At 43.7% G+C, this 72,089-nt stretch overlaps 2 protein-coding genes across 3 annotated transcripts; both read left to right on the top strand.

Annotated features, from left to right (window-relative positions):
• The first annotated feature begins 9,077 nt into the window (after window positions 1-9,077).
• Window positions 9,078-48,324, top strand: znf532 (zinc finger protein 532). Of its 2 annotated transcripts, XM_038989573.1 has the most exons (15): window positions 9,082-9,414; window positions 9,882-10,202; window positions 26,950-28,123; window positions 28,347-28,754; window positions 34,806-35,054; window positions 35,248-35,477; window positions 35,619-35,782; window positions 35,986-36,314; window positions 37,210-37,391; window positions 39,814-39,990; window positions 41,333-41,495; window positions 41,747-42,010; window positions 45,206-45,318; window positions 45,562-45,703; window positions 46,262-48,324. In XM_038989573.1, exons 3-15 carry the CDS (start codon window positions 26,975-26,977, stop codon window positions 46,769-46,771), a joined length of 4,080 nt encoding a protein of 1,359 aa, XP_038845501.1. In that variant the 5' UTR covers window positions 9,082-9,414; window positions 9,882-10,202; window positions 26,950-26,974; the 3' UTR covers window positions 46,772-48,324. The 2 variants fall into 2 exon arrangements, with proteins under 2 accessions (XP_038845502.1, XP_038845501.1); XM_038989574.1 differs by lacking the exons at window positions 45,206-45,318; window positions 45,562-45,703; window positions 46,262-48,324 and adding an exon at window positions 44,997-45,039 and having other exon boundaries at window positions 9,078-9,414.
• Window positions 48,325-60,911: 12,587 nt separating this feature from the next.
• On the top strand, window positions 60,912-66,612 carry oacyl (O-acyltransferase like). The gene is made up of 3 exons (XM_038988778.1): window positions 60,912-61,077; window positions 66,063-66,205; window positions 66,445-66,612. Exons 1-3 carry the CDS (start codon window positions 60,930-60,932, stop codon window positions 66,547-66,549), a joined length of 396 nt encoding a protein of 131 aa, XP_038844706.1. The 5' UTR covers window positions 60,912-60,929; the 3' UTR covers window positions 66,550-66,612.
• Window positions 66,613-72,089: the final 5,477 nt, after the last annotated feature.

Genomic DNA, 72,089 nt, shown 5'->3' on the forward strand with positions numbered 1-72,089 from the left:
GGCTGAAAGAAGGTTTCATTAGAGACTGGTAGGAACACAGCTGAAAGAAGGTTTTATATTGGAGACTGGTAGGAACACAGCTGAAAGAAGGTTTCATTGGAGACTGGTAGGAACACAGCTGAAAGAAGGTTTCATTGGAGACTGGTAAGGAACACAGCTGAAAGAAGGTTTCATTGGAGACTGGTAGGAACACAGCTGAAAGAAGGTTTTATATTGGAGACTGGTAGGAACACAGCTGAAAGAAGGTTTCATTGGAGACTGGTAGGAACACAGCTGAAAGAAGGTTTCATTGGAGACTGGTAGGAACACAGCTAACAACAGGTGCCAGGAATAGTACTGTAGGGTCAAGGCTAACAAACAAAGTGGTTTGACTTGTGTTCATTAATTTGGACACAATGATGAATGAATGACCCACACAACCATTGGTTGGTTACCATGCAGAAATGATATTAGGGAATCTGCATCAGTGAATAGGAAAGATCAACAACATGTACAAAAACATGTCCATGTTATTTCATTCAATTAAATGAGTCTAATACTGTAAGTACACATCCTTGTGAAACATTCATACTCGAATGATGACATTCATATCCTGTATTGACATACAGATCATTGCAGAGGTAAAGTAATAGAGGATTAGTGTTGACAGATCCGATGTCCACCCGCCGGTCTTTTGAAGGTACATACAGATAACATTTGGTCTGATAAGGTTGAGTGGTGCCTGGGGGCATTGTCATATCTCAGGAAAGCCCCGCAGGAAGTTGGTGAGTTGGCCTGGTACTCAGCTCTTCCTCATTGGATGACATCAAGAGAATAACCTATAAGTGGAAACATTATGAGTCAGTTTGGGCAATAGGAAAAAGTCAGGCTCCAATGGAACTATTTTAGGGCACTATAAAGGCTCTAAATGTTATGAATCCGTATGACAAATTCAGGCTCCAATGGAACTATACTGAACAAAAATATAAAAGCAACATGCAACCATTTTAACGATTTTACTGAGTTACAGTTCATATAAAGAAATCTGTCATTTGAATTAAATAAATTTGGCCCTAATCTTTGGATTTCACATGACTGGGCAGGGGCACATCCATGGGTTGGGCTGGGAGGGCATAGGCCCACCCACTGAGGAGCCAGGCAATCAGAATGAGTTTTTCCCCACAAAAGGGCTTCATTACTGACAGAAATACTCCTCAGTTTTGTCAGCTGTGCAGCAGTTTTTTCAGCTGGCCAGGTGGCTGGTCTCAGACGATCCCGCAGGTGAAGAAGCCAGATGTGGAGGCCCTGGGCTGGCGTGGTTACACATGGTCGGTGGTTGTGTGGCCAATTAGACATACTGCCAAATTCTCTAAAACGACGTTGGTAGAGAAATTAACATTAAATTGTCTGGCAACAGCTCTGGTGGACATTTCTGCAGTCAGCATGCCAATCGCACGCTCCTTCAAAACTCCACTCTACTCTAAAACATCTCTGGCATTGTGTTGTGTGACAAAACTGCACATTTTGGAGTGGCCTTTTATTGTCCCCAGCACAAGTTGCACCTGTGTAATGATCATGCTGTTTAATCAACTTCTTGATATGCCACACCTGTCAGGTGGATGTATTATCTTGGCAAAGGAAAAATGCTCACTAACATGGATGTAAACAAATGCACAACATTTGAGAGAAATAAGCTTTTTGTGCATATAGAACGTTCCTGGGATCGTTTATAACAGTGCATGAAACATGGGACCAACACTTTACATGTTGCGTTTATATTTTAGTTTGTATTTTAGATCACTATGAAGGCTCTGTCATTAGAAGATCATGAGTTAGTCAGATCTGAGCATATCACATCAAATCATCAAAACAAAATGTTATTTGTCACATGCGCTGAATACAACAGGTGTAGGTTGACCTTACCGTGAAATGCTGAATACAACAGGTGTAGGTTGACCTTACCGTGAAATGCTGAATACAACAGGTGTAGGTTGACCTTACCGTGAAATGCTGAATACAACAGGTGTAGGTTGACCTTACCGTGAAATGCTGAATACAACAGGTGTCGACCTTACCGTGAAATGCTGAATACAACAGGTGTAGGTTGACCTTACCGTGAAATGCTGAATACAACAGGTGTAGGTTGACCTTACCGTGAAATGCTGAATACAACAGGTGTAGGTTGACCTTACAGTGAAATGCTGAATACAACAGTTGTAGGTTGACCTTACCGTGAAATGCTGAATACAACAGGTGTAGGTTGACCTTACCGTGAAATGCTGAATACAACAGGTGTAGGTTGACCTTACCGTGAAATGCTGAATACAACAGGTGTAGGTTGACCTTACCGTGAAATGCTGAATACAACAGGTGTAGGTTGACCTTACCGTGAAATGCTGAATACAACAGGTGTAGGTTGACCTTACTGTGAAATGCTGAATACAACAGGTGTAGGTTGACCTTACCGTGAAATGCTGAATACAACAGGTGTAGGTTGACCTTACCGTGAAATGCTGAATACAACAGGTGTAGACCTTACCGTGAAATGCTGAATACAACAGGTGTAGGTTGACCTTACCGTGAAATGCTGAATACAACAGGTGTAGACCTTACCGTGAAATGCTGAATACAACAGGTGTAGGTTGACCTTACCGTGAAATGCTGAATACAACAGGTGTAGGTTGACCTTACCGTGAAATGCTGAATACAACAGGTGTAGGTTGACCTTACCGTGAAATGCTGAATACAACAGGTGTAGGTTGACCTTACCGTGAAATGCTGAATACAACAGGTGTAGGTTGACCTTACCGTGAAATGCTGAATACAACAGGTGTAGGTTGACCTTACCGTGAAATGCTGAATACAACAGGTGTAGGTTGACCTTACCGTGAAATGCTGAATACAACAGGTGTAGGTTGACCTTACTGTGAAATGCTTACTCACAAGCCCTTAACCAACAATGCAGTTTGAAGAAAAATAACAGTTAAGAAAATATTTACTAAATAATGTTTTTAAAAAAAATAAAATAAAAAATAAAAGAGCAACAATAAAATAACAATAACGAGGCTGTATATTCAGGTGGTACCGGTACCGAGTCAATGTGCGGGGTACAGGTTAGTCGAGGTAATTGAGGTAATATGTACATGTAAGTAGGGGTAAAGTGACTATGCGTAGATAATAAACAGCAAGTAGCAGCAGCGTAAAAAAAGGGGGGGAGGGGTCAATGTAAATAGTCCAGGTAGCCATTTGATTAGCTGTTCAGCAGTTTTATGGCTTGGAGGTAGAAGCTGTTAGGAAGCCTTTTGGACCAACACAGCTTGCCTTGCGGTAGCAGAGAGAATAGTCTATGACTAGGTTGGCTGGAGTCTTTGGCAATTTTTCACATTTTGTCAGTTCTTTTTTAGTCTATGTAGCAACTGTTTCCGGAGATGTCCAATGTAACGTTTTGTCTTCAATTCTCTGTTCACAATGTCCTAGAATATGATAATAGAAAAGTAGAAATATGAGTCATATTGAATATGTATTAGAACATATGTCTCACAATACGGTCAGATTTTTGTGGCCAGATATTGGCATGAACACTTCTGCAGCTGTCAGCCATTCAATAGTCTGAATAATGATAAGATAATGATCACATAGAAACTAAGACAGACAGGGACCGGCTCATCTACTCATGCCATAGGCATCACAGTCAACTCAGGTCACACGTAATTATTAGCTGTCATTTGAACGATCACTTGTTACGTCATCGGTATTTTATGCCGCGTCCAAAACAACTGGGAACTCGGATATCTCCGACTTCCGACATCAAGGCGTTCAAAACAACTGGTAACTTGGGGAAAAAACGAGCTCCGACTGAAAAGAAATCGATTTGACAGTCATCCAACTCGGGAACCCGGGCCTCTTTCTAGAGCTCCGACTTCCCGACCTGAAGATCACTCACGTCATGATTTGACCTCGTATTTTTCCGAGTCCCAGTTGTTGTGAATGCGGCATCAATGACAACCATCGATCACGACACATGTCACGACGAGTTGATTGATTTCCCACTAGCTGACCAACATATGAGATAAGTGACGTTCTAGACAGTGTTGCCAACTAATTTTCAGGGGAAGTTGCTAGAGGCAGGTCGTTTTGTTGCTAAAAGTTGCTAAATGACTAATAACGTTGTGATGTCCTTGCGTGATGGCGTCATTACGTAATAACGTAAAACTTGGAATAGACAATAACGTTACTTAAATTGACCGGCCATCTCGGCGAAAAATATGATTTTACATTTGTTAGTTTAGATTTGTTTGTTTATTATCATATATTTTTATTTGTAAAAGTAATATAAACAACACATTTTATATGATCACATATTTTTATTTTTAAACACAACACATTGAATTATTGAACAATTACACATTATTGAACAATTACATTTTATTTTTAACTAGTAAACCTCCACATTCTTAACAATTATAGTTTTAAGCAGTGTATTGGTAGTTAGTTAACATGCTACCTAACTGATCAACAATTATTGGTACAAGCTAATAACAAGGTATATATGCTGTCTTATTGAACAAGCAACTTATCTCAAATAATGTCTGCGCTAGGCATCTCTCTCCAGGTTGTTGTGCTGCTTGGCTGGCTAGCTGCTCAATGGTTTCCTCCAGATATTGCCACTGTTCTCGCACACACTGCAGTACACACTGCCACCACCAGCTGTGTGTCTCTGCCAGTTCCAGAAAGTCCACTCCTTGCATACGTATTGTAAATATGATGAATCATAGATTGGCAAGGAAATCCTCTTCATCTTCACTGTCCAACTGCATTGTCACGGAGCTGGAACCAGCAGTAGAGGATGGAGCGGCCTTAAAGCTGTATGCTGCTGTGGTGCCAAACTGCTGCAGAACTTCACTTGGTAGTTTATGCTGGTAACAGGTATCACCAGCCAGCTTCAGTCCATATCGCACCAGGAGTATGGAGTTGAGAGTGTGCAGTGACACACTCATTTGACTGAACAGCCGTTCAACCTCCGCATTTGAGTGTGGCAAGGAGAGGACAGCGAGTCAGCTTTGCACAGTTCTTCAAATGGATTTGACCCGGAAGAGTCCGTGTAGTTATTGACTTCACTCCAAAACTCTACTGTATTTTCAGTTGAGTCCCACCTAAACAGATGGATGATTCTCTATTGGGAAACAATTTGATCAATTGTTTGGGGCTGGTATCTCAGTAGCTCAGCTACTTTAATAATTTCAGTGGTGCCTTTATTGTGCTTTAGTGTTTCCTTAACACTGAACAAGGCCATGTGTCGCAAGGCTTCTAGGTTGTCTGGGAGCCTTGTTTGCAGCTCCGTGCTTAAAGCAACAATGTAGCTGATGCACCGTCTCCGAATGACTTTTTTGTCCTCTGGCGCAAGACTGAGTTGGTACACCTTGCTCTCTAAAAGGTACCCAAGGTATGGTGATGGAATGAGATGTCCATCAATGGCATCCTTCAGGACATCCATTTTTGCCATAGGGTTGTCTACTCTGCTGCAAATTGATGTTAAGAGGTGTACCAGATTGTCCAAAAGCTTGACAGGATCTGTTTGCTCCCCCTCAAATGACTTCACTGCAACTTGTACATCAGACAGGATTGATTTCAAGAATGAAGAATGTCAGGTAGACATAGTTGGTCTTGTCCATGTACATGGCGTGGAGCACATCCGCCATGTAGCAATGCTCACTGGCCTTGGTCAACTCAAAGTGGAGTTTCAGTTCTTCCCACTGGCTCAATATACGAGTTACCGCAGGCTCAATCAATAGCCAACGTGTGGCACACACTTTGGTGATCTGCAGGAGTTTCTGGCCACAATTAATGGTGGCATACACTGCTTTGTACGCCTCGCGCCGTTTTGGGGAAATCGAAAACCAGTTGTAGGTTTCCCTGATTAAGTACTCAACACTCCTAGGGATGGTTTCTTTGGATGCTGCACTGACAGCCAATTGTAAAGGATGGCACACACAGCGGATGAGTAGCACATTGGGCAATGCACATTCTTCCTTTAAAATCTTGTGCACCCCAGTCATCACGGACGCATTATCAGTGCCAATACCCTGAAGATGTTCTTTTTTAAGGTTACACTTCTCAAGAAACTCAACTACCGCCTTTACTATTGATCTGGCATCGCCCCCCTCCAATTCAACCAGCCCGAGAAATGTGGACACAACGGTTCTTTTTTAGCACTGAAATACTGAATCACCACATCCAGGTATTTCGAGACACTGACAGAGGACTCATCCAAAAGGAGACTGAACTTCTCATCCCCCACATCTGATGTTACCCTTTTGAGAAAATAAGGAGCCAGTACTCCCCTAATCATTGCTGTGCACTTGGTGCATTTGGAAGTTTGTTGCTGCCACAGAATCTGAAAAGGCAGCTTTGCAAGTCATACCTAAATGGTTGCATGCTAGCAGCGAACAATGCTCCGCAATGGCCATTGCCATAGTAGCTTCTGCGCTTTTGCAGTTATCCACTTTCTTAACCAACTGTGGTAATGTAGACTGCGTTGCATGGTTGTACGGTTTTGATTTATTTAATTGCTTTGCTGTAGCACAATGTTTTTTGATGTCATACATTTTTGCAAACATATCTGATTTGCAGTACGCACAGTATGCCCGTCAATCATCCCCAATTACTGGCTTCAGACACCCTTTAAATTCAGGTACAGACTCCCACTCTTTTCTGTACTTCTGGCTGTGCAATTTTGATAGACATGTTGATTGATGTTGTAAATTCTGTTCTAGATCAAACATTCGTGACCAACTATATTCATTGGGTTTGTCTCGTCGAACGCATACTACTGCTGCTGCAGTCAGCCAACAATGATTTGCAATTTGCTGAAATTGCTGCTGGCCTGCTGCTGCCTGTGGACGAGCTGAGCGCCTGCTGCTGACGTCACTCACAATGCACTGTTGCAGCCAGGCACGTGTGTTGTGACTGAGTGTGTGACAGAGAAAATCGGTTGTGTGTCATTTAGAGGGGAAATGCATTTTAGCGTTTGAGTAACTTTTCAAAAGTTGCTAAAAGTTCCAAATACATTTTTTTAAGTAGCTAAATTTGTTTCTAGGTGCTGTTTGAAAAAAAAGTTGCTAGGGTACTCTGAAAAGTTGCTAAATCTAGCAACAAAATTGCTAAATTGGCATCACTGGTTCTAGAAGGCTGTACGGACACTTTGTATCTGTCTAGCGTGAACACTAGATGGCAGTGTTGAGTGAACTTAGGGATATTCATTTCAACACACTTTAGCGGTTGAATGTAGCATTTGTGTTATTGTAAGAGTCAAATATACTGTATTTTCACATTACATAGCGGCGCCCTCTAATCTCTTGGAGCAGGCTAGACGGGAGTCGTATTACAGGATCCCATGTACATTGTGAGAAGAACTACAATTACTTGACATTTGCAAACATGACTAAAAAAGCCCCACATTTCATTCGTCCTCTTTTTGATACATGTCCACAGTGGCGTTTTAATGGGAAATACGGGTAATTTAAGGGGCAGCAAGTGTTAATTAAAACCTCTGTTGACTGTCACATCGCTGACTGGTAGGATGAGTCAAATATGAGGTGTCCTTCCATTCAAATACCTGAAATGAAATCACACTTGTTGAAATGATGACAAAATGATAGCTACCTTGCACATGAAATAATTATATTGATACGTGTGTAAAACCTTCAATGAAGCAAGACAAGTGTTATATTCAAACACAGATATTGCTTGAATAACTTTACAAAGTAGAAAACATGTTTTACATCCCATGTAGCCTATGTACCAGTAGTCCAAAAAAAGGGAATACATTTTGTTATGTGAATATAAATAAACTGCATTTCCTCAAAATGAAGACCAATATGAACAACAATAACCAAAAAGACCTGAGGAAAATATGATGAAAAGGTCACATGATGTCATAGGAAAGCCATATCGTTTTGACAAAATGATATAGTGTGGTGGCCCATCAAGGAAAGACCTCCGGTTAAAGGTGTCACATAGGAACAGAGATCATTAAAGACACAACAATTTTTAGATTCCTTATTCCTATAATAAAAAACACCACATGTTTTTTTTCCATTTGTAGCGCTTCTACAAAGAAGTGCATTGCTTACTGTTTGGGGTTTTAGGCTGGGTTTCTGTATACCATTTTGTGCTATCTGCTGATATAAAAATGGCTTTATAAATACATGTGATTGATTAATTGATCTATCAAGATCTATCAGGTGCAGCACAAAGGATGTAAAAAAAAAAATCTAGACCTATTGAATTAAATGATGCATTATTATGCTGCTGCATAACTCTGAAAACAAGCTAATGCTAAAAAATAATTGCCAAGCTGAAAATATGAACAATTGTAACGGTGATGATGGAGTGCTGAGTTGATATACATTCTGAACGTTCTGAAACATGACATGAATGACTGACAGCCATCATCAACTGTCACTCAAGTCTACAGCTCTATCCAAAAATAAATTTAGCCAAAGACTCAAACAAAATACTATCGAGTATTTAACGTTACGTTCCTACTGTAGTTACACAAAGCCAGCATTCCTAATAATTCATGACCGTTTTAATCACGGAGCCTGCGGGTAAGTATAGTATGACATTGAACTAACTAGTTACACTGATGTGATGACGAGATGATTTCTTTGCATGGATTTAGTTGATGATAAGTGCAGCTCTAAGAAGAAACTAAACTAAATATATCCGATAAAAAAAAAACGAGACTCGTGACGAATGCTCCGTGAAATGTATCGGTGATGACACCTCCAACAAGACGATGAATATTTCTCCGAAGAAAGCGTTATTTATTTTTACACATTTGAACGACCGCGAAATGCATTCTGGGTGTGAGAAAACTGTGTTCTGATTTCAACGTCATCACATCTTGTCAAAACAAAGTATCCATAAAATAAACGTCTGATACGTACGACCTTACATACGTAACGCTCCAATATTGATTTGTCTATATTATAATAGGTAAGATATGGCTGATCTGCTGACTTGAGATATCGTTATGATCAAGCGTCAAGGCAATATTTCTCATCACGTGACAATGGCAATCTTGGGGGTGGGCAGCACTGAGCAGCAACCTCTGCTCTGCTCAGCTCAGAAAAGAATAGACTTCACCGGAGAGCAGTGAGCAGGGGGGGTATTTTATAGGCCTTTCTTCATTATGAACATACATGTTCAACATCTGGAAACAACAGTCTGGAACAGAGCAGTTATATCCCCCTCTTAGATAAAATGCAGTCTGATGCCTTTGCAGTTTGATGTGTTGCTGATGGAAAGGTGCTGAACCTATTACAGAAGGGCTGCCCATGACTTCATTGTCTGAGAGTGAGCTGCTGTCATATAAAAACATTCTGCAGAGAGACAGCTATGTGCTAATCTGTCACCATACCCACTACCCAGGTAGGTAATAATCTATTGTTCACGTGTTGGTTGATGAATTGTCTGAATCTGGGGTTTGGGTTGATGACTTTATAGGTACAGGCCCGGGCCTTGTGAGGATCTGTTATATAACATAAACAATAATGTGCTTTCTTTTGAAAGTAGTTAGCCTATAGTCTGCTATTTATCTTTGTAATTACTTAGAAAGAACATGGTTTTAAATCATTGCAATATGCAGTACCATGTACAAAGTGGGCCTTTGTTAGATTATTTGAGTAAGTAGCCTATCATTATCAATTGATGACAATATCTCTACAATATGCAGACTGCACAGACCAGACTAGGCCCTATTTTCTTCAAGTCAATATTTAGCCTATATTTGTCATTGGTCAAGAGAGACTTAGGAGATTTCTTGGTATCCTTTTTTTGTGCCCTCTTCTCATATTTCTATATTTTCCTTTCCCCCTCTCCTCTCCTTCCTGCACCAGCTGCTGCTCCCTGCCGTAGCCGAGAGAGCCTGGAGAGTCCCCTCACCCCCTTACCCTGCACATACATGCATAGACAAAAGGCCTGATTCGCCTGTCGAACACTGCCCCCTTTTTCCATGCAGCGCTCGGCTTCGTCTGGAGGGAGCAGCCTGGACTGGCTGACCTACTGCAACCACAGAGCAGAGGCACAGCACTGTTTATAGGGGGCTGCCTGGCAGGATGGGGGCTGCTAGTCTGGATTGACTTTGTGTGTATGAAGCAGGCCTCAACAGGAAGATTTCTCCTCTCTTAGTGGAAAATCAGAGTCAGGGGATCACGAGGGTATGGCACAATCTCCTTTTCTTCCCCTAGTATTTATGTGTGTGTGTGTATATATATATATATATATATATATATTTTAATATATCTATATCTATATCAGATACATATACATATATATATGTATATATCATGTGTTTCTGCATGTATTGTGCCTGTGACAGGGATAGGGTGTGTGCCATCATGATGGCCCTTTGTTTTCCTTGTCATTTATCACAGACGGACGGATGGGATGCTCAGTTGCCTGAGGCTGCAGGGATTATCATGACAAAGATCAGCCTCTCTAGGACAGAGATTAGGGAACCATGGGCATGGAATAGAGAGGATAGAGGGGGAGAGACCCTCACCAGCTCAGCAGAGGGCTGTACTAAAACACTGGGGCTCATGCAAACAAGCAGGCCACGTATAGACCAAGGTTTTACCACTACTACTACTCCGTCATGGCTGCTTCATCCTCCTCCCTCTCCATTTTCACCCAGCGTTGTGGCACGTCCTCATCCCAGACCAGGAATCGTAACTGTCATGACTCACATAATAAGCCATCTGGATTCAGGCTGTATTATTGTCTGCTTTTGAGCTGTGTCCTTTTTCCTGCCTTCTCGTTTTGTATCTGTAACAGAGTTAGATTTCTAACTGCGTGTGTATTTTGTCCCGTTGCACAACCCAGAGGAGGATGTTATGGTTTGTACTCTCGAGGCCTAGCTGTTTTTTTGTTTGCTGGGGTAATGACCTGGATTCCAGATTTGTTTTGGACAAGGATCTCTTCAAACCTTTTGTGTTTTGAGCCCAGAGAACTATTACCTTTTTAATCGTCTGTTATCTTTTAACCACATCCAGATGCTGTATTTCAGGTCAAAATGGTGCAGTATCAGTGCTCTGTGATCAGCCTGAGAAGTGGGCGCTAGCTGTGTCTCTGTCTGCCTGTCTGTGTGTGTGTAGCTGTACTGCAGCAGAGCAGGCTTTATGTGTGGTGACCGGAACCGGCTGAAACAGGTTTGAGCCAGCAGACAGAGGGCTGAGGAACAATGCCGGCTCTGTGCTACAGGGGGAGAGATAGCTTCCCTGGCTGCTTAATAATGGCAGCCAAACTAGGAGGCTGTAGCCTAGCAGAGGAGGCTGCAGAAAGGCACTATCGATCCCCAACAGTATGGTGGTGGTACAGTACACTGGGTTTAGTGTTCGGGCTGTGGGGTTTAGGCTGTGGGACAAGCAGGGCTGGCCACCTCGCTGAAGGCAGAGGCAGAGAGAGCAGTGCTCAGGTAGGGGTGATGGGATGAGACTGCAACTCTGGAGGCCTGTCTCACAGCACAGGGTCATTGTCAGTCAGCTGGTGATGTTGCAGGACAGGAGGAAATGGATGACTGATCGGGATCACACCACCTCCATCTCTCTGCCTCTTGTTGGGCCCTGCCTGCTTTGGGAAATTGATTTTTTTTTCTGCAGGAAAAGGGGGGTGGTTGTTGTGCCTGACTGACTGTGTGGTAGCAGGAAGGAAGGAAGGTGGTTTTGTGACTACAGTAGTGGCTGGCTGGGGACAGGCTGGCTACAGATCACAGGGTGAGGACTGTTTCATGTTTCTTTCTACTGCTGTGTTTCCTAATGTGAGTTACTCTGTAGGTAGATGTACTGTATGTGCACTTGAAAGGGTTGGTGGTGAGAACAGCATATACATGAAACTGGGGTTAATATAACTTGGCGGCAATATGTATACAGTACAGTATTCTTCATCTCTCTGCATTAAATATTATTTTTTCTATGTCAGACAGCTTTGCTTTTATTGGCCGTATTCTGCACTAGGCCCTGCGATTCTCTTTCCTCTGCTGCAGCTTTTCCTCACCTCGGCAACAACCATTTTCCTTTCCTCTGCTGCAGCTTTTCCTCAGCTCGGCAGCAGCCATTTTTCCTTTTTTTCTGATGCAGCTTTTCCTCACCTCAGCTCGGCAGCAGCCATTCCCTTTCCCTCTTGCCCCTTTTCTCCAATCTCCAAATCTGTTTCTGTCTCTCTCGTTCTCTCTCGTTCTCTACTTTTCTTGTTCTGTTCACTACTGCCTGGTTATCTCATTGTCTGCAGCGGAGGAGAGGAGGCCATTTCACTGGTGGTTTAACAGGGAGGGAGACTGGGGAGTGCAGATGTTAATAGGTGAAATGGATGTGACCGGGGCTGCAGTGCAGTGTGCAGACTGATCTGTCATCCATTTTAATGAGGAGGCAGCAAGCATTCAGGCAGCCCTCCTTGGCTACATGCTACGTGCAGACTGAAGAGGCAGCGCAAAGACACAGCATATGATATCTGTAGCCCTTTGTCTTCATCCATCACATCTCCTATGAGGATTCCTCTTGTGAAAATTCATTTCAGTACAACAACACAAAAAGTACTACTTGTTTCAGAAGCATTGTACATACATACAGTACATCCACCTCCGAACTGTCCTTGGCTATTGGGTTGTTTGAAATAAACGTATTTATAATACTTCAGATACAGGCTAATGTACATGAAGCAATTTGGCTAGTTATTTGCTATTTAGAGGACTGTCTCCATCCCATTCATAAAGTAGGTCAAAATGATAAGCTAGCTCATCTAGCGCTGAGTAGGCATGCTACTGTATACTTCTCTCATGTTTCCTTCATAAACAAACCAGCATAATCACTGGAGATATGCCATTCATTATCTGTAAACACCTAGTGACCTTGGTCTGAAGTCATCTGACATATGAGAAAAGAAGAGAAAAATCCCAATGATTCATTTGAATGAAGATCACCAAAAGTGTAGTCTGGTTTTTCCAACTGATGAATCAGTTGGATTTGGATGCTGGTTTTATGAGGGTCCACTGCATTTTGTTACATTCAAATGGGCATTAGCTACTGCGATTTAACCTAATTCCATGGATGAAGTGATTGGAGTAGGAAATTATTGGCCAGATTTGAATGGCCTAGGTCTTGAGTGGGCCTAGTTGACTACCTACCTCTGCTTTCCTTTGTTCCTCTCTAGGAGGGCTTGATTAAAGGCAGTGGTTTTCATACCTCTCCTCAGGGACCCCCACACATTTCACAATTTTGATCTAGCCTTGAACTAGCTCACCTGATTCACCTATTCAAGGGCTTGATAATTAGTTGACGAGTTAAATAAGGTGGAATAGTTCAAATGCATGGAACGGCTAGGGATCCCAGAGGAGAGGTTTTGAAAAACCCTGGATTGGGCAACTGAGAGCTGGGAGGGGAATTGGAGCAGAAAGAGTTCCTACTTACACATTAGTGGGATATTTTCTACAACAAAAAAGTAGTGAATTTGTATCAATGACTGTATACATGAATGGACAAAGCCATCGATCACATGACACAATGCATTCCTATGGGAAGACTCAATAGCGCATTGAAACCAAATGAAATCGGTTTAAGATGGTGTCTCATTGGCTGCGTTTAGACAGGCAGTCCAATTCTGATTTTATGAGGATCCCCAATTACTCTTCCTGGGGTCCAAACATGAAACAAAACAAAATGCATAAAATACATAGTATACATAACACTACGTAATGCAATACATAACACTACATAATGCAATGCGTAATATAATACAAAATATATAAAAATGTTTGTCCTTCACAGTGAAGGTGCTATTTTATCGGGGATTTTTTTAATCTGTTTTTATTGCTAACTTGAGTTACCTGGGGTGACAGAGAGTTCCATGTACAGTACCTTCAAAAAGTATTCACACCTGTTGACCTTTCCACATTTTGCTGTGTTACAGCCTGAATTTAACATTTTAATAAATATAGATTTTTTTTTGTCACTGGCCTCAAAATGTCAAAGTGCAATTATGTTTTTCAAAAATGTTACAGATTAATGCAAAATTTTAAAGCTGAAATGTCTCGAGTCAATAATTATGTTATGGCAAGCCTAAATTAGTTCAGGTGTAAAAATGTTCTTAAAAAAGTCACATAATAAGTTGCATTGACAATAATAGCATTTTAACATGATTTTTGAATGACTATCTCATTTCTGTACCTAGGGTTGCACATTTTGGGGAATATTCAGAGGTGGAAACTTTCCGTGGGAATTAACGGTAATATATGGGAATTAACGGGAATATATGGGAATTAACGGCAATTAACAGGAATATATGGGAATTAACGGGAATATATGGGAATTAACGGAAATATATGCAAATTAATATTAATACCATTTAAATGTAGATGTTTTTTTGCATTGGATATATTTACCATATCATATGGAGACAGAAACATAAACCTTTTTACCTTATCATAAGTAGACATAATTCCAAATGATTAAATCCTTCCAATAGAAATTTTAAAAAACAATTTAGTTACAAATGTAACTTTAATTAACCTCTAATTCCTCCCAATCCCGGATCCGGGAGCACCCCCATCAGTAAAAAAGCTGACTAGCATAGCCTAGCATAGCGTCACAAGTAAATACTAGCATCTAAATATCATTAAATCACAAGTCCAAGACACCAGATGAAAGATACACATCTTGTGAATCCAGCCATCATTTCTGATTTTTAAAATGTTTTACAGGGAAGACACAATATGTAAATCTATTAGCTAACCACGTTAGCAAAAGACACCACTTTTTTTACTCCACCATTTTTTTCCTGCATAGGTAGCTATCACAAATTCGACCAAATAAAGATATAAATAGCCACTAACCAAGAAACAACTTCATCAGATGACAGTCTGATAACATATTTATTGTATAGCATATGTTTTGTTAGAAAAATGTGCATATTTCAGGTATAAATCATAGTTTACCATTGCAGCCACCATCACAACTCTCACCAAAGCGACTAGAATAACTACAGAGAGCAACGTGAATTACCTAAATACTCATCATAAAACATTTCTGAAAAATACACAGCGTACAGCAAATGAAAGACAAACATCTTGTGAATCCAGCCAATATTTCAGATTTTTTAAGTGTTTTACAGCGAAAACACAATATAGCATTATATTAGCTTACCACAATAGCCAGAAACACAAGGCATTTACCAGCAGCAAAGGTTAGCGACCGTAACAAGCAAGCAAAAGATATATAATTTTTGACTAACCTTCATAAACTTCTTCAGATGACAGTCCTGTAACATCATATTACACAATGCATATAGGGTTTGTTCGAAAATGTGCATATGTAGCGGCACAAATCGTGGTTATACAATGTGAGTAGTGGCCAAACTTCAAGCAATCTGTCCGGCGCCATCTTGGAGAGGCACCTAATCTAATCGATAACTAATCATAAACTTGACTAAAAAATACAGGTTGGACAGCAAATGAAAGATACATTAGTTCTTAATGCAACCGCTGTGTTAGATTTTTAAAATTAACGTTACTACGCATACAGCGTGCGCTAAAGCGAGACCGCACCGAAATTCATGGCGGAATTATTGTTTAACATTTGTCAACATAAATACGAATTAACAGCATAAAGACTTCTTACTATTTGCTGAGCTTCCATCAGAATCTTGGGCAAGGTGTCCTTTCTCCAGAACAATCGTCTTTTGGTTGAAAGATGTCCTCTTCTCCTGTAGAAATAGCAGCTAACGCTAGCCATGTGCCGGAGAGGTGTCCAACTAGCGATAGCGCGTGACAAAGAAATTCCAGAAAATCGCAATAAACTGATATAAACTGCTATAAGTCGGTTTAAATTAACTACCTTATGAAGTTTTTAAGACAAAAATCAAATTAAATCAGAGCCGGAGATATAGAACTGCTAAAACGAAAGCTTTTCAGGACGCCATGGTGATGTCCCTCCTGCGTCAGGCGCCCCGTTGAAAAGGTCGGACCTTCCGTTCCAAGAGCTTTTATAGTGCCCCAGATGGTGCAATCCACTCCATTCAAATTCTCACCGCTTACTGACATCTAGAGGAAAGCGTATGCAGTGCATGTAGCCCCATAGCTTACATGGGAATTTATAAACTGACCCTAGAACAGAGACCTCAATTTCAGAAATCTAACTCCTTGACAGGAAGTGTGCTGCAGAATGAGTTCTGTTTCACTCAGAGAAATAATTCAAACGGTTTTAGAAACTAGAGAGTGTTTTCTATCCAATAGTAATAATAATATGCATATTGTACGAGCAAGAATTGAGTACGAGGCAGTTTAATTTGGGAACGAATTTTTACAAAGTCGAAATGGCGCCCCCCTCTTGACAAGAAGTTTTAAGTGAGTTGACTCTTCACATGGGATGATTTCACTGAACAACAAAAGGAAGGGAATATTGAATGATCCCCAATGATCCATCGCATCTCCCAAAAACGTTTTCAACATACTTCTGTAAAATGATAGTCTAGAAACTAAAGCTTTGGTTGTCTTCCTCTCAGGCTTCCATGTCTTTTCCCTGGACCTCCTCTATGTCCACCTCTTGAACATCAGACTCTGAGGCCTCATCTTCACTGTCACTTTCCAACCTTGTTGAGGATGGCTCGTTGTCAGGCTCAAAAAGCCTCAAATTTCCCCGGATGGCCACCAATTTTTCAGCCCATGTATTGGTCAGCCTGTTGCGTGCTTTGGTGTGTGTGTTCCCAAACAAGGACCAGTTGCACTCTGAGGCGGCTGATGTTGGTGGGATTTGGAGGATGATGGAGGCAACAGGCGAAAGAGCCTCAGGTCCACAAAGTCCCTTCCACCAGGTGGCTGATGAGATATGTTGGCACAACTGCCATATTGCATCTCCATCCCAAAGCCCTTGCTTGGAAGTGTACTTCACCAGACTGCCAAGAACCTTGCCCTCATCCAGGCCAAGGTGGCGAGACACGGTAGTGATGACACCATAGGCCTTGTTGATCTCTGCACCATACACGATGCTCTTGCCAGCATATTTGGGGTCCAACATGTACGCTGTGGCGTGTATGGGCTTCAGGCAGAAGTCTTCACGCTTTTTGATGTATTTCAGAACATTCAGAAATCTCTTTCAATACACATTGCCGGTGAGCATCAGAGGTGAACCAGTTGCAGACACAGCTCGAGCAAGACATTCATCAGCATTTCTCTGACTACGTTCCTCCATTGAGAAAAAAAAACTTGAGCTTGCTATTGATAAGGTGTCTGATTCATCATTTTCACCTCGAAAAGAAGTAGAGGGACTTTTGTCAGAGGTTGCTTATTGTGAGCACTGAGGGAACTTTATGCACATGATTTGGCACAGTATTTGCAAATGTACACAACTTTTCCTTCTACATTAGCTGCAGTGAAATGTCTCCACACACAAAGATTAGAAAAAAATGGGTAAAAAACCCAAATACAATTCCATGTACAGATAAATAATTAAGCAGTTAGATTAAACAACTCCTTTGTAAGATACATGTTTTAAAATGAAACATGTATGGAAACAGGTGAATTAACAATCCTCAGTTAGCAGGCTCAAGCAAGCTAAAACCCACATGGTAGCAAAAACTAACTAGCAGAAATTGTTAACAAGCTAGAAATTATTTAAACACACTTTGCTGTAGGCTACTGTTTACTAGTTAACAAAACATTGTGTATGTCATATCAAATATATTCACCCCACCCAGTATTGTAATAAAAACGTACCAGAAAGCATGTAGTCCTTGGCTCAGACAGTGTAGTAGTGTGGGCTCAATAGCATCTCCTTAGTGTGCAAGATCTTGAGAATCAGCTGTACATGTGATGGAAGAATGCACTGTGCATGCAGAGGGTTACAATTCCATTGAATTGGGGATAGTTTAACCAAAATATGCCACAAGACCTAGAATATGTGTATCCCACCAAAAAGGTTCACTGTTATAAGCGGTTATTACCGGACTGTTTCTGCCTTTTTTCAACTCTATTTGTACCCCATATATACAATTATCTGTAAGGTCCCTCAGTCGAGCAGTGCATTTTAAACACAGATTCAACCACAAAGACCAGGGAGGTTTTCCAATGCCTCGCAAAGAAGGGAACCTATTGGTAGATGAGTAAAAAAAAAACAGACATTGAATTTCCCTTTTAGCATGGTGAAGTTATTAATTACACTTTGAATGGTGTATCAATGCACCCAGTCACTACAAAGATAGAGGCGGCCTTCCTAACTCAGTTGCCCGGAGAGAAAGGAAACCACTCAGGGATTTCACAATGAGGCCAATGGTGACTAATGGTTGTGATAGGAGAAAACTGAGGATAGATCAACAATATTGTAGTTACTCCACAATACTAACCTAATTGACCGAGGGAAAAGAAGGAAGCCTGTACAGAATAAAAAATATTCCAAAACATGCATCCTGTTTGCAACAAGGCACTAAAGTAATACTGAAAAGCAATTCACTTTTTGTCCTAAATACAGTGTTATGTTTGGTGGAAATACAATATAACACATTACTGAGTACCAGTCTTCCTATTTTCAAGCATAGTGGTGGCTGTATCATGTTAGGTGTATGTGTGTAATCATTAAAGACTGGGGAGTTTTTTTAGGATGAAAAAGAAACGGAATGGAGCTAAGCACATGCAAAATCCTAGAGGAAAACCATCTTTTCATTATCTATTTTTATTTTTATTTTTTTACAAATTTTAGAATTCTTCTTCCACGTTGACATCCATCTTTTGTGTAAATCGTTAACAAAAAAAATGACAATTTAATCCATTTCAATCCCACTGTGTAACACAACAAAATGTGGAAAAAGTCAAGGGGTGTGAATACTTTCTGAAGCCCCTGTACTCATCTCTCTATTTAATACTGTCTCCCAGCCTCTGTTCTGTACCTGGGGACTGTGAAGAGACCTCTGGCTGCATGTCTTGTGGGATACCGATGAGTGTCCGAACTGTGAGGCTACTGCTTGTACAGACAGTTTGGTACCATTAACACCTCACACAAAGTCCAGTTAATATTATTAATTTTTTTTCACCTTTATTTAACCAGGTAGGCTAGTTGAGAACAAGTTCTCATTTACAACTGCGACCTGGCCAAGATAAAGCAAAGCAGTGCGACACAAGCAACAACACAGAGTTACACATGGAATAAACAAACAAGCAGTCAATAATACAATAGAGAAAGTCTATATACCGTGTGTGCAAATGAGGTAGGATAAGGGAGGTAAGGTAATAAATAGGCCATAGTGGCAAAATAATTACAATATAGCAATTAAACACTGGAGTGATAGATGTGCAGAAGATGAGTGTGCAAGTAGAGATACTGGGGTGCAAAGGAGCAAAATAAATAACAGTATGGGGGATGAAGTAGTTGGATGGGCTATTTACAGATGGGCTATGTGAGCTACTCTAACAGCTGGTGCTTAAAGTTAGTGAGGGAGATATGAGTCTCCAGCTTCAGTGATTTTTGCAGTTCATTCCAGTCATTGGCAGCAGAGAACTGGAAGGAAAGGCGGCCAAAGGAGGAATTGGCTTTCGGGGTGACCAGTGAGATATACCGGCTGGAGTGCGTGCTACGGTTGGGTGCTGCTATGGTTACCAGTGAGCTGAAATAAGGCGGGGCTTTACCTAGCAAAGACTTATAGATGACCTGGAGCCAGTGGTTTTGGCGACGAATATGAAGCGAGGTCCTGCCAATGAGAGCATACAGGTCGCAGTGGTGGGTAGTATATGCGGCTTTGGTGACAAAACGAAGTCAAGGATCGGTAGGATAGTCAGTTTTACAAGGTTATGTTTGGCAGCATGAGTGAAGGATGCTTTGTTGCGAAATAGGAAGCCGATTCTAGATTTAATTTTGGATTGGAGATGCTTAATGTGAGTCTGGAAGGAGAGTTTACAGTCTAGCCAGACACCTAGGTATTTGTAGTTGTCCACATATTCTAAGTCAGAACCGTCCAGAGTAGTGATGCTGGACGGGCGGGCAGGTGTGGGCAGCGATCGGTTGAAGAGCATGCATTTAGTTTTACTTGCATTTAAGAGCAGTTGGAGGCCACGGAAGGAGAGTTGTATGGCATTGAAGCTCGTCTGGAGGTTAGTTAACACAGTGTCCAAAGAAGGGCCAGAGGTATACAAAATGGTGACGTCTGCGTTGAGGTGGATCAGAGAATCACCAGCAGCAAGAGCGACATCATTGATGTATACAGAGAAAAGAGTCGGCCCGAGAATTGAACCCTGTGGCACCCCCATAGAGCCTGCCAGAGGTCCGGACAGCAGGCCCCCGATTTGACATACTGAACTCTGTCTGAGAAGTAGTTGGTGAACCAGGCGAGGCAGTTATTTGAGAAACCAAGGCTGTTGAGTCTGCCGATAAGAATGTGGTGATTGACAGAGTCGAAAGCCTTGGCCAGGTCGATGAATACAGCTGCACAGTATTGTCTCTTATCGATGGCGGTTATGATATCGTTTAGGACCTTGAGCGTGGCTAAGGTGCACCCATGACCAGCTCGGAAACCAGATTGCATAGCGGAGAAGGTATGGTGGGATTCAAAATGGTCGTGATCTGTTTGTTAACTTGGCTTTCGAAGACCTTAGAAGGGTAGGATAGATATAGGTCTGTAGCAGTTTGGGTCAAGAGTGTCCCCCCCTTTGAAGAGGGGGATGACCGCGGCAGCTTTCCAATCTTTGGGAATCTCAGACGATACGAAAGAGAGGTTGAACAGGCTAGTAATAGGGGTTGCAATAATTTTGGCGGATAATTTTAGAAAGAGAGGGTCCAGATTGTCTAGCCCTGCTGATTTGTATGGGTCCAGATTTTGCCGCTCTTTCAGAACATCAGCTATCTGGATTTGGGTGAAGGAGAAATGGGGGAGGCTTGGGCAAGATGCTGTGGGGGGTGCAGGGCTGTTGACCGGGGTAGGGGTAACCAGGTGGAAAGCATGGCCAGCCGTAGAAAAATGCTTTTTGAAATTCTCAATTATCATGGATTTATCGGTGGTGACAGTGTTTCCTAGCCTCAGCGCAGTGGGCAGCTGGGAGGAGGTGCTCTTATTTTCCATGGACTTTACAGTGTCCCAGAACTTGTTGGAGTTTGTGCTACAGGTTGCAAATTTCTGTTTGAAAAAGCTAGCCTTTGCTTTCCTAACTGCCTGTGTATATTGGTTCCTAACTTCCCTGAAAAGTTGCATATCGCGGGGGCTATTCGATGCTAATGCAGTACGCCACAGGATGTTTTTGTGCTGGTCAAGGGCAGTCAGGTCTGGAGTGAACCAAGGGCTATATCTCTTCCTGGTTCTAATTTTTTTGAATGGGGCATGCTTATTTAAGATGGTGAGGAAAGCACTTTTAAAGAATAACCAGGCATCATCTACTGACGGGATGAGGTCATTATCCTTCCAGGATACCCGGGCCAGGGCGATTAGAAAGGCATGCTCGCTGAAGTGTTTTAGGGAGCGTTTGACAGTGATGAAGGGTGGTCGTTTGACCGCAGACCCATTACAGATGCAGGCAATGAGGCAATGATCGCTGAGATCCTGGTTGAAGACAGCAGAGGTGTATTTGGAGGGCAGGTTGGTTAGGATGATATCTATGAGGGTGCCCGTGTTTACAGATTTGGGGTTGTACCTGGTAGGTTCATTGATCATTTGTGTGAGATTGAGGGCATCACGCTTAGATTATAGGATGGCCGGGGTGTTAAGCATGTCCCAGTTTAGGTCACCTAACAGCACGAGCAAAGAAGATAGATGGGGGGCAATCAATTCACATATACACCATATGTGAATTGATTGCCCCCCATCTAGGGCATAGCTGGGGGCAGAAGGTGGTCTATAGCAAGCGGCAACGGTGAGAGACTTGTTTCTGGAAAGGTGGATTTTTAAAAGTAGAAGCTCAAATTGTTTGGGCACAGACCTGGATAGTAAGACAGAACTCTGCAGGCTATCTCTGCAGTATATATATCTACTCAACTTTGAGCCAGGAGAGATTGACATGCGTACCCCTGACATTCACCCTCCGTGTACATCTAAGTGAAATATGTACCGCTCTCTTCTGGACCAACTGCAATTTACCTATGTCCTCCTTTGCCGCACCTGACCACACAGCTGGGCAGTAGTCTAGGTGCGACAAAACTAGGGCCTGTAGAACCTGCCTGGTTGATTTAGATGTCAAGAAAGCAGAGCAACGCCTTATCATGGACAGACCTCCTCCCATTTTAGCAACCATTGAGTCTCTATGTTTTGACCATGATGCTATCTAGGGTTACACCCAGCAGTATAGTCTCCTCAACTTGCTCAATAGCCACATTATTCAGTATAGATCCAGATGAGGTTTAGGGTTGAGCGAGTGATTTGTCACAAAAACAATGCTTGTATTTTTTATTTTTATTTAGCACCAGCCTATTGCTAGTTATCCATTCTAAAACTGACTGGAGCTCTATGTTGAGTGTCAGTTATTTATTTTACTGTCATAGTTGATGTCTATACTGTTGAGTCGTCAGCGTGCATAGACACACAAGCTTTATTCAAGGTCAGTGGGCCCAAGCCAGCTGTCCTGCAGTACACCACACTCAACCAAATTAGTTTGTGGTTGTAGCAGAGGCTCTCATTAAGGAAAACCCTCTGTGTTCTATTATATAGGTAACTCTGTGTTCTATTATATAGGTAACTCTGTGTTCTATTATATAGGTAACTCTGTGTCCTATTATATAGGTAACTCTGTGTTCTATTATATAGGTAACTCTGTGTTCTATTATATAGGTAACTCTGTGTTATGTTATATAGGTAACTCTGTGTTATGTTATATAGGTAACTCTGTGTTCTATTATATAGGTAACTCTGTTCTATTATATAGGTAACGCTGTGTTCTATTATATAGGTAACTCTGTATTCTATTATATAGGTAACTCTGTATTCTATTATATAGGTAACTCTGTATTCTATTATATAGGTAACTCTGTATTCTATTATATAGGTAACTCTGTATTATATTATATAGGTAACTCTGTATTCTATTATATAGGTAACTCTGTGTTCTATTATATAGGTAACGCTGTGTTCTATTATATAGGTAACTCTGTGTTCTATTATATAGGTAACTCTGTGTTCTATTATATAGGTAACTCTGTGTTCTATTATATAGGTAACTCTCAATACATGAAAAGGCAGAGGATGTAAATCCTTAACACCTAAGTTTTTTCACCAATAGGTCATGATCAATGATATCTAAAAAAAAAAAAACAGCTCCCACAATCTTCTTATTATCCATTTATTTTAGCCAATCATCAGTCATTTGTGTCAGTGCTGAGCACGTTGAGTGCCCTTCCCTATAATCATGCTGGAAGTCTGTTAATGAGTTTTCTTTAAAATAACATTCTATTTTTGTCAAACACACCGGTAACGGGCTGATTGGTTGGCTGTCTGAACCATTAAAGGGTGCTTTGCTATTCTTCTGCAGCGGTCAGCAGAATGACCTTTGCCTCTCTCCAGGCCTGAGGACACACATCCTCTTCTAGGCTTAAATTGAAGATGTGGCATACAGAAATCGCAAAAGAGAAGGGAAAGGGTATACCTAGTCAGTTGCGCAACTGAATGCCTTCAACCGAAATGTGTCTTCCTTATAACCACAGATTATCCATTATATTGACAAGAAACTCAAGTGGCCACTCTAACAATGAAAATAAATGTCTTAAAAATTGGAAGGCAGTCGGGAGGAAGTGAGATCAGGTGGGACCATTCTATCTAACGCGAGGGAATATACGTGTGTGACCACCAAGCACAACGGTTTCCACTAGTCACCACAGCCACAAAGTCAAATTTGGCTATATCGTAAAAATTCATGAACCCCAAAATTTGAATTTGGTCTTAATTAAAGGTTAGGGTTAGGCATATGGTTAGGTTTAAAATCAAAATTGAAGAAGATAAATTGTAGAAATAGGAAGGGTTTATGACTTTGTGTTTGTGGTAACTAGTGACAACCATGCACAACTCCAATATGAAGGGTTTTTTCTCAAAGTTGCCAGGATATCACATATCCTACTTATCAGTACACTCGGAACAACATAATCATAAAAAAAACGTATATTCAATTAAATAAGCCACAGGTAGCAAATTAGTCATTACATTTTTCGTTAACCAAATTCTACACTCTCTCATTGACCTCCATACAAAAACGTGCTTGGTGAGCAAATAAAATAAAATAAATGCCACCTGCTGGTGAAGAGCAGATTTTGGGCCCAGTTATCTCTCTCGCTTCGCCTCTTCCTCTTTTTTTATAATTTCTGTGTGCGATTTTAAAATAATCGGTATTAAAAGCAATTATTGGGACCATGATTGTCTTAAAAAATATCTATAATGTACCCGCTAAAAATGCCTGCAGTACTGCGATGGGCCTTGAACCTCTGTGGCTTCAATGAGAGGGAGCAGTCATTCTCCCCAGATTTGTATGTCAAGAATGTGCCGTGTCTGAATGATAGGTATGCTGAATGATTGTCGTGACTCTGTTTAAAATGTATACAATAGCACTCCATGTGGCCTTGAAAGGCATTACTGATTTAGAGTGTGCGTTATTAGCCACCATACTTGGGATGCCAACCAAATTAACTAGGGAATTTGTTGCATGTCTGAATGCTGGTTGTGACTAGATGGAGTATATTTTCTAATTTATCAAGGCAAGTCAGTTAAGACCAAATTCTTATTTACAATGACTGCCTACAACGGCCAAACCGAGACGACGCTGGGCCAATTGTGCACCGCCCTATGGGACACCCAATCACAGCCGGTTGTGATATAGCCTGGATTCGAACCAGGGTGTCTGCAGTGATGCCTCAAGCACTGAGATGCAGTGCCTTAGACCGCTGCGCCATTCGGGAGCCCGAAGGGAATTTTCGAAGCAGGTTAGGAGAACATTTCAGCTAACCCTAACCTCTTTCCTAACCTTAACCTATTTCTCCTAACCCGCTACATTTAGTTCTCCTAACCCGCTACATTTAGTTATACTAACCTGCTACATTTAGTTCTCCTAACCCGCTACATTTAGTTATCCTAACCTGCTACATTAGTTACACTAACCTGCTACATTAGTTATACTAACCTGCTACATTAGTTATACTAACCTGCTACATTAGTTATACTAACCTGCTACATTAGTTCTAACCTGCTACATTTAGTTATACTAACCTGCTACATTTAGTTATACTAACCTGCTACATTTAGTTATACTAACCTGATACATTAGTTCTAACCTGCTACGTTAGTTCTAACCTGCTACATTTAGTTATCCTAACCTGATACATTTAGTTATACTAACCTGCTACATTTAGTTATACTAACCTGCTACATTTAGTTATACTAACCTGATACATTAGTTCTAACCTGCTACGTTAGTTCTAACCTGCTACATTTAGTTATCCTAACCTGATACATTTAGTTATACTAACCTGCTACATTTAGTTATACTAACCTGCTACATTTAGTTATACTAACCTGCTACTTTAGTTATACTAACCTGCTACATTTAGTTATACTAACCTGCTACATTAGTTCTAACCTGCTACTTTAGTTATACTAACCTTCTACGTTAGTTCTAACCTGCTACGTTAGTTCTAACCTGCTACATTTAGTTATCCTAACCTGATACATTTAGTTATACTAACCTGCTACATTTAGTTGTACTAACCTGCTACGTTAGTTCTAACCTGCTACATTTAGTTATCCTAACCTGATACATTTAGTTATACTAACCTGCTACATTTAGTTATAATAACCTGCTACGTTAGTTCTAACCTGCTACATTTAGTTATCCTAACCTGCTACATTTAGTTATCCTAACCTGCTACATTTAGTTATCCTAACCTGCTAGCGTAGCACCCCTTATTATTGGCGTATTCAACAGCGTTTAAGAAATATATTACCTTCATCAGTGTTATCTCGTGATCGAGCTATCAATATTTAGTGATTATTGGTGTCGTAAAAATGTTAGCTAACGGGTTAGTAATTAGCATGTTTGACATTTCAGTGGAAATACTACTACTACTGCATCAGCTTTTTGATAAGCGGTTTAGCAAAGAATTACCTCCTGTATTATAGGCATACAGTCTCCAGTTATTGGACACCTTACTATTTTGTTCAATTACAAGATATATCCGTTTAATTTTGTTCAAAAAAGAGACACCAACCTCGTGTCCGAAGTGTTTACTAGATAGTTGGCTAGCCTTTCAGTAAAAAAAAAATGACTTGCCTGTCAACTTTTCATTGCGTAGCCTGGTGCCAACTCCTGTAGACTCTTAAAAATGGTTCTTCACCAGCATCTTCTTCAGTGTTGTAACCAAATAATGTCTCGTTTATTTTACAGATTAATCTTATGTTTTGAGAAAGTAGATAATAGTTTAATACTAACATATAAATAAGTATGAATAATGTAGGTAAAAAGTTGGATATAAAATGATGTGTGGTCTGTCGCGCAGTCGAATTTGACAATATACAGCGTGTCCCACAAAATGTGTGTGTGTGTGTGTGTGTGTGTATATATATATATATATATTTGAAAACTCTCAAAAACTAACTTAACTTACATAAACTGCAATGGAAATCTTTGGTCAGCTAGCTAGAAGTGTGTCTTCAGTCCCAAAATGTACCGTTATTTTCGAGTCCATTTAAATGTTGAGCTGGTGATTTAATCATCCAACCTCTAGAGAGTGTCCGATGTTGGAGGAAAATTAGCTACATTTAGTTCTTCTAACCTGCTACATTAGTTATCCTAACCTGCTATGAAAAAGTCCCATCCGGTCATAGCTGTATACCACCTAGTCAAACCATGAATGCTTGTCATGACTTTGTTTAAAATAGGTACATTAGCACTCCAATGGCATTATGGGTGGAGTTTTTGTGTGTTAATTTGTGTACTAGCTAACTAGTTGTATTTTTTCGTTATATCTCTTCCAGGTTCTTGCATCATCACACCAAAAACATGGGCGATATGAAGACCCCAGACTTTGACGACCTCCTGGCAGCCTTCGACATCCCAGACATGGTGGACCCGAAGACAGCCATAGAGTCAGGCCACGAGGACCCCCACGATGGCCAGCTGAAACACCCCAGCGTCCCCCACGAGGACCCCCATGATGGCCAGCTCAAACACCCAAGCGTCCCCCACGAGGACGAGGCACACACCCCCTCTGGAGCTCCAGACGTGGGCGTCAGCGTCATCGTCAAGAATGTCCACAAAATGGACGCCGGCGGGGAAGAACACACACGACCAGAGGATGTGGTTCAGGCTGAACCAACCACCATGGTGAACCAAAATGGGCTTCATAACGGGTACCTGTCAATGTCACCTAACGACCGGTACAGTAAGAACAACGGAGCCGAAAAGACTCTGAGAGATGTGGAGGCTCATCATGGATTGGCTATTAGCTCCAACTTCATCTCCCACTCTACTTTTAACCAGTTCAGTCCCATTTCCAGCGCTGAGGAGTTTGACGATGACGATAAGATTGAAGTTGATGACTCTCTGGACAGGGTCAAGCAGAGCGCCCTGCCATTTTTTAGGACAAACCCTCTGACAGAACCACCTGCCAAGAGAGAGGAGCAGCTGACCACAAAAGCCGTACTGGCAGACTCTCATAGCACGGCCAAACCTGCGAACAAGTCCAATGGAGACTGCGACAAATCAAAACTTGATAAAAACAACAACAAGACTTTGGTCACCGTTAGTCTGAACCTTTACGACTCCTCTAAATCAAGGGAACTTGAAGAAGAGAAAGCCAAAGAGACAACGGCCCCTCGCACCCAGGAGGGGTCAGGGAGGGAGGCTGGGGAGCCCTGTGTCCAGGCTGTGTCCACCAGTCTCTCCCAGGCCAAACAAGCCAATTCATCAGACAAACTTTCTTCCTGCATTGCTGCTATAGCAGCTCTCAGTGCTAAGAAAGCCACAGTATCAGACACCACTAACTCTGTAGTGTCTGAGTCCCCCCCTACCACCCAGAGAGACTCATTCACCACCATCCCTGACATCCACACCCAGAGGGAAGCCCCCAAGGAGGCCAAGGAGAGGGAGAACCCCAGGGACCTGGTCCCGGAGAAGCCCCCAGACCAGGAGTCCCCCTCAGCTCTGGAGGTATGGATTGTGTATATGTCAAGTGTGTAAATGTTTTACTATACTGTCTACTTGTATACGTCAGTACTATGTGTCTGAGACTAACCTCTAGGAAGGGTCAGATGCTCCATTAACTACTACGGTACCATTTATGTTATGCAGTCTGTCCACAACAGATTAGTCCCAGACAAATTTCCGCCCGGGGAAAATAAAGTTAATCCTATCCTATTCTATCCTATCCTAGGTGGCCAGGAGGCTGCAGTGCAAACAGCCAGAGGGCCCCGACAGCCCAACCACCAGCGAGGACAGCAGTAGAGGCTCTGGTTCCCCCTCCTCCTCCCCCTCCACACCCGTCATCCCAAAGGTTCGGATCAAAACCATTAAGACCTCCTCTGGCCAGATCAAACGTACCGTCACCAGAGTGCTGCCGTTGGCCCAGGTAGAGTCAGACCCTGAACGCCTGAAGAGAGGGTCTTCCATCATGGTCTCCTCCTTCCTGTCCTCCCCGAACTCGACGCGGACTTCCTCCCTGCCCACCACCACCCCAGGAGGAGGCCCAGGTGTTGCCATAGAGATCAACAAGCAGATGACCATCAAACCTGTGGCCACTGCTTTCCTCCCTGTGTCGGCAGTCAAGACGGCGGGTTCCCAGGTAACCAACCTTTTTCTTTGTACAGTGCCCTCTGTAAGTATTGGGACAGTGACTATTTTGCTTTGGCTCTGCACTCCAGCAGTTTGGATTTGAAATCAAACAATGACTATGAGGTTAAAATGCAGACTGTCAGATTTAATTTGAGGGTATTTTCATCCATATCGGGTGAGCAGTTTAGAAATTATATCACTTTTTGTACATACAGTAGTCCCCCCATTTTAGGGGAGCAAAATTATTGGGACAAATTCACTTAAATGTTTATTAAAGTAGTAAAAAGTGAAGTATAGCACAGTAATGACTACATCAAGCTTGTGACTACGAGTTTGTTGGATGTATTTGCTTTTTGTTTTGGTTGTTACATGAACATTTTAGCCCAATAGAAATGAATGGTAAATAATGTACTGTGTCATTTTGGAGTCATTTTTATTGTAAAACATGAATATAATATGTTTCTAAACACTTCTACATTAATGTGGATGCTACCATGATTACAGATAATCCTGAATGAATCGTTAAAAATGATGTGTGAGAAGTTACAGACGCACCAATATCATACCCCTCAGCATTACAATAACACGGGAGGTTTGCATTTTTTGGGAGGTATGACATTTGTGCGTCTCACTCATCGTTAAATGGGAACTGTAATCTGGACACTGACTGTAGGTCTATGAAATTTCTTTCAGCATCTTGAGAGAATGCAAATGCACAGTTAGGGATCGTTTGTATAGGTGCTGTCTTTTATCAGCGTCAATAAAAGCTGATAGTATTTCAACCACATTAAATATGCATCCAAGCTGAACTGAAATCTAATCAGAAACATGTTGGGTCGTTTTACACAGCTTTCTATTACCTTACATCCGGTCAAACAGATGTCATTTAGACATTTTGCACAGAAAATCTTCCCCATATTTGGGGAGAGATGTTGCATTTTCTCCCCAGTCCCCAGAAACTACAGAGAACAAAGCACATACCCCTGAGTGGCCCCTGTGTTGATGGATGTGTTGACTACTACTTTAATACAGCGTTAGTGTTTGTCCCAATACTTTTGCTTCTCTTAAATTGGGGAGGGGTGGGACTAGTTTAGAGGAACAAAATGGTTCACCCGATATGGATGAAAATGTCCTCAAATTAAATCTAACAGTCTGCACTTTAACCTCATATTTTGTAGTATAGAGCCAAAGAAGAAACAATGCTTCACTGTCCCAATAATTATGGAGGTTACTGTATATGGGAATGTTTGAACTTGGTCTTTTACCAAATAGGGCTATCTTCTGTTTACCACCCCTACCTTGACACAACACAACTGACTGACTCGAACGCATTAAGGAAAGAAATTCCATAAATTAACTTTTAACAAGGCACACCTGTTAGTTGAAATGCATTCCAGGTGACTACCTCATGAAGCTGGTTGAGAGAATGCCAAGAGTGTGAAAAGCTGTCATCAAGTCAAAGGGTGGCTACTTTGAAGAATCTCAAATATAAAATATATTTTTATTTGTTTAACACTTTTTTGGTTATAACATGATTCCATGTGTTATTTCATAGTTTTGATGTCTTCACTATTATTCTACTAGAAGTAATAGTAAAATAGTAAAAAAAACACACAAAAAACATGAATGAGTACTGTAGGTGTGTTCAAATGTTTGACCGGTACTCTATATATATATATATATATATATATATACAGTTGGCCAGTCGGTTAGGACATCTACTTTGTGCATGACACAAGTCATTTTTCTAACAATTGTTTACAGGCAGATTATTTCCTTTATAATTTACTGTATCACAATTCCAGTGGGTCAGAAGTTTACATACACTAAGTTGACTGTGCCTTTAAACAGCTTGGAAAATTCCAGAAAATGATGTCATGGCTTTAGAAGCTTCTGATAGCCTAATTGGCATCATTTGAGTCAGTTGGTGTACCTCTGGATGTATTGCAAGGCCTACCTTCAAACCCAGTGCCTCTTTGCTTGACATCATGGGAAAATCAAAAGAAATCAGCCAAGACCTCAGAAAAACAATTATAGACCTCCACAAGTCTGGTTCATCCTTGGGAGCAATTTCCAAACGCCTGAAGGTACCACGTTCATCTGTACAAACAACAGTACGCAAGTATAAACAGCATGGGACCACGCAGCCGTCATACCGCTCAGGAAGGAGACGCGTTCTGTCTCCTAGAGATGAACGTACTTTGGTGCGAAAAGTGCAAATCAATCCCAGAACAACAACAAAGGACCTTGTGAAGATGCTGGAGGAAACAGGTACAAAAGTATCTATATCCACAGGAAAAACGAGTCCTATATCGACATAACCTGAAAGGCCACTCAGCAAGGAAGAAGCCACCGCTCCAAAACTGCCATAAAAAAGCCAGACTACAGTTTGCAACTGCACATGGGGACAACGATAGTACTTTTTGGAGAAATGTCCTCTGGTCTGATGAAACAAAAATGGAACTGTTTGGTCATAATGACCATCGTTATGTTTGGAGGAAAAAGGGGGATGCTTACAAGCCGAAGAACACCATCCCAAACGTGAAGCACGGGGGTGGCAGCATTATTTTGTGTGTGTGTGTGCTTTGCTGCAGGAGTGACTGGTGCACTTCACAAAATAGATGGCATCATGAGGTAGGAAAATTATGTGGATATATTGAAGCAACATCTCAAGACATCAGTCAGGAAGTGAAAGCTTGGACGCAAATGGATCTTCCAAATGGACAATGACCCTCAAGCATACTTCCAAAGTTGTGGCAAAATGGCTTAAGGACAACAAAGTCAAAGTATTGGAGTGGCCGTCACAAAGCCCTGACCTCAATCCTATAGAAAATTTGTGGGCAGAACTGAAAAAGCGTGTACGAGCAAGGAGGCTTACAAACCTGACTCAGTTACACCAGCTCAGTCAGGAGGAATGGGCCAAAATTCACCCAACTTATTGTGGGAAGCTTGTGGAAGGCTACCCAAAACGTTTGACCCAAGTTAAACAATTTAAAGGCAATTCTACCAAATACTAATTGAGTGTATGTAAACTTCTAACCCACTGGAAATGTGATGAAAGAAATAAATCATTCTCTGATCATCCTTGAGATGTTTCTACAACTTTATTGGAGTCCACTTGTGGTAAATTCCACTGATTTGACATGATTTGGAAAGGCTAACACCTGCCTAATAATAAGAATTTGTTCTTAACTTACTTGCCTAGTTAAATAATTTTTGGGGGGCAAAAGGCACCTAAAGACTCTTAAATCAAATCAAATTCAAATCAAATGTATTTATATAGCCCTTCTTACATCAGCTGATATCTCAAAGTGCTGTACAGAAACCAAGCCTAAAATCCCAAACAGCAAGCAATGCAGGTGTAGAAGCACGGTGGCTAGGAACAACTCCATAGAAAGGCCAAAACCTAGGAAGAAACCTAGAGAGGAACCAGGCTATGAGGGGTGGCCAGTCCTCTTCTGGCTGTGCCAGGTGGAGATTATAACAAAACATGGCCAAGATGTTCAAATGTTCATAAATGACCAGCGTGGTCAAATAATAATAATCACAGTAGTTGTCGAGGGTGCAACAGGTCAGCACCTCAGGAGTAAATGTCAGTTGGCTTTTCATAGCCAATCATTAAGAGTATCTCTACCGCTCCTGCTGTCGCTAGAGAGTTGAAAACAGCAGGTCTGGGACAGGTAGCACGTCCGGTGAACAGGTCAGGGTTCCATAGCTGCAGGCAGAACAGTTGAAACTGGAGCAGCAGCACGGCCAGGTGGACTGGGGACAGCAAGAAGTCATCATGCCTGTCACGATCGTCTATAGGTGAAAGAGAGGACCAAGGCGCAGCGTGATTAGAATATATTCTTTCCTTTAATAATGAAGAACACTTAACAAACAATACAAAATAACGTGACTGCTATAACACTGAGTGCAAACATGCAACATCACATAGACAATTACCCACAACCCGTCTAATGCCTATGGCTGCCTTAAATATGGCTCCCAATCAGAGACAATGATAGACAGCTGTCTCTGATTGAGAACCACTCAGGCAACCATAGACATACCTAGACACCTACACTGAACACAACCCCATAAACTCTACCAAACCCCCCTAGACACTACAAACACCCTCGACTAGACAAAAACACACAAACATCCCCCATGTCACACCCTGACCTAACTAAAATAATAAAGAAAACAAAGATAACTAAGGCCAGGGCGTGACAATGCCAGGTAGTCCTGAGGCATGGTCCTAGGGCTCAGGTCCTCCGAGAGAGAGAAAGAAAGAAAGAGAGAATTAGAGAATTCACACAGGACACCGGATAAGACAGGAGAAGTACTCCAGATATAACAGACTGACCCTAGCCCCCCGACACATAAACTACTGCAGCATAAATACTGGAGGCTGAGACAGGAGGGGTCAGGAGACACTGTGGCCCCATCCGATGATACAGGCCCTGGCTTAGAACATGAGAAACAAGATTCTCTGGTCTGATGAAACCAAGATTGAACTAATTGGCTATATTAGCACAGCTGAAAACTGTTGTTCTAATTAAAGAAGCAATAAAACTGGCCTTCTTTAGACTAGTTGATTTATCTGGAGCATCAGCATTTGTGGGTTGGATTACAGGCTCAAATTGTCAGAAACAAAGAACTTTCTTCTGAAACTCGTCAGTCTATTCTTGTTCTGAGAAATGAAGGCAATTCCATGTGAGAAATTGCCAAGAAACTGAAGATCTCGTACAACGCTGTGTACTACTCCCTTCACAGAACAGAGCAAACTGTCTCTAACCAGAATAGAAAGAGGAGTGGGAGGCCCCGGTGCACAACTGAGCAAGAGGACAAGTACATTAGAGTGTCTAGTTTGAGAAACAGACGCCTCACAAGACCACAACAGGCAGCTTCATTAAATAGTACCCGCAAAACACCAGTCTCAAAGTCAACAGTGAAGAGGTGACTCCAGGATGCTGGCCTTCTAGGCAGAGTTGCAAAGAAAAAGCCATATCTCAGACTGGCCAATAAAAGATTAAGATGGGCAAAAGAACACAGACACTGGACATAGGAAGATTGGAAAAAAGTGTTATGGTCAGACGAATCTGTTTGAGGTGTTCGGATCACAAAGAATAACATTCGTGAGACGCAGAAAAAATGAAAAGATGCTGGAGGAGTGCTTGACACCATCTGTCAAGCATGGTGGAGGCCATGTGATGGTCTGCGGGTGCTTTGGTGGTAGTAAAGTGGGAGATTTGTACAGGGTAAAAAGAGATCTTTAAGAAGGAAGGCTATCACTCCGTTTTGCAACACCATGCCATACCCTGTGGGCGGCACTTAATTGGAGCCAATTTCCTCCCACAACAGGACAATGACCCAAAGCATAGCTCCAAACTATGCAATAACTATTTAGGGAAGAAGCAGTCAGCTGGTATTCTGTCTATAATGGAGTGGCCAGCACAGTCACCTGATCTCAACCCTATTGAGCTGTTGTGGGAGCAGCTTGACCGTATGGTACATAAGAAGTGCCCATCAAGCCAATCCAACTTGTGGGAGGTGCTTCAGGAAGCATGGGGTGAAATCTTTTCAGATTACCTCAACAAATTGACAACTAGAATGCCAAAGGTCTGCAAGGCTGTAATTGCTACAAATGGAGGATTCTTTGACGAAAGCAAAGTTTGAAGGACACAATTATTATTTCAATTAAAAGTCATTATTTATAACCTTGTCAACATGACTATATTTCCTATTCATTTTGCAACTCATTTCATGTATGGTTTCATGGAAAACAAGGACATTTCTAAGTGACCCCAAACTTTTCAACAGCAGTGTACGTCAATTACCTCGTACCCCTGCACATCCACTCGGTACTGGTACTCCCTGTACATAGCCATGTTATTTTGATGTTATTGTTATTCGTTATTCACTGTGTGTTTATTCCTGGTGTGACTTTCAATTTTTGTATAAATGTTTTTTCCTTAACTCTGCATTGTTGGAAAATCACCCATAAGTATGCATTTCACTGTTAGTCTACATATGACAAATACAATTGTATTTCCCATCCTCTCCTCCCCCTACTCAGGTCATTAACCTAAAGCTGGCCAACAACACCATGGTCAAAGCCACAGTGATCCCCGCTGCGTCGGTACAGAGTGCCAGCAGCGCCATCCTCAAAGCTGCCAACGCCATCCATCAACAACAACAGCAGACCGTCATGGTGCCTGTATCCAGCCTGGCAAATGCCAAACTCACCGTGCCAAAGACTGTCCACCTCACCAACCTCAATCTACTCCCCCTGACCAAGACCACCTCTGTTTCTGAGCTCCACCAGGTTTGGTTTATTAAGATACCTCATTTTGTACATCAGAACTAATCTTCTATGCTAACACGCTATAGACAACAACATATACCGTCATACAGTAATAATGAAATAAACATGAGGAATCATTCCAATAAATAAATAACAACAATAAATCCCGAACATTTCATTCAGTAACTTCTTGAATGTCTGTTCGTTTCACCAGGTGCTGTCCAGCTCCAAGCCCCAGGGGCAGCAGCCAGTGAAGCAAGCCCTGCTGGCTGCCCAGGCCCAGAAGAAGGGTGTCTCTAGAGTCCAGGTGTTAGCCAGCTCCCAGAGTTCTGTAGTGGAGGCCTTCAATAAGGTCCTGAGCAGCATCAACCCCGTCCCAGTCTACGTTCCCAACCTCAGCCCCCCCTCGGCCGCCTGTATCTCCCTACCCTCCCGCGGCTATAGGTAAAATGCTAGCTAGCTATATAGCATTTTAATTGTTTCTTCCCCCAAAAAATTATACAGTGTCCTTGGGCTTCTTGAAATGCAGTGTATATAATATACATGTTTGAATTAATGTATATTCATTTATATTATTATTTACAGGTGCCTGGAGTGCGGTGACTCGTTTGCCCTGGAGAGAAGCCTGAGCCAGCATTACGACCGTCGCAGCGTCCGCATCGAGGTCACCTGCAACCACTGTGTCAAGAACCTGGTCTTCTACAACAAGTGCAGTCTGCTCTCTCACGCCCGGGGACACAAGGACAAAGGTGACTTTTCTTCATACATGAAATGCCTAAAGCATTCACTGCCATTGATACTCTGCAATGCTTCTAAATTGAGACTAATAAAATCTCCTCTTGTCCTTTCCTCTTTTCTTCTCTCCTCTCATCTCCTCTTGTCTTCTCTCCTCTCCTTTTGTCTCCTCTCCTCTCGTCTTCTCACCTCGTCTCTTCTTCTCTTCTCCTCAAAGGGGTGGTTATGCAGTGTTCCCACCTCATCCTCAAGCCCATCCCTACAGACCAGATGATCATTACATCACCTCCGCTATCCTCCGCCACCACCGCTGGATCTACCTACAGCTCCACCGGCCACTACCTAGGGAAGGGTGCTGGTCCTCAGGCCCAGGCAGCGGTGATCTGTGCCCCCTCCAACGCCCCTCCGGTTGCTGCCATGCCCCTGGATGAGGATGTCTCCCGGCTCTGCAGAACCAGTCTGAAGTGTTTAGAGTGCAGCGAGATGTTCCTGGATGAGAACTCTCTAGCAATGCACTATCAGCAGGCTCCAGAGTCCAGCGGACAGGTGTGTATGTGTGGTTACTGTGTGTATGTGTGGTTACTGTGCGTATGTGTGGTTACTGTGTGTATGTGTGGTTACTGTGTGTATGTGTGGTTACTGTGTGTATGTGTGGTTACTGTGTGTATGTGTGGTTACTGTGTGTATGTGTGGTTACTGTGTGTATGTGTGGTTACTGTGCGTATGTGTGGTTACTGTGCGTATGTGTGGTTACTGTGTGTATGTGTGGTTACTGTGTGTATGTGTGGTTACTGTGTGTATGTGTGGTTACTGTGTGTATGTGTGGTTACTGTGTGTATGTGTGGTTACTGTGTGTATGTCTACAAGCCGGTGTTGTGTGAGTGTTTTCTTACTCTTTTAAAACTTCCCTTGTCTATTTTGTATTTCTGTGAGTCACACCCACTGTGTCACCACTTCTAATCAACACTCCCTTTTACACTCCAAACCTCTTGTACTTTTCGTTTTGATTTAATATATAATAATTAAAAAAAAATATATATATATTAAAGCTGGAATCCTTTATGGTAAATTAACCACGTCCATCTGTGATATTACAACAAAGAAGTTACTGCAAACAAAGAATGCTGTTTCCCCCCCTTCTGACATCATTGCACGCCTCGACAGAAGAGCTTAATATGTACTGCCTTGTCTTCACCATGCTGCACGACGCTCAACAACTGTGGTGGGGCGGCCAGTGGCGCTGTTTCCCTGTACTGCAGATGCCATCTTTAATGGCATTGTGCTTTTCATCATATGATCCCTTTATAGCCCCAGCTAATGATGTAAATTGTCAAATGTTTTGTTAATTTAACTCCATATTGCACCAACTCTCAAAGATTGCATTCCTCCTAGAGCCTTATAATACTGTTTTGTGTATTTTTGTCTCTGTTTACGGCTGTAGAAAACCTGCACTATCTGCCAAATGCTACTACCTAACGTGTGCAGCTTTGCGTCGCACCAACGGATCCACCAGCACAAGTCTCCCTACATCTGCCCTGAGTGTGGGGCTATCTGCCGCTCAATCCACTTCCAGTCCCATGTGACCAGGAACTGTCTGCACTACACCCGCAGGGTGGGCTACCGGTCAGTCTGACATTACTTCCTGCCTGAACAGGAAACACTTCTGTTTCCTCTTCTTCTCTAGAGATTTTCTTTAGAAGCAGTCAGATGACTTTTGTTTAAAAGGTCCACGCAGGTAGACGTAGCAATATGACGTCATACAGAAGGGCGACTTTCTTCCTACAGAAATCAACAGCAACGAGACCGCCAATATCGGCTCTTCCCAATGTGGAGGGTGCACACTTGGAAGAGGCAATACTGTAGTTGTTTGATAATGTCACCTTTAAGTCTCCACACTGAAAATGATTTATTTCACATATCAAGGTGCCACTTGCTAATCACAGTAATTACAATGTCAGTTGATTTGTAACTTGCATTGAGTATCAAAATCATCCAAAGTGTTGAGTTAAAAGGTCCTGTATATTTTTGTTTTATATATATACAGTGAGCACCATACTTCTTTTGTTATTTTGGTTCTGTACTCTAGCACTTTGAGTTTACAATGAGGGTGAAGAGCAGACTGTCAGCTATAATTTTAGCGTATTTTCATATATATCTGATGAACCATTTAGAAATGACAGCACCTTTTGTACATGGTCCCCCCCCATTTTAAGGTACTACAAGTATTTGTTGAATTGGCTTCACAGATGTGTCGTTAGGCAGGTGTATTCATTTGTGTCGTTAGTGAATGCAGGAGAGCTGTTGATGAATAGTATTGATTCTAGACTTTGCTATTGCCTTTGGAGGTTGTTGTTGGGGTGTGACAACATGAGAAAGACAGCAGTGTTGATGCAAATGAAGCTGGCCGTCATAAGGCTCAGAAATGAAAATCAATCAATCAGGAACATTGCAAAAACCCTGGGCATGCCCAAGTCAAGTTTGGTTCATCATTAACAAGAAAAAAACAACCGGTGAACTCAATTATGTCAAAAGACCCGGTAGACTGAGGAAGACCACTGTAGTGGATGTGTCACGAACGTCGTCTAGGTGGAAATGACCGGACCAAGGTGCAGCGTGGTGAGCGTACATTTTCCTTTATTTATGTAAATGTCGCCAACAAAACAAGAGACAAAGAAACGACCGTGAAGCTTACTAGGGCTATAGTGCCACTAACAAAGATAACTACCCACAAAATACAAAGGAAAAAAGGCTGCCTAAGTATGATTCCCAATCAGAGACAACGATAGACAGCTGTCCCTGATTGAGAACCATACCCGGCCAAACACATAGAAACAGAAAACATAGAAATAAAGAAACTAGAATGCCCACCCTAGTCACACCCTGGCCTAACCAGAATAGAGAATAAAAGCCTCTCTATGGCCAGGGCGTGACAGGATGACCGGAGAATACTCTCTATGGTGAAGAAAAACCCCCTGACAACAGCCCAACAGATCAAAAACACTCTCCTGGATGCAGGTGTAGATGTGACAAAGTCTACCATACGTAGAAGACTACACCAGCAGGACTACAGAGGGTACGCTACAATATACGAACCACTGATAAGCCTGAATAACAGAAAGGCGAGATTACAGTTTGCTAAAAAGCACCTAAAATAGCCCCAAGAAAAAAAGTATTGTGGACAGATGAGACAAAGATTAACATGTATGTACCAGAGTGATGGAAAGAGGAGAGTGTGGAGAAAAAAAGGACATGCCCATGATCCAAAGCATACCACCTCATCCATGAAACATGGTGGAGGGGGTGTTATGGCTTGGGCCAGTATGGCTGCCAGTGGAACAGCCTCACTTGTCTTCATCGATGATGTGACTGCAGACAGAAGTAGAACAATGAATTCTGAAGTCTACAGAAATATTTTATCTGCTCAGATAAAACCAAATGCCTCCAAACTCATTGGATGGCACCTCATCATGCAACAAGACAATGACCCTAAACATACTGCTAGAGCAACGAAGGGGTTTTTGATGGCCAAAAAGTGGAAAATCCTTGACTGGCCGAGTCAATCACCGGATCTGAATCCAATTGAACATGCATTTTACATGCTGAAGAGGTGACTGAAGGCAATACTGACTGAAGCCAACTGAAGATGGCTGGAGTACAGGCCTGGCAGAGCATCACCAGGGAAGATACCCAGCGTCTGGTGATGTCGATGCATCGCAGACTTCAAGCAGTCATTGCATGCAAAGGATATGCGACCAAATATTTACAATGATTACTTTATTCTACATTATGTTAAACTGTCCAATGTTTTTTGATGCCCGAAAATGGGGGGGACTATGTACAAAAGCTTCTATAATTTCTAAACGGTTCATCCGATATGTATGAAAATACCCTCAAATTAAAGCTGACAGTCTGCACTTCACCCTCATTGACATTGTATCCTTTCAAACTCAAAGTACAGAACCAAAATAACAGAAAAATGGTCACTGTCCAATGAATTATGGTGCTCACTGTATTTTTTTCTCTCCCCCTCTCTCTCTCTCTCCAGCTGTGTGCACTGTAGCGTCATCTACTCTGACGTGGCTGCTCTGAAGACACACATCCAGAGCTCTCACTGTGAGATCTTCTACAAGTGTCCCATCTGCCCCATGGCCTTCAAGTCTGCTCCTGGCACACACTCACACGCACGCACACAGCACCCTGGGGTCAAGATAGGAGAGCCCAAGTAAGTCTCTTCAGATTCTCACAACCCATTATTCATGTGATCTAGTATAGTATAGTATAGTATTTATCTAAACTTAATATTATCCTAGAAAGTTTTCGTTCTATGTTGAAGAACTTTGTCTTCTATTTAATAGAATATACGATCTTATTGTTCTATTCTACTGTATGCTGTTCTATCACTGATGGGAAAGGTGACACCAACATCCTCAGTTGTTTACCACAAATTAATTCTGCTTTAATGAGGGAAAGTTATCCGATATCCATGTCCAAGTCATGTTCCTGTCAGAACCGTCTTCATTTTCAATGTTGAATGGGTTTGCGTTTAATGTTATTAGACACAGTAGCTTTAACTGAGTGTTTTTCCAGCACCCTGACCTTTTCCTAACACCGTCAACACACTCTAATGAACACACACACACACACACACACACTGATGACTGAACCTGTTCAGGAGCAGGTGGCAGGTGATCTCACAGACAGACAGACAGACAGACAGACAGACAGACAGACAGACAGACAGACAGACAGACAGACAGTGTGCTGCCAGGTTCTGTGATAAACCTTTTGAACTGACGCATTGTTTTGAAATAAATCATTAACTCCTATTATGGACATTAACATTGTTAAGTGTATTCATGGACATGAATAGGTACTGTTGTCATATACAATGCATTAGTACAGTTGAAAAAAATAATTGTTATTAGATAACATTGATTTTATTCCTTTTCTGTATGTAACGGATGTGAAATGGCTAGCTAGTTAGCGGGTACGCGCTAATAGCATTTCAATCGGTTACGTCACTTGCTCTGAGACCTGAAGTAGGGTTTCCCCTTGCTCTGCAAGGGCCGTGGCCTTTGTGGAGCGATGGGTAACGATGCTTCGTGGGCGACCGTTGTTGATGTGTGCAGAGGGTCCCTGGTTCGCGCCCGGGTCGGGGCGAGGGGACGGTCTAAAGTTATACTATTACATTGATGCTGTTGACCCGGATCACTGGTTGCTGCGGAAAAGGAGGAGGTTGAAAGGGGGGTGAGTGTAACGGATGTGAAATGGCTAGCTAGTTAGCGGGTACGCGCTAATAGCATTTCAATCGGTTACGTCACTTGCTCTGAGACCTGAAGTAGGGTTTCCCCTTGCTCTGCAAGGGCCGCAGCTTTTGTGGAGCGATGGGTAACGATGCTTCGTGGGTGACTGTTGTTGATGTGTGCAGAGGGTCCCTGGTTCGCGCCCGTGTCGGGGCGAGGGGACGTACTAAAGTTATACTGTTACATGTATACAGGATTTAATGAAACTCATTCATTTTTATCAAGCAACATGTCTCTCAAAGTCTTTGTGTTGTCTTCCAGGTTGATCTACAAGTGTTCCATGTGTGATACAGTGTTCACCCAGCAGACACTGCTTCAGTCACACTTTGATCAACACATAGCCAACCAGAAGGTGTCTGTCTTCAAATGCCCAGACTGCTCCATGCACTACGCCCAGAAACAGCTCATGTTGGACCACATCAAGGTACTGTATGAAGGGGAAAATATCTTCTTCTCTTGTGCTCGGAGTGGAAAAATAACTTAACTTATAACAGGCACTTCTATTTTTCCGAAAATTATTAAAAATCTACTACAATGTAATGACAAGTACTTGAAATATATTTGTGTATAATCCTAATCTGCAATTGATAATTATAAGTCATTGTCCATGTGCAGTCTGTATGAATAGTTAATATGCCTGTTAGTGAACCGGAGCTGTTTGTCATCCCTGTGTAGACGATGCATGGTACCTTAAAGACCATCGAGGGTCCCCCCAACCTGGGTATCAACCTGCCCCTCAGTTCCAGCCCCAACACCAACAACAACGGTCTGGACAGGGAGGACAAGAATGCGCCCTCTACACCCCTGAAAAAGGCCCAGATCACCCCTACCTCAGCCCCCCAGAAGCCACCTGCCCCTGGCTGGACATGTGGAGACTGTGACCGTCTCTTCATCCAGAGAGAGGTGTTCGTAGCCCACGTCAGGCAGGAGCATGGCAAGGTACAGTGTAGTCCTAGTTTGAATCCCAAATCAACCCCGAGCCAATACCCCGTGTACGTGTGTACAGTCGGAAGTTTAAATAAACCTTAGCCAAATACATTTAAACTCAGTTTTTCACAATTCCTGAAATTTAATCCTAGTAAAAATTCCCTATCTTAGGTCAGTTAGGATCACCACTTCATTTTAAGAATGTGAAATGTCAGAATAATAGTAGAGAGATTGATTTAGTTCAGCTTTTATTTCTTTCATCACATTCCCAGTGGGTCAGCAGTTTACATACACTCAATTAGTATTTGGTAGCATTGCCTTTAAATTGTTTAACGGGTCAAAAGTTTCAGGTAGCCTTCCACAAGCTTCACACAATAAGTTGGGTGAATTTTGGCCAATTCCTCCTGACCGAGCTGGTGTAACTGAGTCAGGTTTGTAGGCCTCCTTGCTCGCACATGCTTTTTCAGTTCTGCCCACAAATTTTCTATAGGATTGAGGTCAGGGCTTTGTGATGGCCACTCCAATACCTTGACTTTGTTGCCCTTAAGCCATTTTGCCACAACTTTGGAAGTATGCTTGGGGGTCATTGTCCATTTGGAAGACTCATTTGCGTCCAAGCTTTAACTTCCTGACTGATGTCTTAAGATGTTTCTTCAATATATCCACATAATTTCCCTCCTCGTGATGCCATCTATTTTGTGAAGTGTACAAGTCCCACCTGCAGCAAAGCACCCCCACAACATGATGCTGCCACCCCGTGCTTCGCGGTTGTGATGGTGTTCTTCGGGCTTGTAAGCTTCCCCCTTTTTCCTCCAAACATAACAATGGTCATTATGGCCAAACAGTTCTATTTTTGTTTCATCAGACCAGAGGACATTTCTCCAAAAAGTACGATTTTTGTCCCCATGTGCAGTTGTAAACCGTAGTCTGGCTTTTTTAAGGCTGTTTTGGAGCAGTGGCTTCTTCCTTGCTGATTGGCCTTTCAGCAGTGGTGGGCCGTCAGGGCCTGCAAGGCCTTCTCTGCTGGCCTAAACATCATCAGAATATATATTTTTTTTAAATATATTTTCCCACAAATATGTATTAAATTATTCCCCAGAGTAAGAGTTATACTCTTCATTTCATAGCTTTCCTCTTGGTTGCACTGCTTCCAGTCCCAGGTTGAGATTTTGAGGGCTGGTCTTTATGTTAGATCTTTTATCCAATCATATTCAGCCATCATGTGTTGCCAGGGGTCTAAAATCTGCCCTCAGGCCTTCAGAATCAACAGTGCGGGCGCTTGTAGCTTATAGTGAATGGAAATGAAAATTTAGTGTCAACCAATCAGCTTTAGAGTTGGCTATTGTACGCCTTCTGGCTGGCTCCAGTGTTACACAGGAGCCAGCTAGCAGGCGTAGTGCGTGCACGTCTTTTGATTGGATTACCAATATTGAGAGGCAGGTCCTATGGAGATCTAGGAAACTGAATTTGATAAAGGAATTAATTCGCGTACTACTAAGCTGTTTTTTCAACCCACAATGGCGGAAGGAGGAGAAGATATCGATTTGGTCGAGGATATAATTATAACGCCATTCTCAAAACGAACTTTTCAAGAAAAGTTAGACATTGTAAGGAGAGGTCGCCCGACGCCACAAAGCCTGTCACAGGCGGGAAAGTGCTTCGTTCGCTCGCCACTTTCAAAGTTTCAACTACGAGCGCTGTCAATGGCTCACAGGCTCCTTGGCTCCGAGAAGCACTGCAAACTGTACTGCTGGGAATGCCTATTATTTGCAAGTGATCGATTTGGTGTTTGGAGCCACACTGGCTTTGCAAACTTGAGTTGTCTAACCAAGGCAGCAACGAGACACCAAAGTACGGCTGGGCACTAACAAGCAATGGTGCTTTTGAAAACTTTTGGGGACACCGGAGTGGATCGACAGCTCAAAGAACAAACGCGCAGGGCAACGGAGCTGCACAATGAAAAGGTGAAGGGAAATATTGAAAAGACTCATTGATTGTGTCATGTTTTTGGGTAAACACTGTTTACCCAAAAATGTCAATTTGTCAATTTCAAGGTGACGCAACGCCTGGTTATACTGCGTTTCTGTCTAAATGTATAGTGTCTAGAGCCATGGCATCATAATGAGGTGGATTAATTCGGGTGGGACTGTGTAGTACCTCACTGAAGGCCCAGGCCCCAGGCCCACGGCACGCCACTGCCTTTCAGGTTATGTCAATATAGGACTCGTTTTACTGTGGATATAGATACATTTGTACCTGTTTCCTCCAGCATCTTCACAAGGTCCTTTGCTGTTGTTCTGGGATTGATTTGCACTTTTCGCACCAAAGTACGTTCATCTCTAGGAGACAGAACGCGTCCCTTTCCTGAGCGGTATGACGGCTGCGTGGTCCCATGGTGTTTATACTTGTGTACTATTGTTTGTAAAGATGAACATGGCACCTTCAGGCATTTGGAAATTGCTCCCACTTGTGGAGGTCTAATTGTTTTTCTGAGGTATTGGCTGATTTCTTTTGATTTTCCCATGATGTCAAGCAAAGAGACACTGGGTTTGAAGGTAGGCCTTGAAATACATCCACAGGTACACCTCCAATTGACTCAAATGATGTCAATTTTCCTATCAGAAGCTTCTAAAGCCGTGACATCATTTTCTGGAATTTTCCAAGCTGTTTAAAGACACAGTCAACTTAGTGTATGTAAACTTCTGACCCACTGGAATTGTGATACAGTGAATTAATCTGTCTGTAAACCATTTTTGGAAAAAAATCTTTTCATGCACAAAGTAGATGTCCTTACTGACTGGCCAAAACTATAGTTTGTTAACAAGAAATTTGTGGAGTGGTTGAAAAACGAGTTTTAATTACTTTTTACTTTTTATGTAAACTTCCGACTTCAACTGTAGATCTGAGAGGATTGGAAAGGTCGAAACAATATATATTTTTTTTTATTTAACCTTTATTTAACTAGGCAATTAGATTATGAACAAATTCTTATTTACAGTGACTGCCTACCCCGGCCAAACCCTAACCCGGACGACGCTGGGCAAATTGTGCGCCGCCCTATGGGACTCCCAATCGTGGCCGGTTGTGATACAGCCTGGATGTCTGTAGTGACAGAGTCTCAGACTGCTGTGCCACTCTGGAGGCCCGTGGTGACCGTAATCAAACCATAACTGTTCAGTTCTATTTATTCTCCCACTATGAATGCAGCAACTGAAGAAGCACCCGTGCCGACAGTGTGACAAGTCGTTCAGCTCCTCCCACAGCTTGTGTCGACACAACAGGATCAAACACAAGGGGCTACGTAAGGTCTACTCCTGTCCGTGAGTAATGCTGGATTGGATCACATTTTTGGGGGGGGGGGGTTACATTTTTGGATTTGGTTATTGTGGCATTTCCTACTAGAATATATGAGTTTAACCTACATGCGGATGCACAAGTATTCAGTCTACACAGATTCAATAGGGCAACAAATTCCTGTGATGACATGTCAGCATTTAATATGTCAAATGTGTATGGCCTCTTCTTTAAGAACTCTCTCTCTCTCTGTTTGTATGACCCCACAGTCACTGTCCAGACCCCAACCGTACGTTCACTAAGCGTGTGATGCTGGACAAACACATCCAGCTGATGCATGGTGGCATTAAAGATGCTGTGGGGAAGATGGCGCCAGACCCAGCTCACACAGAGGACAGCCCCCCTGACAAGGTACAGTAACTGACCAATCAGCTGCACCCACCCTCCTGACAAGGTACAGTAACTGACCAATGAGCTGCACCCGCCCTCCTGACAAGGTACAGTAACTGACCAATGAGCTGCACCCGCCCTCCTGACAAGGTACAGTAACTGACCAATGAACTGCACCCTCCCTCCTGACAAGGTACAGTAACTGACCAATGAGCTGCACCCGTCCTCCTGACAAGGTACAGTAACTGACCAATGAGCTGCACCCACTCTCCTGACCAGGCACAGTAACTGACCAATCAGCTGCACCCACTGATCCATAGTTTGTGCTGTTCCTTTCCCTGATACTATGACCAGGATTCAAAGAAACGCAGATTAACGGCTTGTGCACTGCCATTGATTTTTAAAGGTGATTTGTGCTTGAGCTAACATCTGTGGCGTTTAAAACAAACGTGATCTCTGCGAACATGAGGGAATTTGCCTCTAAAAATCACAGCAATGCAAAGATTGTTTATCTGTGTTAGATTGAATGGCAACCTGTACATGCAGCAACCCTCATGTCCCTATTTCGCCCCCCTGCAGGCCCTCAGCCCCAAGAGGAAGCAGCAGGATGACGAGGGGCCTCCCGGTCCTCGCTCCAGGGGCTCCACACCCACCCAGCCCCTAAAGAAGCTCAAGGTTAACGTGTTCAAGGTCCACAAGTGTGCCGTGTGCAGCTTCACCACCGAGGACCTCGTCACCTTCCACGACCACATTCCGCAGCACAAGTCTGACGGATCCTCCTTCCAGTGCAGGGAGTGTGGTCTGTGCTACACTTCTCCCCGCTCCCTGGCCCGACATCTTTTCATTATCCACAAGCAGAAGGAGCCACGGGAGCTGGCCAGACGTAATGGAACTGTTGCAGCCGATGAGAACCAGAGAGAGAACCAGTTGGGTTCCGGCTCGGGGGACGGCCTGGACGACGGGACACCTGAGACCAAATGTAAAGTGTGTGACAAGATGTTTGAGACAGAGGGGAGTTTGAACACACACATGAGGACACATGGCATGGCCTTTATCAGGTCTAAGAGATTGAACGCAACAGAGAAATAGAGATAGAGCAGCCTAGTCGGGACACTATTGTTGAAGCATAGTGGCATCTACCAGAATGTTGTCTCTGACCAAATTTGCCTCAGAATGTTGCGTTGTAAATGCTAGAGTACGAATAAGACATTCTCCATTGACTCGTCTACCCACATATATTAAATATACAGTATATACACAATATATATACACATTTCTAATGTGTTTTAAAATATGTAATATATTTAAAGTAAATGTATGTGTATTTAAATCAATCTATGAGAACATTTTGTACACTTTACGATATAGATGTTTCTATGGATGTTGGATAGATCTTTTGTAGGAAAATGTTTATTTTGAAAAGATTTCAATTGTTGTCTTCTCACTAGTATGGGAAAGTGTTAGGTACTGTATAAACGTTTATGTTATGGGAGATGAATTCTCAACTATTGGCAGTGTTACGTTTTATAACTGCTGCTAATGTCCATGGAATGTCTGAAAAAACTAGCCTGGTCCCAGATCTGTTTGTGCTGTCCTGTCAACTCCTATGGTTATTGCCTATGCAGTACAAACCAATCTGGGGTCAGCTAATAAAGAAACACTTTATCTCTGCATGACTTTGTCATCCTCACAGGGTTTGGGTCAATCCTGTTTCAATTCTGTCAATTCAGTCAGTTCTAGAATTGACTCAATTGACTGAAATAGAATGGATTTGACCCTAACTCTGCTCATATTGTCAGGACAATCAGTCCAGACTCCAGACCAGACCACACGAGAGTAGCCTGTCTATTTCACGCCTCTATTCCGTCAGTCTATGGGCCAATTCGTTCTGTTCTTTGTGTAAAGAAACCGGAGACATTTTGTTTCAGAATGTCTCGGAATGTTTGTCTTTTCAATTTCCTTATTCTCTGGCAGCTCAGTTTTGATATTAATTGAGTTATGATGATAGCAACGTGTCTTTCTTTGCATGCACACACAGATACAGTATATAGCCTTCTGCCTTTCAATTGACCATACTGTATATCAGCCTTTTCATTTGGCCAAATTAACAAGATTACACTGGCTAATAGTTATGATTCTGGATTTCCTGAGCACCAAGTGTACCATTTGGAAGGTTGTAGGGTGCCAATGCATTTCTCTGATCATAGTTCAGAGTGTAAATGAACCAATAAAATTGAAAAAACTTGCCTTCGCATTAAACAATGTCAATGTGAATGTGAGACTGGAATTGAAACCCATTTCCTCATTTCAGTGTCTTTACATTTCAAGATGTGTTTTACATTTGAAAAGAGAAATTTAATTGTACTAGAAAACAATCACGATACTGTACATTTTTTTTATTTCCATGTTGTTTTTTTTGTCATGTATGTATTTCATAAAAGGACACATTGTTTTTGGAAGTAACTTTTTTTATACTCTGAAAATGAAATATGAATCTATTTGTGTAGTGCTCAACGTGCATGAGAGAAGCTGTCGATGGTTCTTATTTGTTTCTTAGAATGTGTCTTGCTGCTTGTTCGCTAGAGATGTCGGATGTTTGTGTAGAAGCAGTTCTTGATGTCAATAATAAATTCTGAACTCTGCCCCTGATGTCTACTGCACATGATCAGGCATCAGCCCCTCCTTGGGAAATACTCTCTCTACTGCCATCTAATCTCAATGCTGAGATAATACACTATATGATACAGTGATGAGCTTTCTTCCACCATATAGTCTTTTACCCATCAAGTCTGTTCCAGTCAGTGCAGAGGAAGGGGAGGAGAGGACGGATGTTTAAGCAATTAGAACAGCCGACTGAGTCTTCTCTTCCCTGCTACAGTCTCTCCTTTCTCTTCCCTGCTACAGTCTCTCCTTTCTCTTCCCTGCTACAGTCTCTCCTTTCTCTTCCCTGCTACAGTCTCTCCTTTCTCTTCCCTGCTACAGTCTCTCCTTTCTCTTCCCTGCTACAGTCTCTCCTTTCTCTTCCCTGCGACAGTCTCTCCTTTCTCTTCCCTGCTACACTCTCTCCTTTCTCTTCCCTGCTACACTCTCTCCTTTCTCTTCCCTGCTACACTCTCTCCTTTCTCTTCCCTGCTACAGTCTCTCCTTTTTCTTCCCTGCTACAGTCTCTCCTTTCTCTTTCCTGCTACAGTCTCTCCTTTCTCTTCCCTGCTACACTCTCTCCTTTCTCTTCCCTGCTACAGTCTCTCCTTTCTTTCCCCTGCTACAGTCTCTCCTTTCTCTTCCCTGCCACACTCTCTCCTTTCTCTTCCCTGCTACAGTCTCTCCTTTCTCTTCCCTGCTACAGTCTCTCCTTTCTCTTCCCTGCTACAGTCTCTCCTTTCTCTTCCCTGCTACACTCTCTCCTTTCTCTTCCCTGCTACACTCTCTCCTTTCTCTTCCCTGCTACAGTCTCTCCTTTCTCTTCCCTGCTACAGTCTCTCCTTTCTCTTCCCTGCTACAGTCTCTCCTTTCTCTTCCCTGCTACACTCTCTCCTTTCTCTTCCCTGCTACACTCTCTCCTTTCTCTTCCCTGCTACAGTCTCTCCTTTCTCTTTCCTGCTACAGTCTCTCCTTTCTCTTCCCTGCTACAGTCTCTCCTTTCTCTTCCCTGCTACAGTCTCTCCTTTCTCTTCCCTGCTACAGTCTCTCCTTTCTCTTCCCTGCGACAGTCTCTCCTTTCTCTTCCCTGCTACACTCTCTCCTTTCTCTTCCCTGCTACACTCTCTCCTTTCTCTTCCCTGCTACACTCTCTCCTTTCTCTTCCCTGCTACAGTCTCTCCTTTTTCTTCCCTGCTACAGTCTCTCCTTTCTCTTTCCTGCTACAGTCTCTCCTTTCTCTTCCCTGCTACACTCTCTCCTTTCTCTTCCCTGCTACAGTCTCTCCTTTCTTTCCCCTGCTACAGTCTCTCCTTTCTCTTCCCTGCCACACTCTCTCCTTTCTCTTCCCTGCTACAGTCTCTCCTTTCTCTTCCCTGCTACAGTCTCTCCTTTCTCTTCCCTGCTACAGTCTCTCCTTTCTCTTCCCTGCTACACTCTCTCCTTTCTCTTCCCTGCTACACTCTCTCCTTTCTCTTCCCTGCTACAGTCTCTCCTTTCTCTTCCCTGCTACAGTCTCTCCTTTCTCTTCCCTGCTACAGTCTCTCCTTTCTCTTCCCTGCTACACTCTCTCCTTTCTCTTCCCTGCTACACTCTCTCCTTTCTCTTCCCTGCTACAGTCTCTCCTTTCTCTTTCCTGCTACAGTCTCTCCTTTCTCTTCCCTGCTACACTCTCTCCTTTCTCTTCCCTGCTACAGTCTCTCCTTTCTTTCCCCTGCTACAGTCTCTCCTTTCTCTTCCCTGCCACACTCTCTCCTTTCTCTTCCCTGCTACAGTCTCTCCTTTCTCTTCCCTGCTACAGTCTCTCCTTTCTCTTCCCTGCTACACTCTCTCCTTTCTCTTCCCTGCTACAGTCTCTCCTTTCTCTTCCCTGCTACAGTCTCTCCTTTCTTTCCCCTGCTACAGTCTCTCCTTTCTCTTCCCTGCTACACTCTCTCCTTTCTCTTCCCTGCTACAGTCTCTCCTTTCTCTTCCCTGCTACAGTCTCTCCTTTCTTTCCCCTGCTACAGTCTCTCCTTTCTCTTCCCTGCTACACTCTCTCCTTTCTCTTCCCTGCTACAGTCTCTCCTTTCTCTTCCCTGCTACAGTCTCTCCTTTCTCTTCCCTGCTACAGTCTCTCCTTTCTCTTCCCTGCTACACTCTCTCCTTTCTCTTCCCTGCTACAGTCTCTCCTTTCTCTTCCCTACTACAGTCTCTCCTTTCTCTTCCCTGCTACACTCTCTCCTTTCTCTTCCCTGCTACAGTCTCTCCTTTCTCTTCCCTGCTACACTCTCTCCTTTCTCTTCCCTGCTACAGTCTCTCCTTTCTTTCCCCTGCTACAGTCTCTCCTTTCTCCTCCCTACTACAGACTGTCTCTCCTTTCTCTTCCCTGCTACAGTCTCTCCTTTCTCTTCCCTGCTACAGTCTCTTCTTTCTCTTCCCTGCTACAGACTGTCTCTCCTTTCTCTTCCCTGCTACAGACTGTCTCTCCTTTCTCTTCCCTGCTACAGACTGTCTCTCCTTTCTCTTCCCTGCTACAGTCTCTCCTTTCTCTTCCCTGCTACACTCTCTCCTTTCTCTTTCCTGCTACAGTCTCTCCTTTCTCTTCCCTGCTACACTCTCTCCTTTCTCTTCCCTGCTACAGTCTCTCCTTTCTCTTCCCTGCTACACTCTCTCCTTTCTCTTCCCTGCTACACTCTCTCCTTTCTCTTCCCTGCTACAGTCTCTCCTTTCTCTTCCCTGCTACAGTCTCTCCTTTCTTTCCCCTGCTACAGTCTCTCCTTTCTCCTCCCTACTACAGACTGTCTCTCCTTTCTCTTCCCTGCTACAGTCTCTCCTTTCTCTTCCCTGCTACAGACTCTCTCCTTTCTCTTCCCTGCTACAGACTGTCTCTCCTTTGTCTTCCCTACTACACACTGTCTCTCCTTTCTCTTCACTGCTACAGTCTCTCCTTTCTCTTCCCTGCTACAGTCTCTCCTTTTTCTTCCCTGCTACAGTCTCTCCTTTCTCTTCCCTGCTACAGACTGTCTCTCCTTTCTCTTCCCTACTACAGACTGTCTCTCCTTTCTCTTCCCTGCTACAGACTCTCCCTTCTCTTCCCTACTACAGTCTCTCCTTTCTCTTCCCTGCTACAGACAGTCTCCTTTCTCTTCCCTGCTACAGTCTCTCCTTTCTCTTCCCTGCTACAGACTGTCTCTCCTTTCTCTTCCCTGCTACAGATTATCCTTTCTCTTCCCTACTACAGTCTCTCCTTTCTCTTCCCTACTACAGACGTTCTCTCCTTTCTCTTCCCTACTACAGACGTTCTCTCCTTTCTCTTCCCTGCTACAGACTCTCCTTTCTCTTCCCTACTACAGTCTCTCCTTTCTCTTCCCTACTACAGACGTTCTCTCCTTTCTCTTCCCTACTACAGACGTTCTCTCCTTTCTCTTCCCTGCTACAGACTCTCTCCTTTCGCTTCCCTGCTATAGACTCTCCCTTCTCTTCCCTGCTATGGTCTCTTTCTCTCCTCTCTCTTTGCTTCAAGGCTGTATGGTGTACGTTAATCATTAGGACACGCAGTGATACATGTGTTGACGTCAAGCAAGCAGTTTACAGACTTCTTAACTGCCAATTACATCCATGTTATGAGTCACATTTGACCTTCAACACACATAATGAACTCATTTCCTGTCCAAAATGCGTAGTTGGTCTTCATGGGATTTGAATTTCAATTCGATTGGATTAACAATTTAGTGACACCGTAACATTTGAATTCAAGCCTGTATGGCCTCACTAATCAGTCAATATTATGAGAGAAGATCGTTATTGCTTCATGAATAAACGTTTGAATGAATGATAATTGTGATGAAAGAACCATTACATGTACCTGTTGGATCAAAAGCCATTGACAGCTGGTTTAGTGTGCCAGGGGACTGGTCACTCACATCCATGTGTGAAGCCACCAATTACCACACTGATTGGTCAAGCTACAGATTACCTAACCGGAAGTCATCATCACTTCCACTGTGACCATGTAACTCTTAACATTATTTAAAGGTCCTAGTCAGGAAATGGAAGGATGCTATCCTCCCCAAGATGGTGCTACTGTGGAGGGCTAGTTGTTTGGTCCACTGCTTAACGTTGTGTTCTTTAGCAGTATATTCCATGAATGTCTCTGAGAAATGCACGCAGGACACCAGGACTTTCCTCTCAGAGCTAAACAAGGACCTGCCCAGTGAATATGCTGCTTTAAGTGAGTACTTGACCTCTATTTGAAAAAAATAAAAGGTTTTCTTATTGTTGACATGTGGGGCGGCAGGTAGCCTAGTGGTTAGAGCGTTGGGCCAGTAACCGAAAGGTTGCTGGATCGAATCCTGAGCTGACAAGGTAAATATCTGTCGTTCTGCCTCTGAACAAGGCAGTTAACCCACTATTCCCTGGTAGGCCGTCATTGTAAATAAGAATTTGTCATTAACTGACTTGCCTAGTTAAATAAAGGTTACATATATAATGTGATTGAAGAAAGATAGGACTGACTATTTGCCATGTTTTCACTTGTCTGAAGTTTACAGGAGGCTTAATTTGATCCTTCTCAGATTTCTCAGTAATTCTCAGGGTCTGGTTACTTACAACAAATATTTTTTGGGCAAAACCTTTTTTAATGTTAATTAAATGAATAGTTATTTATTTCTCTAACAACATGTATTGTCAGAGACATGACTGCATTAGTTTTGAAACAACATGTATTGTCAGAGACATGACTGCATTAGTTTTGAAACAACATGTATAACATTTCAAAAGATATTTCATAGCTTAGCGTAGCAATCAGTCATTGGTATGTGTATGTTTTGTGTCCATCTAGTGTATGATGCCTTTGGGAAGATGGGTAGTGATGTGGTGGGGGGCAACGTGAACAGGCCTGGGTCTCTCCAGGAGTGTCTGTCTGTCCAGGGACCCTCCTTTACTGGACAGTACTGCCAGGTCTTCCTCAAACAAGTGAGGAAATAAACCCTTCTTTTTTTTTTATAGTCACACTGCTACAACTCTCTATTGTAGTATTTAATTATATCATATGTTATTGTATTCTATTTGATTCTAACTACAGTATGTACATTCAGATAAATGAATTACAGTACTATAATGTTGTTCTGACACAGGACCCAATCCAGTACTTTGTTGGAATATGTGTTCCTGATTCCTGTGTGGAGGAAGAGGTTCAGACACTAGTTGTTTACGGTCAGTAGCTTTGTCTGCAATAGCATGAATAACATTTAGAATTATCCATAAAGCATTTATAAACAGTTATAAGCATGTATTATGTTGTTATTATGACTTGTACCCATTGTGTCTGTGTCCCCAGAGACCTTCCAGCAGGCCAGGACCTCCCTGATCCCTCCAGTACCATCCACCCTACTGGCCCAGTCCACTCAGGGCCTGTTCATGACCCATTGTCTGTCCCATACTGGTGCTCCAGACCTGTCTGTTGTCACCTGCCTGTGAGTACAGTTCAGCCTAACCCCTGACACCTAACCCTGCCACTGACCCCTGTGTCTAACTCATACTGGTGCTCCAGACCTGTCTGTTGTCGTGACTTTACTTTCATTAATCTGATGACTGTTATTTATTCAATCCACTAACTATGTTTAATTGTTACCCGATTAAATTAATAATGTAACAATTAACTCATTAAGATTTGGGGCACCACGGAATAAGTTGTTTAACGAGTTACCGTCTCTCAAATTAAACTCCAGAAGATCTAGAAGTTATATATTGATAACAGTCATTTATTAATCATTACCTCATATCAGTTTCATGATCTGAACGATCGCAACCTTCTTGGATCCGCAAAAACCCCAGCCTTACTGATCATTCCGTACCACACAAATTGGTTTAATTATTTACTAGCTAACTAAATAATAACACCGAATAAACATGCACACGTACATGAGACAAAGGTCTCTAGTGGACTGACAAGATATGATGGCTTGTTAAAAAATAGATGGAGAGAGAGAGAGAGAGAGAGAGAGAGAGAGAGAGAGAGAGAGACAAAGGGAAAGAGACACTTATTGTTGATATATTTGGAAACTACCCTCAAAGTAATCCTAATACCTTGCACACCTTGAACCACCGACCGTTTGGAGTAAAAAATCATCATTAATGTATTTATGTGTGAATGCCGTCGTTTGTTGTCTTGCTCTGGTGAAACCAACCTTTCTTGAAAGGGGTTATTTGGCTGTGTATTCACTCAGCTCACTTGTAAGGCTGTGATTGTCCACCAGAGGTCACAATGTCCTTATTTTTAGTTGTCCGGTCACCAGTGGTGTCTTTGTTCAGAACTTGTTCTTAGCTCGTATGAATAGTCAGAATTGAACCACTTTACATGCGCAGCTGCAGACCGGCGATATCCTGAGAGTTTATCTTCTTCACCTCGTGTTGAGGTTAAGTTCTAACCATTTCAAACATGTGGACCACGGTCTCACGTCTTTCTGGTCTGATGTTAATTTCTCTTCCAAGCCTTTATGCACTCTCCGTAAAAGGGAAATTCCATCATCCTGACACAATCTCTGAGCTCCCTTGGTGGCTAGGCTACTTACTGGTGCAAAGTATCATCAAATCTATGATCTCGTTAGAAAACCAAAACCCCATTCCTATCCTAACAAAAATATTTTCATCATTGTTCATGTCTCACCACAACATATAAGATGAAAACCTGACATATACAATGTGTATACTTTTCAAGTTACAGTATTGTCGTTATACAATTTTTATTTAAAAAAATATGACATCACAAAATAGATGTTAGTTTTCCGGGTACAGAGAGAGTTCTGCTGCTTAAAATGTACAACCGGGTGTGAGGTGTCAAAAAGCGGCCCAGCCCCCCTTCCCCTCTTCTGTGGGTGAGAGAGGGCCTGGTTATTTGTCAACCATGCCAAGCTGATCTGAGGCCTTGGATCCTCATGTGTAGTCATGACACTGTTGTCACCTGCCTGTACGTCATAACTCTAACCCCAACCATATCGAATCTGCGTAGATGGGATACTTACAAAAATGATTTCATTCTGAGTATCTAACTAACATCCACAGATAGTCCAAAAACTCAATCCAAAGTCCAAGAAAGTGATTTGGGATGTCTGACTGTTCCTATCTGTCCGTCAGGTTTGTCTGACTCTGTCCCCATCCGTCCCTCAGATTTGTGTGTTGTGCGTTGGTGGCCGTCCCCTTGACTGCAACCCTGTTCGTGGCCATAGTGAGATGGCAGAGAAACAGAGAGGTTGGCCCTGGAGTAGAGTCTTCTTCTCTGAAAACCAGGGACCCAAACCTCTACGGGACGCTGATATCCAACGGCACGTCTAGTGGTGGAGGCAGTAACAACAGCTGCTCTGGACAACTGGACAGCCAGATGGAGCAATACACAGAGGAGGAAGAGGAAGAGGGGGGGGAGGACGGCAGTAAGAAGAGCAAGTACAACATCTTTTTGAATAGTCTGCACCAGAAATCTACAAACACACTGGACTACTGATGCTTTGTCTGGGATATATTATTCATATTTATTCATTACTGGAGCTCTTTATAGTTTCCTGAATTTTGATCTCAGAAAAAAAAAGGTTTTATTGCAGGTGAAAAAGTGTCATTGCATACATCAACAGAAAAACTGTACACTGGGTTGATTTGGTGCATCATTCCTAACTAACTAACCCACACTCCTGCTGTCTGCCTACAGGTTGTATGTACTCGTGGCTCCAGGCCTTCTCCTTCCAGGCCTGCAGCCAGGAGGTCCTCTCTACAGCTAGCCCAGGTGGAGGCTACTCCTCCCTGAATGGGATCCGCATCTTTAGCCTTCTATGGATAATCTGTGGACACACTGTCCAGCTCAGCGCCTGGAACAACCTAGGTATGTCTCAGAGGAAATACTCATTCTCTGTACTGTAGCAATTCTTGCGAATGGCCCTTGCAGGTCTCAAACCCACGTCTCCCAGCTTGTAGGCAGACCTGCCAACCACTGTTCCAATAAGGGTTAGCCCTTTTTGGGTGGATGGTAACAGGCTTACCTAGGCAAGGTTCATTACAATGCTGTCTACCTTAAAACTTCAATTAATAGCCCCGGATGTTTATTTGCTTCAATCACTGAACACAACTGTCGCTTATTAGAGACAGGCTTCAATTTGAGCCCATTGTGCTTCAGGAAAAACCATTGCGCTCTAGGACTTTGTCAAGCCAGCCTGCACTAGCAGCAAAGTCAGAGGCCCCACTCTCACTCACAGTGGCGTAGATCTGATTTGCTTTCACCCTGATCATCTTGCAGGACACCCGGAGTCGGCTTTTGCGGGAATATCAGAGTGGTGTCCATGGTAACCTCATAAACCATTTATCTAGATCCGCCGTTTATTTGAAACAGGTGTTTATTTACTGAAATATGTGCCGATGCCCAGCTATTAAAAGGGACAGGCGGCTATTTCAGACTTAGCGTTTGACAGGATAGTATACCGTAAAAATTCTATCTACAATACTTGATGAATGAATTTGATATTAATATCAGCTATTTACAGATACAGATATACAATTCACTGATTACAGATAATGACAAGAGATGGAAAGAGACAGTGGAGAAAAACCCTCTGCATGTGTTTGCCTTCAGTGGACCTGTCTATCTGGCTGTGGATACCTTTCTGCTCCTAGGGTGAGAACACAGCCCAGTTCAACTCCACTCTCAGCACATTTTTTTTCTATCTAGAACCTTAAAGGGTTTTTCGGCTGTCCCCATAGGAGAACCTTTTGAAGAACCCTTTTTGGTTGCAGGTAGAACCCTTTTATGTTCCATGTAGAACCCTTTCTAAAGAGGGTTCTACATGGAAACCAAAATGGTTCTACCTGGAACCAAAAAGGATTATCCTATGGGGAAAGATGAAGAACCCTTTTTTCTAAGAGTGTACTGCATATATGCATCCTTCCTTCCTCATCTTCCTTGAAGTAATCACTGATCTGCACCTGTCTGGTCTGTGTCCCAGGGGTCTTTTGAGTGCAAGGTCCCTGCTGGGGTCCATCCAGAGAGCGGAGGACAAACTGAGTCCAGGTCTGGTGGCCAACTTCCTCTTCAAGAGGTTTAAAAGGTAAATCCATCACTCCTCAACTTTAATTTAACCAGGAGAGACCCTGAATGCTATGTGTAAGGGTGACCTGGATCACTGAAATCATGGCCAACTTCCTCTTCAAGAGGTTTAAAAGGTAAATCCATCACTCCTCAACTTTAATTTAACCAGGAGAGACCCTGAATGCTATGTGTAAGGGTGACCTGGATCACTGAAATCATTACAGTCTGTTTATAGAACCACAACACCAATCTGCTGTATGTTTTGTGCTCTTCTTTGCTGATCATTGTTGATTTGTTATTGTCCTGCCCTCCCTCCCAGAGTCCAGCCGCTGCACCTCTTCATCGTGTGTCTCGCTATCGGCCTCTTCTCCGTGGTCCAGAGAGGCGCATTCTGGTTCATCGCCGAGGATGAGATCATCAACTGTAAAAAGTACTGGTGGTCCAACCTGCTACTGGTCAACAACCTCTTCACCATCACTGACATAGTGAGAATGACCCTAACCACTACACTAAACCTAACCCCTAACCTAACCACTACTCTAACCCCTAACCCTAAACCTAACCTTAACCCTAGCTTACTACTGGTCAACAACCTCTTCACCACCATTGACATAGTGAGCCTTTTAGATAACCTGTAAGTGTCATTTCTTTAGCAGTAGTAGTGCTACACTGAAATGTTTGGACTGGTAGTAGCCACTACAATACAATACAACTTTATTAATCCCAGAGGGGCAATTCGTTCAAGGCTGAAAGGGTGCTTCAGACAGGACAAACACACAAACAGTGTACAAAATATATGACTGTTGGTTATGACTGAGATAATGCAGAGGCCATCTGTCATTATCTATGACTGTTGGTTATGACTGAGATAATGCAGAGGCCATCTGTCATTATCTATGACGGTTGGTTATGACTGAGATAATGCAGAGGTCATCTGCCATTATCTATGACTGTTGGTTATGACTGAGATAATGCAGAGGTCATCTGTCATTATCTATGACTGTTGGTTATGACTGAGATAATGCAGAGGTCATCTGTCATTATCTATGACTGTTGGTTACGACTGAGATAATGCAGAGATAATATGTCATTATCTATGACTGTTGGTTATGACTGAGATAATGCAGATGTCATCTGTCATTATCTATGACTGTTGGTTATGACTGAGATAATGCAGAGGCCATCTGTCATTATCTATGACTGTTGGTTATGACTGAGATAATGCATATGTAATATGACATTATCTATGACTGTTGGTTATGACTGAGATAATGCAGATGTCATCTGTCATTATCTATGACTGTTGGTTATGACTGAGATAATGCAGAGGTCATCTGTCTCTACAGTGTGCTCCATGGACCTGGTATCTGTCCCTGGATTTCCAGTTCTATGCAACAACCCCCCTGCTCATCTACCTCTATAGGCTGTAAGTCATTCACAATGCAAAATGCCTATTCTAATGATCATTCTATTTCTTTCTCAATAAATGTCCTTCTCTCTGTTGTCTTTCAGGAACAAAGGTGTTCTGGTTGGTGTGGCTTCAGCTCTGCTGTTTCTGTCCAGTCTGACTAGCGCTGTTCTCACTGCCCTATTGCACCTCCCAGTTCACCAGCCTACCACACTGTAAGTTCACCAGCCTACCACACTGTAAGTTCACCAGCCTACCACACTGTAAGTTCACCAGCCTACCACACTGTAAGTTCACCAGCCTACAACACTGTAAGTTCACCAGCCTACCACACTGTAAGTTCACCAGCCTACCACACTGTACGTTCACCAGCCTACCACACTGTAAATTACCCAGACTACCACACTGTAAGTTACCCAAACTACCACAATGTAAGTTACCCAGACTACCACAATGTAAGTTCACCAGACTACCACAATGTAAGTTACCCAGACTACCACACTGTAAGTTACCCAAACTACCACAATGTAAGTTACCCAGACTACCACAATGTAAGTTCACCAGACTACCACACTGTAAATTACCCAGACTACCACACTGTAAGTTACCCAGACTACCACACTGTAAGTTACCCAGCCTACCACACTGTAAGTTACCCAGCCTACCACACTGTAAGTTCACCAGCCTACCACACTGTAAGTTCACCAGACTACCACACTGTAAATTACCCAGTCTACCACACTGTAAATTACCCAGCCTACCACACTGTAAGTTCACCAGCCTACCACACTGTAAGTTACCCAGCCTACCACACTGTAAATTACCCAGACTACCACACTGTAAGTTAACCAGACTACCACATTGTAAGTTACCCAGACTACCACACTGTAAGTTACCCAGAATACCACATTGTCAGTTACCCAGACAACCACATTGTAAGTTACCCAGACTACCACATTGTAAGTTACCCAGACTACCACATTGTAAGTTACCCAGACTACCACACTGTAAGTTACCCAAACTACCACAATGTAAGTTACCCAGACTACCACAATGTAAGTTCACCAGACTACCACACTGTAAATTACCCAGACTACCACACTGTAAGTTACCCAGACTACCACACTGTAAGTTACCCAGCCTACCACACTGTAAGTTACCCAGCCTACCACACTGTAAGTTCACCAGCCTACCACACTGTAAGTTCACCAGACTACCACACTGTAAATTACCCAGTCTACCACACTGTAAATTACCCAGCCTACCACACTGTAAGTTCACCAGCCTACCACACTGTAAGTTACCCAGCCTACCACACTGTAAATTACCCAGACTACCACACTGTAAGTTAACCAGACTACCACATTGTAAGTTACCCAGACTACCACACTGTAAGTTACCCAGAATACCACATTGTCAGTTACCCAGACAACCACATTGTAAGTTACCCAGACTACCACATTGTAAGTTACCCAGACTACCACATTGTAAGTTACCCAAACTACCACACTGTAAGTTACCCAGACTACCACACTGTAAGATCAACTGGTAACACTTTAACCAAAGAATAATTATAAAAGCATAATGAAGCTTTCATTGACCCATTACAAGACCTACATAAATCATTTAAAAAAAAAAAGATTTGTAAGAAAATGTCATATTATATTATATCAAACCAGATCAACTGTTACAAATATGAATCACCGAAAATGTCCAGTATAATATATATTCTGTTCCAACATTGCCATTATTGTTTATGTTGTATATGGTCCAGAAAGTATGAAAACTACTTCCAGTATTACTACAATAAACCCTACACCAGATACGGGCCCTACCTGATCGGGATCCTGGCAGGGATAAGCATGACAACTAAGAAAGGCCACCTTTTAAAACATCAGGTAATAATATGAATCAACTGAATAACCTTTAACTGCTTAACACTCAGTGAACTCAGTTACCTACCTTTACAATTTTGTGAACAGGGTTTACCCACCTTTTAATGCTATATAAGTGTGTTTTTTTTGCATTAAGGTTTACGTTTTTTTTAACACTACAGGTCTGTTTCGTTTCAATAACATATCCCTCTCATCTCCTGTGTCTGTGTAACAACTCAGTGGCAGGCTGCAGTAGGTTGGTTCTGCTGCCTGTCAGTCATGGCGATATTGGTAGGATTGGCCTATGTCCTCCGGGATGTCCCACCCCAGCCGTCCGCGCCTCACGCCCTCTACCAGGGGATCCATCGCTCCCTCTGGGCCCTGGCCGTGGCCTGGATCATACTGGCCTGTGAGGAGGGATACGGAGGTGAGACCTGAGCACTGACAACCCACCTACCACAAGTCCCAGACAGACTCTCCTGAACAAATCTAGGGTTAGGAGTCTTTGCTGACCATTTGATCTGACCGGTACAAATTATGGTCCCTAGTCGTTTTTTATGTAAGAGTCTTAGTTATATCCTTTAGCAAAGGATCAGATTTTTTCCTCATGTGGTCAGGTAAAATCCCTGGCCCTTAAACAAATCCTGTCTTCAGTAACTACCCAGTCTCCAGTAACTACCCAGTCTCCAGTAACTACCCAGTCTCCAGTAACTACCCAGTCTCCAGTAACTACCCAGTCTCCAGTAACTACCCAGTCTACAGTAACTACCCAGTCTTCAGTAACTACCCAGTCTACAGTAACTACCCAGTCTACAGTAACTACCCAGTCTACAGTAACTACCCAGTCTCCAGTAACTACCCAGTCTACAGTAACTACCCAGTCTACAGTAACTACCCAGTCTCCAGTAACTACCCAGTCTACAGTAACTACCCAGTCTACAGTAACTACCCTGTCTCCAGTAACTACCCAGTCTACAGTAACTACCCTGTCTCCAGTAACTACCCAGTCTCCAGTAACTACCCAGTCTCCAATAACTACCCTGTCTCCAGTAACTACCCAGTCTACAGTAACTACCCTGTCTCCAGTAACTACCCAGTCTACAGTAACTACCCAGTCTCCAGTAACTACCCTGTCTCCAGTAACTACCCTGTCTTCAGTAACTACCCAGTCTTCAGTAACTACCCAGTCTTCAGTAACTACCCAGTCTCCAGTAACTACCCAGTCTACAGTAACTACCCAGTCTACAGTAACTACCCAGTCTCCAGTAACTACCCAGTCTTCAGTAACTTCCCTAGTCTTCAGTAACTACCCAGTCTACAGTAACTACCCAGTCTCCAGTAACTACCCTGTCTCCAGTAACTACCCTGTCTTCAGTAACTACCCAGTCTTCAGTAACTACCCAGTCTTCAGTAACTACCCAGTCTCCAGTAACTACCCAGTCTACAGTAACTACCCAGTCTACAGTAACTACCCAGTCTCCAGTAACTACCCAGTCTTCAGTCTTCAGTAACTACCCAGTCTACAGTAACTACCCAGTCTACAGTAACTACCCAGTCTACAGTAACTACCATGTCTACAGTAACTATCCTGTCTTCAGTAACTACCCTGTCTTCAGTAACTACCCAGTCTCCAGTCTTCAGTAACTACCCAGTCTCCAGTAACTACCCAGTCTCCAGTAACTACCCAGTCTACAGTAACTACCCAGTCTACAGTAACTACCCAGTCTACAGTAACTACCCAGTCTTCAGTAACTACCATGTCTACAGTAACTATCCTGTCTTCAGTAACTACCCAGTCTCCAGTCTCCAGTAACTACCCAGTCTTCAGTAACTACCCAGTCTCCAGTCTCCAGTAACTACCCAGTCTCCAGTAACTACCCAGTCTACAGTAACTACCCAGTCTACAGTAACTACCCAGTCTCCAGTAACTACCCAGTCTTCAGTAACTACCCAGTCTCCAGTCTTCAGTAACTACCCAGTCTCCAGTAACTACCCAGTCTCCAGTAACTACCCAGTCTCCAGTAACTACCCAGTCTACAGTAACTACCCAGTCTCCAGTAACTACCCAGTCTCCAGTAACTACCCTGTCTCCAGTAACTACCCAGTCTCCAATAACTACCCTGTCTCCAGTAACTACCCAGTCTCCAGTAACTACCCTGTCTACAGTAACTACCCAGTCTACAGTAACTACCCAGTCTACAGTAACTACCCAGTCTACAGTAACTACCCTGTCTCCAGTAACTACCCAGTCTCCAGTAACTACCCAGTCTCCAATAACTACCCTGTCTCCAGTAACTACCCAGTCTACAGTAACTACCCTGTCTCCAGTAACTACCCAGTCTACAGTAACTACCCAGTCTCCAGTAACTACCCTGTCTCCAGTAACTACCCTGTCTTCAGTAACTACCCAGTCTTCAGTAACTACCCAGTCTTCAGTAACTACCCAGTCTCCAGTAACTACCCAGTCTACAGTAACTACCCAGTCTCCAGTAACTACCCAGTCTACAGTAACTACCCAGTCTCCAGTAACTACCCAGTCTCCAGTAACTACCCAGTCTACAGTAACTACCCTGTCTCCAGTAACTACCCAGTCTCCAGTAACTACCCAGTCTCCAGTAACTACCCAGTCTACAGTAACTACCCTGTCTCCAGTAACTACCCAGTCTACAGTAACTACCCAGTCTCCAGTAACTACCCTGTCTCCAGTAACTACCCTGTCTTCAGTAACTACCCAGTCTTCAGTAACTACCCAGTCTTCAGTAACTACCCAGTCTCCAGTAACTACCCAGTCTACAGTAACTACCCAGTCTACAGTAACTACCCAGTCTCCAGTAACTACCCAGTCTTCAGTAACTACCCTGTCTACAGTAACTACCCAGTCTACAGTAACTACCCAGTCTACAGTAACTACCCAGTCTTCAGTAACTACCATGTCTACAGTAACTATCCTGTCTACAGTAACTACCCAGTCTTCAGTAACTACCATGTCTACAGTAACTACCATGTCTACAGTAACTACCCAGTCTTCAGTAACTACCCTGTCTTCAGTAACTACCCAGTCTCCAGTCTTCAGTAACTACCCAGTCTACAGTAACTACCCAGTCTCCAGTAACTACCCAGTCTTCAGTAACTACCCAGTCTACAGTAACTACCCAGTCTACAGTAACTACCCAGTCTACAGTAACTACCCAGTCTTCAGTAACTACCATGTCTACAGTAACTATCCTGTCTACAGTAACTACCCAGTCTTCAGTAACTACCATGTCTACAGTAACTACCATGTCTACAGTAACTACCCAGTCTTCAGTAACTACCCTGTCTTCAGTAACTACCCAGTCTCCAGTCTTCAGTAACTACCCAGTCTACAGTAACTACCATGTCTACAGTAACTACCCAGTCTTCAGTAACTACCCTGTCTTCAGTAACTACCCAGTCTCCAGTCTTCAGTAACTACCCAGTCTACAGTAACTACCCAGTCTCCAGTCTTCAGTAACTACCCAGTCTACAGTAACTACCCAGTCTCCAGTAACTACCCAGTCTACAGTAACTACCCAGTCTTCAGTAACTACCCAGTCTACAGTAACTACCATGTCTACAGTAACTACCCAGTCTACAGTAACTACCCTGTCTACAGTAACTACCCAGTCTTCAGTAACTACCCAGTCTTCAGTAACTACCCTGTCTACAGTAACTACCCAGTCTACAGTAACTACCCAGTCTACAGTAACTACCCAGTCTACAGTAACTACCCAGTCTTCAGTAACTACCCTGTCTACAGTAACTACCCAGTCTACAGTAACTACCCAGTCTACAGTAACTACCCAGTCTTCAGTAACTACCCAGTCTTCAGTAACTACCCTGTCTACAGTAACTACCCAGTCTTCAGTAACTACCCAGTCTCCAGTAACTACCCTGTCTCCAGTAACTACCCTGTCTTCAGTAACTACCCAGTCTTCAGTAACTACCCAGTCTTCAGTAACTACCCAGTCTCCAGTAACTACCCAGTCTACAGTAACTACCCAGTCTACAGTAACTACCCAGTCTCCAGTAACTACCCAGTCTTCAGTAACTACCCTGTCTACAGTAACTACCCAGTCTACAGTAACTACCCAGTCTACAGTAACTACCCAGTCTTCAGTAACTACCATGTCTACAGTAACTATCCTGTCTACAGTAACTACCCAGTCTTCAGTAACTACCATGTCTACAGTAACTACCATGTCTACAGTAACTACCCAGTCTTCAGTAACTACCCTGTCTTCAGTAACTACCCAGTCTCCAGTCTTCAGTAACTACCCAGTCTACAGTAACTACCCAGTCTCCAGTAACTACCCAGTCTTCAGTAACTACCCTGTCTACAGTAACTACCCAGTCTACAGTAACTACCCAGTCTACAGTAACTACCCAGTCTTCAGTAACTACCATGTCTACAGTAACTATCCTGTCTACAGTAACTACCCAGTCTTCAGTAACTACCATGTCTACAGTAACTACCATGTCTACAGTAACTACCCAGTCTTCAGTAACTACCCTGTCTTCAGTAACTACCCAGTCTCCAGTCTTCAGTAACTACCCAGTCTACAGTAACTACCATGTCTACAGTAACTACCCAGTCTTCAGTAACTACCCTGTCTTCAGTAACTACCCAGTCTCCAGTCTTCAGTAACTACCCAGTCTACAGTAACTACCCAGTCTCCAGTCTTCAGTAACTACCCAGTCTACAGTAACTACCCAGTCTCCAGTAACTACCCAGTCTACAGTAACTACCCAGTCTTCAGTAACTACCCAGTCTACAGTAACTACCATGTCTACAGTAACTACCCAGTCTACAGTAACTACCCTGTCTACAGTAACTACCCAGTCTTCAGTAACTACCCAGTCTTCAGTAACTACCCTGTCTACAGTAACTACCCAGTCTACAGTAACTACCCAGTCTACAGTAACTACCCAGTCTACAGTAACTACCCAGTCTTCAGTAACTACCCTGTCTACAGTAACTACCCAGTCTACAGTAACTACCCAGTCTACAGTAACTACCCAGTCTTCAGTAACTACCCAGTCTTCAGTAACTACCCTGTCTACAGTAACTACCCAGTCTTCAGTAACTACCCAGTCTTCAGTAACTACCCTGTCTACAGTAACTTCCCTAGTCTTCAGTAACTACCCAGTCTACAGTAACTACCCAGTCTCCAGTAACTACCCAGTCTCCAGTAACTACCCAGTCTCCAGTAACTACCCAGTCTTCAGTAACTACCCAGTCTACAGTAACTACCCAGTCTACAGTAACTACCCAGTCTTCAGTAACTACCCAGTCTACAGTAACTACCCTGTCTCCAGTAACTACCCTGTCTACAGTAACTACCCAGTGTCTCTCTCACATGCTGTATATTCTGTCCCTCTCTCTCTCTCCAGGATTCGTTGATAACCTCCTGTCACTAAATCTGTGGGTTCCTCTGTCCAACATCAGCTTTGCCTGTTACCTGATCCATCCTGTTCTTATTATACTATACAATGGCAAACAGGAGACTCCTATACACTACACAGACATGAACTTTGTAAGTATTTCACACAGTAGTAACCTAGTCCCAGATAAGTGTCTGCTGCATAGCCAACTTCCATAGTTGTTATCATGCCAAACATTTTTGACTTGAGTTGGCAAGTAAGTACAAACAGATCTGGGACAGGCCTACTACTGTAGATCATAATAGAATATTATTCTTGAAGGAGATGCATCTTTCTGCTCTTCTGGAGATGATCACACTGTGTTGTTTTCCTTTGTTTTCTTCCTCCTCAGTTCTATCTGTTCCTGGGTCACATGATTCTGACGGTGGTGATTGGCTATGTGCTGACCGTGTTGGTGGAGAAGCCCTACCTCTTCCTCAAGGGCAGTAAGGCTTAAGGACACGACCCCCTCGACCCTCCTCCTCTACGACATGACCCCTAGACCCTCCTCTCTACGACATGACCCCTAGACCCTCCTCTCTACGACATGACCCCTAGACCCTCCTCCTCTACGACATGACCCCTAGACCCTCCTCTCTACGACATGACCCCTAGACCCTCCTCTCTACGACATGACCCCTAGACCCTCCTCTCTACGACATGACCCCTAGACCCTCCTCTCTAGGACATGACCCCTAGACCCTCCTCTCTACGACATGACCCCTAGACCCTCCACCTCTACGACATGACCCCTAGACCCTCCTCTCTACGACATGACCCCTAGACCCTCCTCTCTACGACATGACCCCTAGACCCTCCTCTCTACGACATGACCCCTAGACCCTCCTCTCTAGGACATGACCCCTAGACCCTCCTCTCTAGGACATGACCCCTAGACCCTCCTCCTCTACGACATGACCCCTAGACCCTCCTCTCTAGGACATGACCCCTAGACCCTCCTCTCTAGGACATGACCCCTAGACCCTCCTCTCTAGGACATGACCCCTAGACCCTCCTCTCTAGGACATGACCCCTAGACCCTCCTCTCTACGACATGACCCCTAGACCCTCCTCTCTACGACATGACCCCTAGACCCTCCTCTCTACGACATGACCCCTAGACCCTCCTCTCTACGACATGACCCCTAGACCCTCCTCCTCTACGACATGACCCCTAGACCCTCCTCCTCTACGACATGACCCCTAGACCCTCCTCCTCTACGACATGACCCCTAGACCCTCCTCTCTACGACATGACCCCTAGACCCTCCTCCTCTACGACATGACCCCTAGACCCTCCTCCTCTACGACATGACCCCTAGACCCTCCTCCTCTACGATATGACCCCTAGACCCTCCTCCTCTACGACATGACCCCTAGACCCTCCTCTCTACGACATGACCCCTAGACCCTCCTCCTCTACGACATGACCCCTAGACCCTCCTCTCTACGACATGACCCCTAGACCCTCCTCCTCTACGACATGACCCCTAGACCCTCCTCCTCTACGACATGACCCCTAGACCCTCCTCCTCTACGACATGACCCCTAGACCCTCCTCCTCTATGACATGACCCCTAGACCCTCCTCTCTACGACATGACCCCTAGACCCTCCTCCTCTACGACATGACCCCTAGACCCTCCTCCTCTACGACATGACCCCTAGACCCTCCTCTCTACGACATGACCCCTAGACCCTCCTCTCTACGACATGACCCCTAGACCCTCCTCCTCTACGACATGACCCCTAGACCCTCCTCCTCTACGACATGACCCCTAGACCCTCCTCCTCTATGACATGACCCCTAGACCCTCCTCTCTACGACATGACCCCTAGACCCTCCTCCTCTACGACATGACCCCTAGACCCTCCTCCTCTACGACATGACCCCTAGACCCTCCTCCTCTAGGACATGACCCCTAGACCCTCCTCTCTACGACATGACCCCTAGACCCTCCTCCTCTATGACATGACCCCTAGACCCTCCTCCTCTACGACATGACCCCTAGACCCTCCTCCTCTACGACATGACCCCTAGACCCTCCTCCTCTACGACATGACCCCTAGACCCTCCTCTCTACGACATGACCCCTAGACCCTCCTCTCTACGACATGACCCCTAGACCCTCCTCCTCTACGACATGACCCCTAGACCCTCCTCCTCTACGACATGACCCCTAGACCCTCCTCCTCTACGACATGACCCCTAGATCCTCCTCTCTACGACATGACCCCTAGACCCTCCTCCTCTATGACATGACCCCTAGACCCTCCTCTCTACGACATGACCCCTAGACCCTCCTCCTCTACGACATGACCCCTAGACCCTCCTCTCTACGACATGACCCCTAGACCCTCCTCTCTACGACATGACCCCTAGACCCTCCTCCTCTACGACATGACCCCTAGACCCTCCTCCTCTAGGACATGACCCCTAGACCCTCCTCCTCTACGACATGACCCCTAGACCCTCCTCTCTACGACATGACCCCTAGACCCTCCTCCTCTACGACATGACCCCTAGACCCTCCTCTCTACGACATGACCCCTAGACCCTCCTCCTCTACGACATGACCCCTAGACCCTCCTCCTCTATGACATGACCCCTAGACCCTCCTCCTCTAGGACATGACCCCTAGACCCTCCTCTCTACGACATGACCCCTAGACCCTCCTCTCTACGACATGACCCCTAGACCCTCCTCCTCTACGACATGACCCCTAGACCCTCCTCCTCTACGACATGACCCCTAGACCCTCCTCCTCTACGACATGACCCCTAGACCCTCCCCCTCTACGACATGACCCCTAGACCCTCCTCTCTACGACATGACCCCTAGACCCTCCACCTCTACGACATGACCCCTAGACCCTCCTCTCTACGACATGACCCCTAGACCCTCCTCTCTACGACATGACCCCTAGACCCTCCTCCTCTACGACATGACCCCTAGACCCTCCTCTCTACGACATGACCCCTAGACCCTCCTCTCTACGACATGACCCCTAGACCCTCCTCCTCTAGGACATGACCCCTAGACCCTCCTCTCTACGACATGACCCCTAGACCCTCCTCCTCTACGACATGACCCCTAGACCCTCCTCCTCTACGACATGACCCCTAGACCTTCCTCTCTACGACATGACCCCTAGACCCTCCTCTCTACGACATGACCCCTAGACCCTCCTCCTCTACAACATGACCCCTAGACCCTCCTCCTCTACGACATGACCCCTAGACCCTCCTCTCTACGACATGACCCCTAGACCCTCCTCCTCTACGACATGACCCCTAGACCCTCCTCTCTACGACATGACCCCTAGACCCTCCTCTCTACGACATGACCCCTAGACCCTCCTCCTCTACGACATGACCCCTAGACCCTCCTCCTCTACGACATGACCCCTAGACCCTCCTCTCTACGACATGACCCCTAGACCCTCCTCTCTACGACATGACCCCTAGACCCTCCTCTCTACGACATGACCCCTAGACCCTCCTCCTCTACAACATGACCCCTAGACCCTCCTCCTCTACGACATGACCCCTAGAGCCTCCTCCTCTAGGACATGACCCCTAGACCCTCCTCTCTACGACATGACCCCTAGACCCTCCTCCTCTATGACATGACCCCTAGACCCTCCTCCTCTACGACATGACCCCTAGACCCTCCTCTCTAGGACATGACCCCTAGACCCTCCTCTCTACGACATGACCCCTAGACCCTCCTCCTCTACGACATGACCCCTAGACCCTCCTCCTCTACGACATGACCCCTAGATCCTCCTCTCTACGACATGACCCCTAGACCCTCCTCCTCTACGACATGACCCCTAGACCCTCCTCCTCTAGGACATGACCCCTAGACCCTCCTCCTCTACGACATGACCCCTAGACCCTCCTCCTCTACAACATGACCCCTAGACCCTCCTCCTCTACGACATGACCCCTAGACCCTCCTCCTCTACGACATGACCCCTAGACCCTCCTCCTCTAGGACATGACCCCTAGACCCTCCTCTCTACGACATGACCCCTAGACCCTCCTCCTCTACGACATGACCCCTAGACCCTCCTCCTCTAGGACATGACCCCTAGACCCTCCACCTCTACCACATGACCCCTAGACCCTTCCCCTCTACGACACTCCTGTAGATCTGAAAGGATTGGATAGCTGTGAGCAGTATGGCCATAAATTTAAAGGAATGATGTATGGGCTGATTTATAAAGATGACCGTATTCATTGTAAGATGGAAGATGTGAGGTGTAAATGATTGTATAATTTGCCATGTATAAAAACTGAAACATAAAGTCTGAACAGAGTGGTATGTTAGAATGTAATACTATTTCTATGGTTAGAATGTTTAACGCTGACTGTAGTATTGAGGTGCAATGTTACTTGTGAAGCCAAGCAGTATAAGAAGAGCTCTTCACTAGATACATAAACATACAAAGGCCATTTTCTCAAAAGTGAGTTTACAACTTGATCAACTTTCAAAGCAGAATTACTTTCCCATTGTTCCTCAAATGCTGTGTATGATAAACCATTTTGCTGATAAACCAGTCTCTATTTTTATCCAATGTAAAAAACACAATTTCAAATGTTGCTACATAAGACTGAATCCAGGTGGTGAGTCACATATGTCACAGCAGTGGGTTATTAGGCAAGTGTTTGTGGGTCTCTCATACACCATGGTCTTTACCACTGCATGCCCACAAAATCTAGCTTAGCCTTAGCCCAGTAACCCAAAAATGTCACTGCCAATCGTTCAACCACCCCCATCTAGTTAGCTATTAATGCACTCAAATAGTCAATCCATTCCCTTGGTTTTGAAACTGGAGTCTCCTGATCCTGAATCCATCAGTAAATAAACAAATATGATCCTAAAGCCACAGGGGCCAACAGGGAGAAACAGGAACCAACAGGGAGAAACAGGAACCAACAGGGAGAAACAGGAACCAACAGGGAAAAACAGGAACCAACAGGGAGAAACAGGGACCAACAGGGAAAAACAGGAACCAACAGGGAGAAACAGGGACCAACAGGGAAAAACAGGAACCAACAGGGAGAAACAGGAACCAACAGGGAGAAACAGGAACCAACAGGGAGAAACAGGGACCAACAGGGAGAAACAGGAACCAACAGGGACCAACAGGGAGAAACAGGGAGACACAGGAACCAACAGGGAGAAACAGGAACCAACAGGGAGAAACAGGAACCAACAGGGAGAAACAGGAACCAACAGGGAGAAACAGGAACCAACAGGGAAAAACAGGAACCAACAGGGAGAAACAGGAACCAACAGGGAGAAACAGGAACCAACAGGGAGAAACAGGGACCAACAGGGAGAAACAGGAACCAACAGGGACCAACAGGGAGAAACAGTGACCAATAGGGAGAAACAGGAACCAACAGGGAGAAACAGGAACCAACAGGGAGAAACAGGGACCAACAGGGAGAAACAGGAAGAAACAGGGAGAAACAGGAACCAACAGGGAGAAACAGGTGCCAACAGGGAGAAACAGGGGCCAACAGGGAGAAACAGGAACCAACAGGGAGAAACAGGAACCAACAGGGACCAACAGGGAGAAACAGGAACCAACAGGGAGAAACAGGAACCAACAGGGAGAAACAGGAACCAACAGGGAGAAACAGGAACCAACAGGGAGAAACAGGAACCAACAGGGACCAACAGGAACCAACAGGGAGAAACAGGAACCAACAGGGAGAAACAGGAACCAACAGGGAGAAACAGGGACCAACAGGGAGAAACAGGAACCAACAGGGAGAAACAGGAACCAACAGGGAGAAACAGGTGCCAACAGGGAGAAACAGGGGCCAACAGGGAGAAACAGGAACCAACAGGGAGAAACAGGAACCAACAGGGAGAAACAGGAACCAACAGGGAGAAACAGGAACCAACAGGGAGAAACAGGAACCAACAGGGAGAAACAGGAACCAACAGGGAAAAACAGGAACCAACAGGGAGAAACAG

The sequence above is a fragment of the Salvelinus namaycush genome, chromosome 3 (genome assembly GCF_016432855.1).
Source record: "Salvelinus namaycush isolate Seneca chromosome 3, SaNama_1.0, whole genome shotgun sequence".
Classification (NCBI taxonomy): Eukaryota; Metazoa; Chordata; class Actinopteri; order Salmoniformes; family Salmonidae; genus Salvelinus; species Salvelinus namaycush.

Bases quoted from the DNA above. Each gene is read 5' to 3' on its own strand.
- znf532 (XM_038989573.1), top strand. From the start codon at position 26,975: ATGGGCGATATGAAGACCCCAGACTTTGACGACCTCCTGGCAGCCTTC. The intron at 37,392-39,813 runs GTCAGTCTGACA...CTCTCTCTCCAG, and splicing joins ACCCGCAGGGTGGGCTACCG to CTGTGTGCACTGTAGCGTCA. The intron at 45,704-46,261 runs GTACAGTAACTG...GCCCCCCTGCAG, and splicing joins AGGACAGCCCCCCTGACAAG to GCCCTCAGCCCCAAGAGGAA.
- oacyl (XM_038988778.1), top strand. From the start codon at position 60,930: ATGGCGATATTGGTAGGATTGGCCTATGTCCTCCGGGATGTCCCACCC. The intron at 61,078-66,062 runs GTGAGACCTGAG...CTCTCTCTCCAG, and splicing joins CTGTGAGGAGGGATACGGAG to GATTCGTTGATAACCTCCTG. The intron at 66,206-66,444 runs GTAAGTATTTCA...CTTCCTCCTCAG, and splicing joins ACTACACAGACATGAACTTT to TTCTATCTGTTCCTGGGTCA.